Source organism: Crassostrea angulata, chromosome 1, assembly GCF_025612915.1.
Source record: "Crassostrea angulata isolate pt1a10 chromosome 1, ASM2561291v2, whole genome shotgun sequence".
Taxonomy (NCBI): Eukaryota; Metazoa; Mollusca; class Bivalvia; order Ostreida; family Ostreidae; genus Magallana; species Magallana angulata.
In genome coordinates, this window is record NC_069111.1 from 3,453,096 (window position 1) to 3,525,184 (window position 72,089).

The window sequence follows — 72,089 nt, forward strand, 5'->3', positions numbered from 1 at the left end:
AACATGTATACCAACAATAAGTCATACAATCATATATCATAAATATTCAGATAATTATTTAATATTCAAGTATCCCCTGTCTTATATGCACATACATGTTATATCAATAATATTCTGTAAACTTGTAATACTATATTCTTATGACTATAGATAATTTCTTCTTGACTTTGTATGTTTGAAAGGGTTTACATAGGCTAAGACTCTTATCCAATCCATTCAATAATTTGATCATTCCGTTCAATAAAACACGTTTTAATTGATTTAATAATGTTGGTGGCTGTGATAGGAAGGTCAATCATCTACTCCAACGCTGCTGTATGATCTTCTTCTTCATATTTCTATTCAAAAAATGCAATTTACCTATTTATTGACGAAAACAATTACTGTTAGTATTTATGATAATTTTTTGTAATCAAAGCAATTTAGAAACTATTAAAGCAAAATTATTTTATTGTCATCCTGTACAAAAATTAGGTTGCTAACTTGCTACAGATTCCATGAAGGAGAATTGTTTATGCCTAAAAAAAATCAGCGATTTGATGATATTTAGTTACCCTAGTAACCACGTAACAAATAACATTTTAAAAAAAATGGCTTTCAAGATAAAGTTACTACAGCATTGTTCATGAAAGAGAACATGTGAGCATATCATCATTTTGTACACTGTTATTGGCTGGATAGGTGTGAATACAAAATTCAGATAATAACAGTTTTAACAAACTGAGTGGGTGCGAGCACAAAAATCTCAATATGACATACTCTAAATTTTGTATTTGCACACACCCAGAAAATCTACAATGAACAATATCAAAGTTTCAATTTACTGGATGAACGTAAAACCAAAATTAAACAATATGATGTATTGTAATTTTTAAAATATTTACATTTGTACACTTCTCCAGCAAATTTAAATATTGGAGTTTAACTGCATTGAATATTTTAACGTGTAAATATGTATATGTCAAGGGGTAGCTGATATATAATATTCTGGGCTACATTTGGGAACAATTAAGAACTCCAAGACCTTTTGTGGAAATGACGCTAAATATTTATTGTTGTATTTGTATATTGAATAAATGGTTTCCTCAAGTACAGCTAGGTGATCTATAATCATATAAAATTATAACATTACTAAAACACTCACATTCTCTACATTCACTCATTAAATTTATTTTTAGTTAAATAATATTTGAATTACACATATTTGATTAAAATAACCCACCAAGTATAACAGCAATATGAACTGAGATAATAGTCGGGTTGACAAGCTATGAAGCTTAATAATTCAACCGTCTGTCTTGGGTGGCGTCGTGACATTAAATCAAAGTTCGGGCTAAAAATTCGATAATGCAAACGGACATGCGCTCTCACTCACTTAAACCCGTAAAACCAGTCTAACACACCCATTCATTCACTGATCCACCCGCCAAACGTAACCATGTGACCTCTCGTACTATGATTGTATGAATGAATGAAGCGGTGTGAATGTAAACAAATGAACAATGGGAAATGAAAACATGAAATGTTGAAATAAGTGAACACAAATATGAATACTAATTAACTAAAACAATTAATCCTTTGACATATACAAATATTCTTAAAAAAACATATATTTTTTAAAGAAATATGTAGATATCACACAAAACAGCAATTATACGCGAAAACTTATTACATATTTAAAGTGATAATATGTAAATTAAAAAATATTCATTTATAAAGTCTCATTTTTAACCCCCCCCCCCCCCCCCCCGTTGAAACATATAAATATAAAGAATAAATATGTATAAACTGATAATTTTTAATTAAATAAACTCAAGTTATAATGTTGATTCGTTATTTTGTGCTTCTTTGCTGTTGAATTTTGAACCGGTTTCATGATCAAAATTCCACGATGCGGGTCAATTTTCAACGGATTAGGGTCTTTATTCAACACCTTTCGTCTCATTATTCAACATTGAAAAATGACCCCCGGGTCAATTTTCAACCCGGGTCAAAATTCTTCGTTACACCGGCGCGAAGCGAGCTCTACCGGCAAGGCGTGTGTGAATAGAAAATTCGGACTATTTGCACATTCATTCAACGGATTTTTTTGGCGTCAGTAAATCGGACCAGTAATGCCTTGTTTTAAGCGTCCCAGTAGTTCCCTGTAATTATGGTTTCCCATTTCACACTCTCACGAGAACAAGATAAAAGACTACGTACATGCATTGAAACAACGCCAATTTCCGGAGTTATCGTCCTTTCGAGTGACGTCACAATGGATTTCTTACACATTGATCCGACAGAATTTTTCGGAGTCAGTAAATTTCGATCCACAATGCAATTCCTCAATGTCGGCCGATCTCACTAGACTGGATACCATCTCGCGAGAATCAAAGTAAAACTTTTGAGAAACAGATCAATTGTGTAATTTCCAGAACATCATGCTTTTTAAGTAAACCAAACAGTATTTTTCGCGTAGTTTTTTCTAGTGTGTTTTCAAAGAGACAGACTGCACTTGACTGACGTGAACTTTGACGTCACAAAAAGGGGAAACTACTCTAAGTAGTTATTGTAAATCTGCTGAAATATAAATACCAAAATCTTCTCAAAATCTTGCAGAGCTAACGAATCGGGACATTTCTTTAGAGATAGGAAACAGTTGAACTTGCTCTCATTTGGATGAATGCTCACAATTATTTTATTCACTATATTTACGGTAATTTCCAGGAACGTTTTTTTAAAGGGGCGTGGCAACATCATTCAAAAAATCTTCATAAGCAAAAAGAAAAGTAAAATTCTCAAAATCAGGAAAATTCTAATCGGGGTGGGGAATGGGGAGTGCGTGGTCTGCCTTTAGCTCTTTAGCTGCTCAAAAGTGTCTTTATTTATACTACTATTTACGATAATACATGCTCCCGGGGGATCCATTTTCCTTATGTGATCAACAAATTTTTTTTATACGTAAATTTGATATTTTTTTTAAACGGGGGAGGGGGGAATCTGTGATGAGTCAATTTTTATTTGTAAGTTTAATAAAAATGTCTGGTGCAAGAAAAGAGGAAATAAACAGCAATGTACATTATGTTAAAATCTTTATTATTCAACAACATTTTATCTGAGATAAATTCTATATTGGCGTGCGACCAATATATAAACAATCTGATTAAAATCAGATCTTTGATCCGTTCCGACAAATTCTGATGTCGCTACACATTGGTTAGCGACTATCAGAATTTCGGAGCGTTACAAAGATCTGATTTTAATCAGATTGGTATATAAATAAATAAAAAATCTTATGAATTATGAATAATGAAAATGTACTGGAAAAATAGGTATATTTATTTTATTTTGCATTCAAATTCATTTACTTTACGTCACTACTTTTATTTTTATTGATTTATCATAATTCAATTTGATCACCTGCTGCGCTCGCCCCAACGGTCGCACCGTCAAACATATTATTACATGTATATCAAATATATTAATATTGTTGATTTTTTTAAAATCTTTATACACAAATTTTAAACAAGTGTGTCGATCTTGCTGTCTGTGAAAAGGGAGATAACCCCTGGCAATATTTATTTCGTTTTCTTTGCATGCTATAAGAAACAACTACAAATATCAACATAAATGTTTCTGGGCAGCTGGTTTATAATAATTGTCTACTTTATAAAAGAAAAAATGTATGCTGGTTGGTATTTAATTTTTTGTTTCCTTCATTTTGATTGATTTATTGCAAAATATTGCATTTTGAAATACACGAACAGCAAATAAATCAGCTGTTATAAAAACTTGTACTTAAACTTTATTCTTAAATTCGAAAATATATGTTACATGTATGATAATCATATTAGTCTAGACTAGCTATTTCAAATACCAGAGTTAAAGTTCAAATATTACGTTGATAAAATGTGAAAACTATTGTTGAAGCTAAACAGAATACAAATTGGTCAAGGCAGGAGAACACTTTGTGTATTTCTAGCACCATAAAATGTATTATGTTTGCCCAAAGGACGCAACCAAAAACAAATTTTATTTTTAAGAAATATATATGTCTATCAAGATTTCAAACGAATCAATATGACTAAAATAATAGCAATCTCTCCTCTGTAATTCTTGCTGTTTGAAATATACGTTTAGATTTTTTATTCATTTATCAGCTATTTGGTGATAGAAATTAAGAAAATATAAGTAACTATAAGCCTATAAAAAGGAGGCCATTAATGTCATTATTGGCAACCAATGGGTCAAAGATTAGCCTTTATTATCATCAGGTTGTGTTGAACTCTAAGGATACCATCAGATTGTCATTTAGAGTAAGAAAGATAACCCAAGCAGATTGTCATTTAGAGTAAGAAAGATAACCCAAGCAACGTTTGTTTGTGTCCGTTTCTGACACTGGTAAACGTATTTTGATGTTTTCTGCTTTTATTATCAGGGATAAATTTCACTGTCTTGATGTACAGGTTAAATCCTAGTTAACTTTTCATTAAATGTTGGTGTCATTTTTCTAGAAACAACGGTTTTTTGCAACACGAACAATATCAGTTTCGTTCTACAGTGCCCTGGCCCCCCCGGAGATAATGATACTTTTAGGATATACGTATATTTTGTTCTTATTTATCTATTCACCCTGGCACGGAGAGTGTGTACTATGCAAACAATCGTGATGTCCAACTCAAAATGTAATTTTATCATGTTTTGTGATACGCAATATGAACGCAATATGAACATCTGTTAGCATGAATGATACATGATTTATGACCGAGTGTTGTCCATAAATTCTCTAGAAATGACTAAAAACTTACATATTATGTTGGTTTTTGTGTCAGACTTAAAATCGGTGAGACAGAGAGCGCCAAACTGTGTTCTTTGTATGACGCGTTTAGGTATCGTTTCTACATACAAGATTTTCGAAATGTCAAAGTAAATGTAAGGGAACGGTGAACCAGGAACAAAGCATGATTTCTAATTAAATCAAGTTGTTCAAATCGATGCTGGCCTCAAGTCATATATACTCTGGTCATATAGGAACAGTATAGAGACAGACAATGCTGCTGAATTTTATTAATCTTTGTTTGAATGTCCCACATTAAGAGGGTTCGATGGTCGTGAGCATTTTTAGACTAAATGAATCTCCTTATAAAGAAGAATTCTATATAAAGATATAGCAAAACACTCAAATCTTAAAGCTAAAATGTTTTCTTTTCTTTTTTTCTTTTAAACAGTTCATTTTACTAAATTACAGTTGATGATAAAAAAAATATCTCTAAAATTTAAAAAAAGGCCCGAGTTATAATTTGTTGACCATCTGGCCTCCTTAAAATAGACAGGCCTACATCATATTGTTGTATTATGACCTATACCTAATTATAAGTCCGTGCCCATGGCACTAACAGTATTGTTATTAGTATTGTATAAGATTGTGTACATGATATTGGACATACTTTGCATACTTTCCCGTCTTCAAACTATAAATCTGTTATTTTGGTAAACCAGTACAGAATACCAGAGTGATTGGGATCGCGTTTGATGTCATCAGACGGCCTTTCAAGTCGAATCAGTATACTAGTTGAACTTTCAAATCTTCCTTCCTTTTTTCACGAATGCAAGGGTGATGCCATCTGAATCAAATCTACCGTATCGTCAGAGAATCTAAAGCATTTGTAAGATAGATATGTTTTACCCTCCATTTAAACTCGACCTTACATTCTTCTTGCAAGTTAATGCATTTAATCAAATATTCAAGATGAAAGAGCGATAAGGGGTCCAACGGAAAAAAAAGACAATAAAATCTCAACGTTAATTAACATTAGAATTTTTCAGGAACAAGTAGTTTTCAGAATGTCGTTATTTTTTTCAGCAACTGCTGCAGTAACTATCCAGTTTTATGATGTTTTAAATGTGTCAAACTATTAGGAATTAAGCCGCCTTCATTTATCAAGCTCATGTAAGTCTGATAACTGAGCAGAGATTAGCTGGGCACGTTCCTGGCCGTTAACGTAATCTGTGTGAAAGAAAACACAACCGTTCCTCGCCAAAAACAGCTCTGCCTCGGAATCCGAGCCCGATCGATCTTCCTCACTAGCCTGGCATGGCTGCCGAGTCTGAAACACGAGATGATGACTCTTTAATTAACAATACATAAAGTTTCTGGTATACAACGATTTTAGTAATCAAGTTCGACTAGTTCGCAACAGGTGCCCCCGTTTCTCCCTAGGACGTCTTCATCGTATATACTTGTTTGTATAAGATGTATGCGTGTCTGAATTTTTCTGAATTACCGGAAATATACCGTTGTCCAAAGGAAAGGGACAAAAATCAGTAGAATATGAAAGTAGTTCAATTGTGTCTCTACGAGTTATCTTCCATGGCCCATTCGATTACCAATTATATTGCCTTTGTTAATTAATTCAAATGAATATTCAGCACAGTTTTATCTGGTTACTTGTTTACCTGCATATTTCCAATAACATTCGTGGCACGTTCTTGTTTTTCTTCACTCATTTTGCTTGATTTTAAAATCGGAATGCTTAGAGTTATGAATATTCACAGTTAATTTCCCAGCCAATGAAATATTTGTCTGATTATAGGCCCCGCCCACAAGGAAAAGGTTGCATTAAGTGACTCATCCGCGAGAGATGAAAATCGATCAGTGATGACGAAACGCTGAAAAAAATCAACATTTTTATTTATGATTTTGAATGAAAATTTGATTTCACAAAAGCCCATTAATCAATGCGGATCTGTCAGGGAAGATTTATGTACCCCAGGGAGAGGAGAGCGCGACAATGTCGCATTCTACCGTAACACCGGCTCCTTTTAGATCTGACTTTGAAGTGGGACATTTAATTTCTATGTGAAAGAGACCCGCATTTAAAATTTATAACAACGTTTTAAGAAAAAAAAACATTTATATTGCGTTTGTCACAACTTGAAATATGTGTTTCACGCTTAAAAATTCAGAAGCTGACAAAGGAGTTTTCGTTCCAATTTAAATAGGGCTTGTTAAAGATGTGTTTTTTAAAATTTCAGCAAATGTCTGATTCGCGACCTCCTATTGATAAGTCTATGTTACGTGATAGTATTGTAGACTGAAGGACGATTAAAGTTTCCTGTAACATGATGTCAGCACGCACATGCCTTTGAAATAAAATAGAACTTATGTCTATTGTTTGGTATGTAAAAAATAATTTGTCTTTTTTTTTTAAATTAGTATACGAGTATTATGTAAAAGGACATTACGACTAGGCACCTATCTTGAAAGTCCCTATCAATATCCCAGAATTCCATACGCTGTCACCTGGCAGATTTTTTAATTCGACGATATACGCGACTTAACGATCTCCAGTCCATAAATTTCAGGCTACAAAAAATTTAGTATCGGCATTTGAAACATGATAGAGTTTATCAAATTGTACACACCGCATGAGACCAATAACTCAGCGCAACGATATTAAAATCCCTTTCCGTCTTTACATCTATGTAGATAAAAATATGTAACATGGGGAGAATCTTTGAATTATTATAATGGGACTTAATTCTTTTTTTAAGTCATTCGTTTTATTCTTTATTTCTTTATATTTTGGATGTTGTTTTTTGTAAATTTAAATATTGAGCAAATAGGATGAATAGAATATATACATCTAGAATAATAAGTGCATTATTTTAATGCTTGTAAGTATATTACAAAAGAGGAGAAATGTATTTGGATTTGCACTAATATTTATCAGGATATGCATTTAATACACAGATAAACCTATCATATTTAATTTGTTTGCCAATGCAATTTCCTCAGTTTTAATGAACTAATTGTATCCCGTGTTTTTGAAAACACAGCTTATTCTTCTGCGCAATTTATCACATAACTCATCAAGAGTGCTTGATTTGAATGCATTGAACTATTAGTTTTACTGAAGCAAATCGGTATAACAGATGTTTTGTTTATGTACTTTACGCTACAACAGTACAAATAAATATTTTGTCGCTGATGATTGAATTCACTCATTCTTGAGAAACAAAAAATGCTTATCTTTAATTTCTGCGTAATATATTCATGTTCCTTCCTTATTGATGCGCGCAAAATACAAAAAAGTAATTACTAGGCAAAAAGAATTCAAAAAAATGTTGAAGAAATTTTTTTTTGATATTGCGTTGACGATATTAAATTTTTTGTTATTTGCGAGCTATGGGTGTATCTAGATTTAGTACACGCCTTATTTTTGCTGCCTCATTTGGATTTTGTCGTATACAACCTTCTAATTATCAACCAGGGGTTTGTTTACTTGTACTCATTAAATCTACATAACACAAGTGCACTCACTGACTTGTTTAAATGACCTTAAAAAATTCATGCAAGTTTGGATTAAGCAATATCTATGAAGAAGTGTAGAATTTACTTTAGAGGGTGTTATGCGATAGATTAGAACAAAGCTCGAGTTACTACGACTGTTTGAAACAAGGATTATATCTGGCGAGGCATTGTTTTCTTACGAGCGATGACACGAGGAAACTTATTGCCCGTGTGCGTGACCAAGGCCTCGGAACCCTCCTCTACCAGTGCACAGGGAGGAATTAGTCCGCTCCGTGGTCCGTTCCATCTACACCAACAGTTCCTTCCAAAGCCTACTCAGGCGTCCAAAATGGCTTTTTTCTTCAAAATAGTTAAAATAATCGCGAAGCTTGTTACAATTAACTCACTTGTAATTCAAGTATTTCCATAGGGTTTAGGATTTATTAGGTGCAAAATGGTGGCTGAAATTGAAGCCGTACTCAATAATGTGTTTCTGGCTTAAGAACGGATGCGTGCGTGGGGAGATAAACATTAACCACACAATGAATCTAATTAAGCAGGTAAAATTTAAAAACAAATAATTAGTCACCTTATCGGTCATAAATTTGACTTACGAACACATCGTAAACAATATCATTGATTGGACGTCCGATAGAACGCACGGCTCTTTTTGATGTATGCTACCAGATACACTGTACAAACCAATAAAAGAACGCAATCATCTATAGAGAAATCACAGAACATTGATATAGTTTAAGGCTGATTTTTTTTATAATTAATTTTAAATTCCCAATCTCATGATAGCTGTTCAATAAATCTACTATCAATACACTGTCGGTTTAATGGGAAATTAGAACATGACTTCAATGTAAAGAATGGGTACAAACTGTTGACCCTTTTATTAAGTGTCTTTTTTACTAAGCAATAAAAAAATACGATTGAAATATCAAAGTTGCTACACAATTCCCAAATTCTAAAACTATGATTATTTATAAGTATACTGTGTTGTTCATAAAGAGGTAAAAATAACATATTATACGGTAACTTCTTAAAGTAATTTGCAGTCCAATACAAATCAGCTAGGTTCAAATAGATTTAGTGAAAAATGAAATAACAAAGTAAAAAAGTTTCATCTAACCCTATTCGAGAAAAATACATTTATTCTGCTGTCACTGCTTTTTTGATGGTGTAAAATATGTAAAACACTGAAGAAGCACCTGCAGGAGATACAATATCATCTGTTTTCTTGTTCTCTGTGATCAGGTCCTCCATAATCCGGGTATCTGAACTCTCTATAAACTGTTCCTCAGAACTACAGTGTCTCGGTGTACTAGATATGAGGTGACTAAATGAAGCTACACCGCTTTTCTGATTTTTTTCCTCAATATCATTGTCTTGGAGTGAACTTTGACCCTAAGGAATGTCGCATTATCTGAAAAACATCTCTTCTACAACACAAAAAACACAATGGTTTCCTTTGCTTGTATCTGTTAATTTCCATACAAGTAAACCGGGCGCTACTTCAATTACTTCAATCTGATATTTCGATCCGATTTAGTTCTAATTAGAAAAAATCAATTTGGTGTAAATAGGTAAAACTCGCACCTGTTTACTCCGAGTTTACAAGTGTCACGGCATCTTACACGGGGATCTTGAATGTATGTCTTCAGCGAGAGACGAGATGCAAAAACTACATGATTTTTTCTCTGATAAACACGCAATCTGTATAATGTTAAATGAATTGGCTGATAAGAAAAACTCTTTCAATTGTCATATCGTTCTGTCGGCTAACGATAGCTTGTTCAGGGCATGTAAATAAAACCTTTTGATTTGGTTTCATGTTTTGGCAAATATATCTTTCTTTTTTGACAGTAACCAAAAGGTAAGTAATTTTGTGATATAGGATACGATATCAAACGAATCGTGTTCAATTCTCTGTACAGATGCTTGTAGTCTACGTTCTGCAATGAGAGAGAGAGAGAGAGAGAGAGAGAGAGAGAGAGAGAGAGAGAGAGAATCATCAAACGTCATGCACAGTTGTAGCTCGATGTTTGCAAATAAACATTATTAAAGATTTGTTTCGGATTTGTCATGCATTCGTGTAACATGCAATTTGACCCGACTATCTTCTTGCACCAATCAAATCAGCATTTTGTTCTAAACCTCATTTAGTGGGGGTGTTATATAACCATCTATTTCGTCAATACATTTATTCCGTACATGTTCTCTGGCATATTATCCTAATTGTTCGCAATAAAAGATTTCGTGTTTACAGAAAAGCGATTTTAAGCAAAGCCATACAATAATTACCATAAATTCGATGATGTAATTGGACAATTTTTTTGTTGAAACGTTCCTGGGATGATTTTTATAAAAATCGCGGAAATTGACCCAATATTGGAAGCGCAGTTAACCGTGCAGACACGTCTAGTATTGGAAAAAAAAATTTCACAAAAATTTTAGAGCTTCCATTACTACTTTAGAATTCTGTTTGATTCGGTTTGGGTGTTGATCAATAAGAACATTCTAGCCGAAGGAGAGACACCGTACTGAACAATGGTGACCTTCTGTTCAACGGAAGCTTTACTTCCAAACGCATAACTGGTCAAAGCTCTGCTGCTTTGCTGTGGTTGAGAGACCTCGTTTTAGTGTGGTAGGAAACTCGGGCGGATGTTGTAGTAGAACACGATCAAGGTACCCGGATGACCGTATACGAGCAGTGACAGCGCATTTGTATGGAAACCGACAAAAGTAGAATGTGACACGGTTCCGTATTTTATTTCGCTTTATGTATCAGTAGTCATCTCAAATCCAATTGACTAACAACGACAGAATAAATCTAAGAATTTATTTCCCAATATGTTTTACGGTATTTAAATTTAAATTGAAACTTTTGAAAATCAATAAAATTCAATAATGTTTTTATTTACCAACCTTGTTTCTTTTGTTCTGATAAAACTGACCCTAATACGCAATTCAAGTCCATTATACAATATATACCTCTCACTATGTATCAAACATGTACCTTTATGTAAAATTTGAATTTAAAAAAAAAACTAAATAGAATAGAACATATCTTAGTGTGTTATTCCATAATTCTTGCTAATGACACAAAGGTGAGGGGTTATCTGTCCGATGATGTCCCTCCTTCGGAAATGAAGTTAACCATTTCTCTTGTCGACAAATGAACACGCAGTCATTTTACAGGGACTCTCTTATCATATACAGACTTTTGTTTCTTGCACGACATTCTAGGCTTTTGTTTTTCGTCTCGACGACTTGCAGACAACAGGACGATGACAGCAGACGACAACTATCAGACACCGCAACCCGCACGAGCTCTGGTGGACGGGGTCAAGGGGCCAACCTCAATAGATAACCCGTACATTCATTAGTTGATGTGCTCCCAAAAAGGTTATACACGTGACTGTGATGGCTTGTTTTAAAGTATCACAAACAAACACAAAATCTCGAGGAGGAGTTAATAATAATTCATACATAATGAAGAATCATTTTCAGTTTGATTTGGAACAAGGATATTATTTTTTTTTAACTAAAATGCCGTAAGAATCTACGAATGCCTAAAGAGAGCTTATTTGAATTCATACAATAAAAAATCATTTCCCAATTGGTTATTTTGGAAGTATATTGATTTAATTTAATAATAAAATATTTTAACTATAAGGTGGAAGGTGTGTATGTAGAATAATTTTTTTATATTTACGACTAATAATTAAAATATTTTATTTCAATATTCGGCTAGTTTTTGAGCTTATTCTAAAATAACTTGAATTCACAGCTTTACTTTTCGTATCGTTTAACAGTCAGTTGAATGGCAAACGACTAAACTTGAACTCCCAGCTCTACTTTTCCTAATGTCTACTGGATAGTTGTATGTCAAACGACGATAGCTGAGTCCCAGCGGATCTGAACTGAATTGTACCCACACCCCGTGCCCTGTCAAATGAAGCGCATGTCAAGCGCTTTACCCCGACCCATTCGTCATGTCTTCCAATCATCGGCCTCACCGCTCGCCATAACTACATTGTTCGGAGCCAGCCATAGTTTATATTTTCAATTTCTGTTGTTCCATTTCCGTGAGTAATTAATGCCATAGCGTTTTGACATCCATAAGTTGCGTGCACCGGCTACTTTGGCTTGACCACGTGAGCCCTGACATATCCCTGCTTTCTTGGAATGTTTCGTAATGATTTTCTGACATCTTCCGGGGTTCACAAAGTATCATTTCTGGACAGAGACATGTATTCTTGAATTTCGAAACAACTTTTATGTAACCATGCTTTTTCTTGTCATTTTTAAACTAAATCTGAATAAACAAAAGAATCAAGAAAATTTGGTAAAGTTTTGATTTTAATGCATTTTATTCAAATAATATAATAAATCTACTTTGGCAGTCTAAATCTTAAAGGAAGTGACATGTTAGGAAGTCAAAATGAACTATTGATATGTTTGCCTTGAATATTGAGGTATCAGACGTTCACGCCATATTAAGTAGCGAAATGACCAAAATCAAAATGGCCGACACACTAGTTCGTCGTTTGGAATTCTGACGATCCGCCAGGTGTCGACTCCGTACACGCGGACTAACTGAATGACATCTTATAATAGGAAAAGCGTTGTATATTGCCGTTAACATGAGGGAACATTATGTGAACATCTCTTCAGTAAATATTCCAAGTATTCACAAAAATCACAATAAACTACATTCACATACGACAACCATTCTCTCACACAGATTCTCGAACAAATTATGTAAGTAAAAAGAATAAAATACAATATACCATATGTCTAAAAGAAGCACGTGGTTTTGTTTTACCCTGGTTTATAAACCGAGTGTTTGTAGAGTATTCGTGTTCTCGTTATTACGTCACCATAACCAACGCCATCAGGTCAGTGTTGAAGTCACAGCAGAAATGTTTCTTTGGCCGTTTGCTGGTGAAGATGAGTCCAAACAACTAGTCTGGATACAAACCGATTGTCGGGATTGTCAAAAACGTCATTAGGTGTGACGTTTTCACAGCGCCATTTTGTTTTCATGCGCATGTTCAGCGGCGGCTTTCTCTAATGCGTTACAAAAATTCATGTTTTTCGCTATATGTGAGAGCTTATGCTCTTTTTTCCATTTCATGCGTCTGTTTTGAAACCATATTTTAATTTGTCTCTCCGTTAAGTTGAGCGCATGTGCAATCTCGATTCTTCGTCTCCTTGTGAGGTATTTGTTGTAGTGAAATTCCTTTTCGAGTTCCAGGGTTTGATGCCGAGTGTAAGACGTCCTTGATCGCTTTGATTCCCCGTCATTTCCCTCTGAAATTATAAAAATATTTGAAAATTACACACCATGAATTATCACTGAAAAGTGGATGCATCTTTCCTTGAGATTTTAATTCTTGAAAAAAAATTATTGGCAGATGTTCAGCTCAAAACTGTTTTAAAGGTATCAGTTCCGTGTTAGCCATAAAACACACATTAAACTGCATAACATTTTCATAAAATTGTTCATGTCACAAATGCCCCTTGATAAGGAAAATCATAATAGACGAGGGGCAGAAACATAAGGGTGTCAACTTCTAGAGAACAAAATGTGATGCCATAGTAGATATACTTTGCGTTTGTGTGACAATAAGGTGTCAAATAAGTGAGTGATGAGACAACTAATTAAGTTGTTAACGTATGTGGTCTGCAGTTTTACCGTTGAAATAGATGGGCATTTCTTCCTCAGTAGCGGGCACTCGTTCATTATTTACTGTACTGACACTTTGTAGCGATGACGTTATCATAAAGTTTTGACAAAAAACTATTTTAAAATATTATTTTAAATAGTTGTACGATAAGAAGTTTTACTTTAAATTAATTTCTGGTTTACTTGGAGTTCAGAGAGCGGATAACCATATTTTATTACGAACTGGTACAACGGTACCAAGACAAGCGGATATAGTAGTCTGATTTTGGTATTTTGACAACCAGGTATCGTTTTTTTTAAAAACACACCTGGTCCATCACCGCAGACGTGTTAGGCAGACACGATGGACACCGGTCAGTGACGAGGCGACCCCGGACGCCCGGCCCGAGTTGTCCCCGGGGGTCGGACCGCGTGCAGCTCAGTCGTTCCCGGCTCTTATCAGGCAGCAACAGGTCTGACTTGAATAGCCCGAGTTATGGGACCAGAGACATATTTTGACGCCTTCAATGATGGCCCGTCAAAATTAGCATGAATACATAATATGCTTTTATGTTAACACCAACCATAAATACATAAATTGTTAAGCAGTTTAGCATATTCCTACAAAGGCAGATCAGTAGGGACTCTACACAAACGTCAAGCGGAACACAAGTAAAGAGGGAAGCGTCTGGTTTAAGGCGGATGTCATAAGACCAGTAAACCTGCTAGAAACAGTCGTAAACTAACTGTTGTTTTCTTCATGTCTAGTGATCCAGAAGATCACAGTAGACAAGCGAATCGTCCCTTTCTTCCCGACAGAGTTTACTCTGATTCGTCGCACAGACCCATTCTTCCCAAGAAATAAGCCGATTATACAGACAAATGTGCAAGGTTATAAAAATTAAGCGGATAAATTTACAAGTCAATCAAGAAGTACAATAGTCACAACATTTGTGAGTAATCCCAGGAAAGGACCTCGGAAAAAAAGCAGTTGCCTTTTTACCCGTATCGTATATGTACCAGTCTGTTCCAAAATTGAGAAGAAAATTATAATATAAACCAAACTTTAAAGTGCACAAATAGCCCCTTTTTAGCCATTGAATTTCGGCGATTAAAAAGGCTATCGTGTTAGCAAATTTGAATATATTTTTGATAATTGATTGAATAGCGCAAAAACTCGTGTGTCCAAAATCAGATAGCCCGTCGTCATGAAAGTGGCTATGTATTTATTTGGGGCGTTTATAGTAATTTTGAACAAAGGCAAAATGGTACCGACAGTGTCTAGATTTCACTGATATTGAATATAGGCTGCATACAAGGTAAATGATCGGGTACTTAATTGCTCAAACGTTTTTAAAATGATTTAGAAGCTTAGATAAAGGAAAATTTTCAAATAGGAGTTTAAAATTCACACGTTATAAAAAATATCTGGAAGATAGTCCCCCCCCCCCCCATGTAATCGTGCAGTGAACAAACATAACTATTAATGACTATCTTACAACATAGTCTATGTCATTGTTCACATTTACCTTAGAGTGACCTGAGATTACGACAACCGTAATTGGTCTGAAGATGGTCTTGTGTGTGTCAAAACAAGCACTTTATAAATCTTTATCGCACACTTAGATCTACGAGGCCTGTTTAGGGAATATTTATTTTTTATGACCTATTTGGCACCTCATATGGAAGTATCCGAGCAATAATGTCACTATTCTATCTCTCGTCTGATTTATTAGAAACCTCCGCCAATATTGTCGAGCGCCCTCTACTCCTGTCAGCTCGAAAATTGAAACTGCATAAAGAGGATATTGATTCGGGGAATTTTCCGACTTGTTCCTTGTTTTGTTGTAGAGTGCATTTTAATTTATTACTTCCGTTTTTTATCACACTATGTACTTTATTTGATACGACAATTGAAGTTTGAACTGCGATGATATTTTACGACAATGGTTAATCGGTTAATAAAACAAAATAGGGCTGCTGAATTTATGTGGGTCAATATAATTTTAATATATTCTGCCTCCCCACGCCGTCTTAATAAACCACACTTCTAATGATCAGTAAATCATGACAGTCCTGAATATTATTAGACATTCTTAATGAACTTGTAAAATGTCCCAATGATAATTAATACTCTATTATAAATGTTAATTCATTATACAAGTTTTTGATCTACTTTACACTATAAACACGATAACGTGCATAATTTCATTTTTTTTTATTTTTTCTCTTGATTCCCCCCGAAGAATGCAATGAACATGAAATTTGTCTTTTAAGCACTGTCGCATGAACAAATATTTAGTCATTTCGCAAGGATTTTGTTGTATAAAAACCCTCACGAAACACTTGCATGACCAATGCCGTTGCGTGAAGGTTTTCACTTTTAGTGTAATTATTAATAATATCTGCCAGTTCAGCTCCATTGCTTTGACTGCGCGGCCCAAACACCTGTATGCTACCACCAACCGTAAATCTTTGTCAAAACGTCATTTTTTTCTGTTCAAAAACAAGCTATTTCAGTAATTTTGGCAAACTACGTACATGATGCATTCCCTGTTTCAGTTGTGATGCGCTGGACGTTTTATAACATGCATTTCTCAAAACCAGTATAAGGATATATAGAGATTTCATTAAATTTTTGGCATATTATTAATTTATTACAAAAGCAAACAAACGATATCAATAATAAATTATTGAACAATATTCACTAAGGTTTATATTTTCACATGACGGACTTGCTTTCAGTCCCATGTTAGAGGGTAATTTCTTGGGGGCTTGAGTTTTAATTTCGCCATTTTTTGGCCGAATTTCTGGGTAGAAGCGATAAACTCGAGCCAGCTGTAATCTTATAGCGTTGAATGCTGATCCATCTTTTTTCTTTTTTTTTTTTTTTTTTTTTTACAAAACTGTACGGCTGTTCAAAAGATACATTAGATGTACCGATTATACGTCTGTGGCGGCCGGTAAATTCTAGCGTAGACTCAGCAAACCTCGGGATGGTCTCCTACTACACAATTTACTAAGAGATATATGACACGTCTCTTAATCCGGAGACTGATTCTCATTCACTTTTGGCTCTGATTTTTTCTTTCATATGCGAAATTGAGTCACAGCTCCCTTGCTCCTGGAGAGGCGGCGATTGTTTCTGGTCAGGACCGCGGAAGATTTATGTTCATGTTTAATAGGAAAATAATGATAACTGCAATCAAATGTTTTTAATTCAAGAAGAAATTTAAAATATTTTTTTATTCACATATGAATGCTAGTTTCCCGATAAAACGCGCGAGATTTTTTTAAGTAATTGGACCCCGATTTTCTGTCTCTTTTTTTTCTACTCCAGTCCAAAAATACCGGCATTCACCAGGGTTCATAGACTTATGGTTTGGAGCGCTGTCGTACAAAGAGATCGCTTTCTTTTTATGCATGTAGTGTTGTATACGATTAATTGTTTTCCTATGTAATTCTATAGGGGAAATGTGATCCACTCTGATCATCGGGTTTATAATACAACCCTCTAAATCTCACCTTGTCCATACCATTCATCTTAAGGAACCTGGCCAAGATTTATGCACTAATTTGATATAATACGGGGGACTTATTCTTTTTTTATTGTAAATTGCTGTAATCGGCATTTTATGGTCTCCAGTTTAGTTTTTAGTCAAAACAGAGATCACACGAGTTTTATGCTTAGATTTCAAGATATCTGGTCTCCTGATATCAGTTTCAATTGTAGACAGACTTTGTTATCTATTTCGTTTGTGTGGCCTTCTCTTGACTATCCGGTGGCCGGTCTACCCATGCATTATTTTACTACTCCTCAACAGTTTTAGAAAATTAGCGAATATTGCATAATGCATACATAAGAAAGAACAAGCTGAAGCGTAATTAATGTCCTGTGTCGCTAATTAAACCCCTTAAAAGTCTCTTTCAAGACATACAGTAATTCTTTGATTCACGGCGATAGGTTCAGAGAGGATCGTATTCTTTGATCTCTCAGAAGAAATCAGATTGAGTGTTTGCATTATCTGTTCACATACAGCCGCGGGTCTCGCAGATTTTTCATACTTTGGATTACTCCGAGAAGCAGAGAGCAAAAAGCTCCAAAGAAAGACTCTAAGATGTTGATGAAGAAAAGGATTTTATCCTTTAATAAATTCTGAAGGTGCACGTAATATGGAAAACCTTAGATGACAGAATGATGAAATAGCCCGGATTAAGATACTCTATGTATCATTCGGAATGGAATTTGTGTTCCGACAAATGAGCAATAAATGTCCTGGACCATTTCCCGAGGAAATATATTCTTTACGGCATGCTCCACATACATCCCAAGATTAATTCTAAGAATATTAACGCCCAAACATCTGAGGTATTAACATGATAAATTTGACGAATTAATCATGATATAATTTTAATGAACTGTGATGTTCATTGAGTTCAAGAACTTCTAAATTTTATACTGTGATGATTACGAAAATTCACCCGAGGCTCTTCGTTGTTTTGGGAGGCAAGATGCTCAACAAATTACCCCCCAAGATTTAATTTAAAATTAAAATATGATTTTTAGCCGTTAGTGTTAACATTAAGTAATGAAAACGTCCAAATATTTTAGGTTTAAGATATGAATAGTTTTCTATCTCTTAATTCCAAAGAGATTATTATCCATTTAGTCTAAAAATCCAGCTCTATTAATAAATTTTATATCATTGAATTCAAATGCATTTATTTTAGACAACTACTCTTTTTTCTTTAATTATTTTGATATAATAAAGAAATAATAAAAATAAAGAAAAAGAAAATACTATATGAAATACAGAAAATATAAATATGTAATTCATAAATTTTTAAAAATTGGATAATTGCAATATCTAGAACTTTTTTTTCCCGTTCAGTTATCTAATCGATTGAAAATTAAGCATTTCTTTTACATAAAATCGACCGAAGGGTAAAATATAAAACGATTTAATAACATTATTTTTTAGAATTGATATTCTACAAGTTAACGGTTATTGAATTGCATTAAGTATTTTGTTTTATATGCCTTTTCAAACTATATTGACAAAAGAGTGCTCGTTGCAAGGTTTTTTTTTCAAATTCTCAAATTGCCCAACCCCTGAATTAACTGTTCTATATGATTTTTATTATCATTATAGTAAAATTGAATAAATAATGAATGTTTTTGATATTAAAAAAAATAATATTCTCTATAAAATACAAACATCAGGGATAATAAATGGTATTTGAAATAATGTAATAAATTGTACAAAAACAATGTTTTCTACTTCAAATTTTATGAAATCATTATTATTAATTTTTTTGGCATTATTTATCTAATATGTAGACAACGTCATCACTGAGGCGAGAATTTACATGCAATGTGCCGTTAGTTCCCATAATTTGGCCCCAGTTGCTGAATATTTTGTTTCCAAATCTCATAAATATCACTTGCATCAGAATCATATTGCAGGATCTTTTTCCCTTGTAAAATTTATGGGTCGTGAAGATAGCCAAGAGAAACTGCCAGATTTACGGCAAACACAAAATATAAATCACAAAGTGAAACGGAAAATATGGCTGCACATCCAGGCCGATCTGAGCGAGAGATCAGTGTTTTAACTTCAGTCTCATGTTTCAGATGTCAGCCCATAAATAAGAATTAAAACTTTACTTCTTATATCGAAAATTCTTCTGACTTGTCTTCTCACATGGTCATCCTCCAATGTGAAAAGCCTAAGGTCTAAACTACGGCGCCTGCTCCACAATAAATCTTGTTTAACCGACATAGTAATGTTGTACCCCTAGCCCTTATGAAGAAGAGGAATTTTTTTTATCAGTCAAGCCCTGTGTATTTTACGAGAAGAAAACAGAAGCTGTATCTTTTTTACACCATAACAAACAGCGCAGCAATTGTTCAGAATGCGGGATACAATTAGTTTTTTTTGCCTCTCCATCTTTCTTTTAGAGTCCATGGCAATTAATAAATATGGAACTGCTCTCATTTTTGTGTATCTGATTGTTCTAGCCCATCATAACTCGTATAAGATATTGCTCAGCATCACAGCATATCGCAAAATTTATCAGAGAATCGGAAGGAAATGCTAACTATGAACTGCAATAAAACTGAAAATTTAAAATTTAAATGACATAAATTTCTTTTAGAACATTATAAATCCTGATTTATAAACAAAGACCCGATAAAACCAGCGTGTTATTTAACATGAAAGCCTTACAGCGAAAGCTCTTCGGGAGAGAAAAAAAAACCTATTGGAGAATCTATTTTATGCGGTGTTCCTGGGAATAACAGTCATTTGTGCAATTAAAGATACATAAAAATGAAATATGGCGCGTTTTTCTAAGTGATGTAGCGCGCTGTATCTTGTAGTGTACCAGTATGAAATGTACAACCTTATTCACAAGTGTTCGCCGAGAAATGAGTCAAATGACCGATTAATTTCTTCACAAAAATGGTTTTGTATTTTACAGACGGGAGAATAGGTAATCATAAAGTGGAGAGTGAGAACAAAAACAACTTTGTCTTTACAGAATTAAATTTAGATTCGCTCAATTTGCTAGTATGATTGTCTAGAAGGAAGAATGAACAAAAAATCAAGGAAAATATTTTTTTCGTGGTATTTTAGGGGATTTTTATTCAACTTATTCACATGAACAACTAAGCGAATATTGACAATAAATGAAAATAGAGAATGAAATAATTAAAATGCAATATCAACAATAAAAGGATAAAAAAGAAGATGCCAGTAATCAAATTGTCATTTTGTAAAAACTTTACCATTTTATTTGTTTATATAAATCTTGTAAATCTAACATATTTTGAATTTTGTGTGGGAATATTCCATTAACAAAAAATATTTATATTTTTGTAATGTAAATTGATTAATTCGTTTATTAAAAGTAAAAATATATTCATTCAAAATTTAGTATCTTTTAAATATTAGATTTATTTTAATTTATTCAAACAAATAACCTCTTATTTTTTTCTTCCGTATTTCATGTTTTTTGTTGTGGTATTTTTACTTTATTGATATTAGGCTAAACACATAGGTTTACCCAGAAATTGTACATTTTATAAACTATATCTTCAAATGTTTCTTTCAAAAATGCTAGGAAATTAAAATGCACAGTTTTAAGTTTATGTACCTTTGGAAATGGGGTTTGTTTTGATTTTCCGGCTAAGAAAGGTTTAATTTTGCAGTTTTAAAAAGAACAAAAAAAAGTTTTAAAAACAACTGATTAAATAATTACTTTAACCACAACAAACAGAATGTTTACTAACCTTGTGTATATTGCATTCTCCTCATCCAGGGGTAGATTTGTGGGCTGTGATACGTCTGGTCCGCTGACTGAGAACGAGGCGACGTAGGGGAGGTTGGCCCCGAGCCCTGCCCCGGGGGCTGCTGGGAGGAGGGTGAGGTGGAGGGGGCTTGTTGAGTGGGGGATGAACGACTCCGGTCTCCGAGGTGTCCATTGTGAAAGTATGAATTGTTATTGGAACCAGTTCGGACATTGCACGACGGTCTTTCGTGCATGGGGTGCACAGTTTGTAAGTTTGGGGTCCCATTGTTCAGACTGTGGGGAGAGCCACAAGGGCTTGCTGGGGGTAAGTGACTCAGTCGGGGACCCCCGTAGTAATCGGTGTCGTCCAGGCGCTCCTCTTTCGATGGATAGGGGTAGCGAGCACTAGGAAATCCTGGATAAAAAGCACCCGTGTGTTGGTAATTTCCATTTCTATGAAAACTTCCATCCGCACAAGAATCGATTCCCATAGTTTGACCATAACATGCCGATAAAGAATTAACAAAATAAGAACTCATTTGGCCTGGATAATCTAAGGTCGTAAAGCTGTCTATGGCGTCAGTTATAACTGCGCGGATGAATTATGGGGATGCAAGAAAACAGAGGAAACTTGGTACTCGGCAACTGCACTCGCCACTGAAACGAAGCCATGATAGTCACGTGAACAGAGAAATCCAATCGCAAGTGATATACATGTTATGAGAGGTTGAATGCTATTTTCAAACACCTTTAAATGTAAACAAACTTAAGTATTTGCATAAGGCACACAGACTGGAAAAAAAAATAAACTGTACAATGTCTTACTTGTAATAATATCGCCTTTCACACGCAATCATAATCACTCATAAAGGCAATGCATCCGGTAGCTGCTGTATAGCGGATTGAAATGATTTTTTAGCGCTGGGGTTATTAATCACAAACCACGTGGGTATTGTAAAATTAACTTAAATGGCCCAATGAATTGGAAGTTATCGTTCCATCTATTTTCTGTTTGAAGTTGTCATTCCTCGTTTACGACATTAACACATATGATATGTAGGCCTTGTTTTTTAGCTTTTGCATGTGAAAGGCGAAGTAATATTATAAACTCATCAACCTAGCGCCCACACCCCGACAGTCGTGTGCAGTTATTTACATAAAATGAATGAAACAAGATATAAGGGAATTTTTGCAACATAATATGGGAAGAAGCAAAATTTAAAAAAAACCGAGAAAAACGGAAATTTAATAAAATAAATTTTCAATACAATTTCATTAAACAAAAAAAAATTAATCAACAGAATACTACTAGATATATTTGCTTTAGTCCATGAATTTGACAGAGGAAAAAGAAAGCGAGTTTAAAGCATTACACTATCATGGAAAATAAATAAAAGAATAATATATGTTAATACCTACACCACTGTTAAAGGGATTCCAAACTAACGGATAAATGAAGGTTCCTTCCAGTTTATACACATGTCTTGGGACCAGAAAACCCAGTCTGCAGTGGTCACTCAAATACCCTTACACACTGAAGGAAAAAAAAAAGAACGGTAAAAAACGGCACATTATATCCCCATCATATTACCATCACTCATATCGGGCGGAGCAAATCTTTCGTAACACGTGGACGTTGTGTATTTGTTTTGTCCCGCTATTGTTGTTTGAAGTTTGTATCGTTTTGTACAAATGTGCGAAGAAATATTGTAACAAGTTGTAGTAGAAAAATTGTAGACTTAGTTCCTAAATCATCGCTGACGTCTGCGACCGCTTACTTTTTTTTTTACAGTGGAGGCCAGTTATTTATTCAGTGACCCCGAGTCAGGTAGCGAGGCGTAATGAAGCATGGCGCATCCCTCCAGTAACGTATACTGTCAGTATTTGCACGACAACCCAGTTCTTACCTCCCTATGAATTATTTATCAAAAGATGAGGACACCTCTCCAATGTAGTCTTTAAGTATTTTTTATTTTTCCTTCAATCATAACAGGATGATTTATTTACATTTGACTCCCGGGGCTAGTAAGTGTGATTAGTACTTTTTACGTTCTATAAAATCATTGAATTATTTAAACTCGTTAGCTGGAACGAGCGTACGCAGTTTTTCATTGTCTGTCTGGAGTTCTCGGTGTTTGGGTGTTCCTAAAATGATTTACTGTAAGCTATTCAAATAATCGATCGTCGAAATTTTAAACGAGATGCAATAATTTACTCTGTTATTTTAAACGACCTTCGTTATGCCAAAGTAATGAATAATTAAATTAACGATTAGGAAAAAATTAACAAACTCAATTTTTATGGGTCAGCTGTATTAAAACTTCAAATTCTATGAGAAATTTCTACAACATTAAAGTTTATTTTATTCTAAATATTACAATCTCTTATTTAAGGTTATTTTTTAGATTTATTATTTTATTTTGGGTTTATTTTCTTTCAAGTCTAAAGTTATATGAATTATTTTTTTCTTTCACGAAGTGTTGGAATTTGTGTTAAGTTATTGGCTTTAAAAATCCACAAGCAACCCCTAGTAAATAACACAGGTACCCCCACTCACTCCGCGGTTCAGACACATTGGTAATTGTAGCAGCCATAAATTTATTTCTAACAATGCTCCAAATAATAAATACCCTAGTTAATAAATACCCGTGGATTATAAAATATGTGATAGACCAGTGATCTCTGTAACTCTCCTGAATCGTCTTAACGCGTTTGCAAGTGTGTTATAATACGCAAGATGTCTAGAAAGCCATTTCGGATTGTTTACGACGTGCTTAGTTTTCATTCTATACAGGGATAAATGTGCATTACTGTTGAGAATAGGAAATCGTTTTACAAAAGTATAAAATAAAATTCCCATGTTCTCCGACGAATTTTGAAAAAAGTATAGTTTGTATTGGTTAGGAGGCTTTATTAATTATTTGCATTAAACATCGAAATGTTTGTCATTGTGCATTTTTGGGGTTTATTTTCTGCAATCAGTTCACTTTTTCTATGTATGTCTAGTCGGGCCGAAAAGACATTTTTCACCCTTAACACAAATTAGAAACAGTTATTTTCTTCCCAAGAATAGCGATTAAATTATGTTCCAACTCGGCCATTCCGCATCTAGTGATCCGAATTTCCGTGATAAATGTATTTTGCCAGATTAGTCGGGTTTGGTTTGAAGAACTGTCCGCTAGAGTTTGAAAAATGGTTCTTAATAATACCTTCTTCTTTATTATATTCTGGAATGGAACAAATTTATTTTCTCGTGCAGCAACTAAATTGTATTTCTCCCAGGAAAACAGTCCTCCAAGACGAGCTTGTTAGTTTCTTAGACGGACAATGGTTTTCGTTAGTTGCTAGAAATTAACATTTTTGCCACCGAAAAGACATTTGTTTCCCTGGCAGACAAAGTCCATGAAAAAAACATTTCGGCTTAGAGGTCCGGGCTATGGGGGGATTTGTTGTCCGTTAGGACCCATCATTTATCTAATCACATTCTGTCCACCTTTCCCTATCTCAGTCATCTCATTTCCAAAATTTTCTCATTATAGCATGGTGAATCAATAATTCAATTACATATTCAATACCATGTTGTATTATAAAATTACAAAAGATTAAAGTCTTGCTTTTTTAGGAAATAATAATTTTAAAACAGGGGAAAATTTAATGATTCCCTTAGTTGTGTTTAAGAAAATTTTGTTACTCAGATAGTATTAAAAAATATAATTGAATAAAGCCAAAATAAAATTTGAATATAAATCTCCCATGTTTATACCATTTGCATATTTTAAATAATAATGATTATTAACGAAATAAATTTTACTACGCATATAGAACATAAAATTTTCAAGACTATAAATTTTATGAACATAAAATATGGAGGGATTTTATTTTTTAACAATTTCAATAACCTTCTACATGTACATTAATTCGGTGATATCAAAAGATTTTCTTTAATTATATCGTTAAAACTCCCGTGGAAAATAGAAACATTATTTTTAAACTTTTAACATCAAAATCAGAATATAGCTTTTTTATTTCAAATTTATTTCAAGTCTAATTTTTCTGTGACATTCTTTGAAATTCCACAAAACTCGTTGCACACATTTACAAATTTTTCTAGCCTCCAAAACGGTTCAAACTAAACTTTCCGTGTCTAATTCAAATTATCCAGGTACTAAATAAATTATAACCTGAGATCATCTGGTAGGATTTCTCAAACAAAGGAAATGGTCAGTAACTAGTCGTCAACTCTGGAAACAGGAAATTTAAATGACCGCAGTGTACACACGTCCTTTGTGTCTCATTCTCAGAGCCTTGTAACGTTTTGTTTATTAAAACATAAGGATGTAACGTGTTAATATTTAACATTCTAGCCACGAATACCCAGGGAGAAAAAATGCACCAAAAATTCCAAAAACATGTGTCACAAAATCTTAACTCATGAAGCTGTTGTTAAAATAATTACGTAAAAACAAATCATGTAGATGAACTTGAACTAACTTCTAACCTTTTTATTAATAATTAAAAGGGGAACAGGCAAAAACAATGCTTTTTACGCCAAATACTTATCATTATAATATTCAACGACATTCTGTGTTGTTTTAGAATATCGATACTTCCTAGAAAAATGTTACTTGATAAATTACTTTGATATTAGATGAACTCGCATTAAACACTTACTAGGCCGTGCCTGGAGCATAATCCAACATATCCCTTATTCTACACGTAAATAACAGAGGAGCACCAACAAGTTCGTTGCTTACTCCTTATGTCATCTATTAACACAGCTGGCCCTAGATCTGGGTGGGGTCTATACTACGAGCTAGATGCTATGATTTACGGCCATAACAAGAGGTTCTTGTCTGACTTTCACGTTTCACGTTTGGAAGATTTCGTAAATGGACAGTTCTCATTCATCCAGAGAAACAGCGGTAAACCGGCGAGTCCGAAACTCAAAGACTCTGAGAGAACCACAACACAGGGGCCCTTGTCCCTGGAGCCTGCTGACAGTCCTTTGAATTACTGTTAGATTGGCAAAAACAGATTTCTCCTCATTGACATCATTGAAAATGCATACAGCCTAACATTGTTGCGTCCACCTCTATACTGACTAATTTCTGTAAAGCAATGCGACTCCGATGATTTCAAATTTGTCTCACCTCAATGAAATCAAAACTTTAAAAAAAATCATGGAAAAAAAAAAGAAAAAAAAAGAATTTTGTGCCATCCTTCTCATTACTTATACAGTCCGCGATAATTTAAGCGATTTATGTGGTAAAGCAAGTGAGGATATCCAATGCAGACTCGGGAGATTGAAAGTAACATATTTTATGACTGGGTGATCCTAATGCGCCATTATTTTAGTTTATGGCCATTATTTGCCCCTAAAACTCACATTACATTTTATTTGCTCGTCATTATTTATTTATAGCCGACAAACTGTTATCTTAATAAGGGCCACAGCGGTGTGCCCTTCTGTGTTACTCCATTGTTATTTTACTGTCAACTAAACTCTGATTTTCACCCGAAACGAACATAAATCTAGCAAAGAACAACCCTGTATAATTCGGATATTGAGAGACGGACAATGAAGTGATGACAAGATCTCAGTGAACCTCTGCTCAACACAAATAAATAAATAAAATAGATTAACCAAATACTTTCAAAACTAACTTTTAGTATGGGAATTCATGCAGATTAAACTATAATATCTTTTTCTAAAATAAGCTTGTACAGGTATAGTTGTGAATAATTAATATGTAAAATAATATCTCTTAAATTTAATACTATTAAATACGTTTTACCAAAGTTTGTCCTATAATTAGAATAAGCAATCAACTTTAGTATTATAATATGAATACATTCAAAGCAGTATAAGTTGCAATTTTTATGTGGCAAACTGTAATTTTACTTCATAAATGAGAGATGAATAAAGTTTATAAACTTCTGTTACAATTATTTTGTTGGCATAATTATTTAAAGGCTCTGGTAGAATTAATTTTGAAATATAATTAGTATTAAAAATTGATTTCATATTATGCTATTTTGTTAAGTTTTCTTTAGTGTATATCTATTTCTACTGATAAAAAACGACACTCCGCTTTTGTCTTATTGACGGTAAAAATTAAGGTAAGGTACATGTAGTTTCATCATATATTCAGAAAAAGTAGAGCTCATATTACATTAACATTTGATTTACCCTTTGCTATATATATCTAAAAGGAGTAAGAAAATATTTATTTAAAGATAATTAATTATCTTCTTCCAATATTGAGTACTTCCAGTATTTACTCCTTTAACTTCCAGTTTCCGTTACATCGTTTGGACGTATTACGATGCCCGTATTCCATGGGAAAAATCCCAGCGCTGTTACACCACTATGTTTAATAGAAACAACAGTAAACAGGCGGGCTAGTGTATTCTAAGTGTAATGTTAACACTTACTATTCTATCAAAGGGTCGGGTTAGAAATGCAGAAAAACTCATCGACAGGGTGCCCTGTTATTGCAGCCATAACGAAAGCCAGACAACTTGCGGATTCCACCAGTAGCTGAGGGCTTGCTTGTGTGCTAATGCAGCTCTTAAGAAAAGTAATCTATTACTTTATAATTTTTCTCTTGCCTATTCTTATCTTCTTTCCGAGCTGTTGATTGTTCCCAGTTACTCTGGCCGATAATTGGTCTGCAATTGTCGTAAAATACAGAACGAGAGTGTTACAATAAGGAGCCATCAGCCGGAGATAAGTCTAGTCCCCATTGTACACTTGTCACCGTATATAAACTTCGCTCGTGTGTCGGGGACATATCTGAAACAATGTTTTAATTTATGAGCTGGAAATGGAACACCAAGGGTTTAAAATGTTTGAATTTATAGTGCCGAAAGATCGTCAAAGTCTATAAATGTTCACAGTGACAGGGTCAAACCCCACGGTTTTCTGCTTAAGCCGGGCCACAGGAGATAGTCTTTAAAATATGGCCTCAGTTCACAGTTTCACGCTTCTAGAGTACCTCTGATTGCTCTATCGAGACATCTCAGAAAAACGCCAAGCTTCAAAGATCCCAGCACATATTATTCTCCTCAATTCAACCAATCGTGACTATTGTCCGAGACCAGTCAGTTTAGAAAAAAACACTCGCTTGATTGGTAATAGGTAATCAAATATGAATATATCATGTTTAATAACCAGGTACACAGTCGTGTTGTATTTCTTTAAATTGAAGTAATATCACTTGTAGACCTTTTGATAGGTTAATTAAAAGAAAATAAAATGTACAAAGCCATATGAAATCGCTACGTAATTCAAATATATTTGATGGCCAATTTAATCAAAGCTAGCATTTACTTTTTAAGGGAGCTGATTAGCGAGATGACCCTGTAGATTTTGATACTAAATATGTGGTGTCTCAAAAACAATTATGACAAAGACCGTCAAAATTTGAAGACGTACATCTGGACAATTATGACAGGCCTTGAACGGGAATGTTTCCTGTTCACACACATAAACACCAGAAATAGTGGACATAATTTATGGAGAAAATATAGGTTTGGTCCGCAAAACCAATTATTTCATGAATTTCAGTTAAATTTCACTGTAAAGAAGTTTAGGTACATCCTCGATAACTCGTATTTGTCTATCATTTATTTATAATTATGTAAAAAAAATAAATAAATTATGATATCTATCTTAAACTCAGCTGCCTTCACGTTGTACGATGTATTTGGTCAGTTTTGAGACACTATATTTAGCTATACAGTGCAAGGTTATGTCATGTGACTTACTGCAAGTAAATCGTGTTCGATGAAATTGAACCCGTTATTTTGTAGTTTTAATTTCATTATACAATTCAAATAACACCATATGAAATGATAAAATATTTGTGTAAAATATCTATACTCGTCCTTTGTTTCAATTTTATATCAATGTCATTTGATTAAATGAAAATAAGTTAATAAAAACATAAAACCTGACAATCCATTACGTGACATATGTTACAAATTAATTATAACGATATGGTTCTTTGCACCTTAAAAGACAAAAGCGGAAAAATCACCACTTATTAACTTTTAATTGAAATAAAAACACTGTAAAAAGGAAATCGATCAACTTAAATAATCTTAAGTACGAAATCTATCATTCATTTTTGTAAATTGGTTGTATTTTAATATCATACATAATTATTTGAAAAAATAGGAGATCACAAGATTGCATATATTTTTTTATTATCTCCTGCTGTTTAAAAAGGTGCATTTCTATAGCTTCGTATAAAATAAACCAGTAGGTACTACCCATAATTAACAAATTCATAAATCGTTTTTCCTCACGCACTTTCTTTAATAAATCTTATCTTAGTTGCAATTGTTATAAACAAATGCATAGGTTCCGATTATTAAAATAACTGACTTCACATGAATTTCACGTGTAAACTCTTTCAAAAGAAAAAGAACTCACGTGAGAATCACAGAAAGTTATTTTCATGACAGTGCACATGATGTTATTATGTGAAATCTAGTCACTTTTAAAATACAAGGGATTTTTTTAATAAATTTGTTGTTTAATTCAAATTTGGAGGTTATTCAAAGATTTATATATTCTTAAATATCAATCGCTAGCTAAAAGCTTTTATACCAAATTTTCGCATTGTAATTAGATACAAGACAGGCATGTATTCATTTATCAGTAGTATCTTCCTTCCCAGAGACGGTTTTCTTGCACAAAGCTTCCTCTTTCTTTCTTAGACCAGCCTACCTGTTCAAAACTCTGCGAAAACGTGGTTAACCAAACCCGTGAATTTGGAAACTTCAAATAACTGGTCTATACTCTAGCAAACAAAAGGGGTCGATAACGATCGATAGTAGACCAGTTATTTGCAGTGATGAAAGATGAAGCATATAATATTTCCAAAACAGGAAAGTGCTGCTATTTAAATGTTTTTTTCCTAACAAAGATAAGTTTGAATCTTTTATTTGCAATACGGTTGATTATAAGTCACGTGATGATTTCAAATAACAATCTACCTACATATACAATATATAGTCGTTGAATATCAATAATTGTTTATAATTGTAGACACTATAATTTTCAATTCAGAAAAAATAAAAATACGAAAAAGAACACATTGCTGGGAGATTTATATTTCCTTCAACTAAAATTTAAGCGTTCAGATTTTTTCTTCTTTTTCATTTTAAAATACTCTAAACTCCACGTTGATTTAATTTGCTTCACCCTGGATAATAAACTCCTGACAAAACCCACGTTTCTCGTGACGGGGGTAGGACCATGTGACTGTTGGCAGCGTGGTAGCGTTTTTTATAGGAAGGAGGAAATCGTGCAAATATTTGGAGATTCTCAGTATGCTAACGAGTGCACGGACAATTAGTAGTCCGTCAGCTGCGAACAATATTTCAAATTAGAAAAGGAAGTATCGGCAGCGAAAAAAATGAAAAAAATAGTAATATATAGCCTAGCATCTGCGGTCCAATTCCATTTGTAAGTGTCTGTCATTAGTTCTGGCAATCTTTGAGGTGTTTGGAGTTCACTTTTTATACTACTTGCAGGGTTTTATATGTTTCAAAATACTTGCACAGGGCGTTCATAAAAATGATACGCAAACTTTTTTTTCTAAAATTTGAAAACTTCAATAAAAAGCCTTTAAATAAGCTTGAGAGCGACCGCTGATATTCTTACCATTGTCTCTTCAGCGAATGCATTGTCGACCGGTCCTGTTTGATTTGATTTTGATGAATTAGTTTTCCCATAAAATGTAAATACATTTACCATTATATAATTTTTGGAAATTAAAATAATATAATTAATCAAATTTTAGCCATAAATGCCACCTTAAAAGGTTTTATTTGATAACGCCGAGACTGTCTATAGTAAGAATTGACACCATGTACAGAAATATTTAACCGAGTTCATTTTATTTTTATCTTTTTAAAGTATCGACAAATTAAATTACTTGTTTTTGTTATGAAATCGTAATATATTGTATTTAAAATTAGGTAAGTTTGTCCTTATCAGATATTAGAACATTTAACTTGCCCTCCAAATATTTTCTATAAAGTAAGGATAGAAAAAAGTTTAATAATTAGATAAAAAAACACTAATATCTAATTAAAGTGTAGAATAGCAAGCATTTTTAACTATCTTTGAGAGAAAGCATATTCCCAATGTTAAAATACTCGTTTAGGCTCGTATGCTTATGTATTGTGACAACAGAAACCAAGGTTTATTGGTTGTTTTATTAATTTAGTAAAAATGTAACTAAAATTTAAAGCAAAAATGACTATCTGAATAACAGAGTGTGGGGTGGGGCCCGGTTCTACTGCCAGAGTCTGTATTTTGGAGATAGAAGTATCTCCCTTGATCTCAATAGGAGGATAATCTCGACATCGATTTTATCCACGGTTTACATTTTTTTTCTGTCTGCAGTACGTCAGAGGAGGATGACGGAATGCTGAACTCTGGATAGGGCAGACCATGGTAGTAAATCCCGACACAAAGGATGGATCTAGTTTCTACTTCTGTCCCCCTTTTTGTATGTCATGTTTAACTATAAACAGAAATATTAAACTAACGACCAAGCGTTACTCAACATACTATATGTTGCATTAACACACTGATATAAATAGACGGAGTTTTGTCTGGGATGTAGGTACACAATACGCATGTCAAAAGAAGCATTAGGAAAGGCCGATGAAAACAGAGCTGATCGGTCTGAGGAATGCTTAGTTCTGGCTAAGATCAAGTTCGAAAGGACAGGGAAATAAATAGGTCTGTTCTTCTCTTGCATAGGCCTGGGATTAAGTAACGTGAATTATTGGGGATTTTTCCCTTCTATATAGAACATTTTGCAATGAGTAGTGTAGAATTGATAGGATGCTGCACTTAGGTCGGGCTCGTCACGATCTACAGGCCCCGACTCTAGTCGTGCTTCCGTATACCGGGACATTAATATTGATCCAGGTCTGGGCCGCTGCTGAAGGGTGAAACCATCTTTTTTAGAAACAATCACATCAAGTGATCTGTAGATGGTATCAACTATATGCAATTGTGCTCACAGAACTGTTACCAAATGCATCAACGCATTTCTTGTAAAAATAGCAAATAATATAAACGAACTTATCTCCCTTTACCAAACTATATAATATACTCGTACATAGTAAAATGCACGGTATTTTCTGTAAATGTTTGGTTGATGCAGATAATTTATAGTATATTTCCTCATTTTCACTTTGTCTCTAGTTATACATAGTTGTATATTGTATTGAATAACTAAGGACTTAAGAAAACCTTCAAAACCTTATTCAAATTATTTTAAATGAAATTAATATAAACTAATTAAATTTTGCTTATGTTTGACAACTATATAACATGAATATTTATATTTAAAATGCGCAAAATTTAGATTTCAGTGAATTGTATTCAATAGATTTAAACTTGACTATCTAATAATATTTAGTACAGGTTTACATTTCGTGTGATCAAGCAAATTACGGAAGAATGTGGAATTATTGATATTTAATCAACAATAAATTTCCTTAATGCTAAAATATTTCACAGGAAGTAATTTTTGTTTTTGATATCTGGATTAAGAAGGAAATCCTCTTATAAGTTGATGTGTCGGGGATTTGTACATGGTTCCCATCTTTTTTCTAATTTCTATTCGTGTTCAGCAATTCATGCATGTGAAACAATAGTAATTAGTTAAGTGGATTTAGAAATTTACGGAGATTCTTAAGACAAAAAAAAATATATAAAACACTTATTTGGAATAGAATAGCGAGCGTGATTGCAATTAACACGAAACTCATTTTTTAATTGATAACAACGGAAACAACGGAGTCCTCTTTGATGAAGGCCATTTGTCAACAAAATATTTTCTTTTTATGAAGAAAACCGTGTTATCGAGGTTTAAATACTTTCAAAATTGATTCCTTTTTGAATTCTCAAAAACATTGATTCCGAATTTTCTCTTCTTGTAGCGAAATAATTTTTGAATTACTATGATAACTTATAATGTGTTGGATTTGTTTTCTTATTCGGGCTTTCAAGATATTGATATGAAAATACTCAGATAGTTTCTATATCCAAGGTATATGGTTTTGAGATCCCAAAATAGTTACAATCCCAATTCCTTTCAAACTGATGTTCCAATTATTTCCTCTGTGACATGTATGTTTCAGTCTGCCGTGCTTCAGATCATTCGTTCCATTTTTTGCAACAGACCCTATTTACCTCAAAAGAAAAGATTTGTCTTAATTCGAGATAAGGAGGCTGGAACTGATTGATGTGACAAATAAAAAGAGAGTTAAGTTTTAATCAGGTCCCTGTGGAACTCCGTTGGATCCCATCGCTCTTCCAGGACACACGTAGGAATTAGATTTATTTCCATCTAATCCTGCACAAATCCGGGGACTATCCATCCACGAGATGGTGCAACGCACGGCAGAGAGGAAGATGGGAATAAGTGGGAGATAGGTTCCTTATAGCGTATCAATTGGTAGGGAAGTCCTCACAAAAAATCTTATTACGTACTACTGCATTAAAAAAAAACTCGCAGCAAAAAATTACGATTTATGACCCTCCGTTACACCATTACATGTACATTTTATAAGATTTGAAGCTTTCCGTTAATTCTAAATTTGTATGAATCGAATCACAGATTTTAAAAGTTTTAGTACATGTTGTCTCTAAAATTACTATAACAATTCTTAAATTAGTCATTTGATCTAGTTATGATTAAATTAATATTTCATCGTCATATTGATAATAAAACATCATTTTGATTCCACTGTGGGTTTAAGTAGTCGCTAACTTTAATTATTTTTAAAATCAGACACAAAGCAAAATTTTCAGAGGAAGTTGGCAAATAATATTTCAAATACAATAACACTGTTTACATAATGTATATGTACTGTACAATCCAATATTTGGTTTGCTTGCAAACTGTGGAATTTCATTATTGGATTGGATTTTGAATTTGTTTTTAATTTACTTATATACAATTGGGATATGCCAATTATTTATGAGTATAATATGAATAAAAAATCATAAAATTTCCATACTTTGGAAAAAAAAACCCCGGATGTAAACAGAAAAGAAGTGTTATATTCAGAAGATACCAGCTATTATAATTTTGAATTTAGATTTTAAAGAGAAAAAAAATATCTGAAGCGACCATCTTCCTGGGAATCCTGAATTTGGGTGTGCGTACGGACAGAGGGATCTCTGACCCCGGCCTTTAGTAAGGACCCTACAGAAACACTTCTATCACTGTCTGCCCTCGCATATCGCCTTGTCTCTCATCAGCTGCAGAGTCGTTCTTATAAACATTTTTCTTGTGGTCGGTATGCCGAGATAGGACGGGTAAATTTATAGCCCTACCACTCGGCTATCTTGAATAAATAAGTGACACATGGTAACAATACTAAAGATCACGAGATTTATGCGACAGGCTAAAAAAACGTGTTGGTGATAAGGGGGATAAAATGGCTAGCTTTGTTTATTGCGACAAGATATGTTTATTAACCACACATGAAAAAATTGTTATATAAATTAATGATAAATCAGATTGTTTTATTGTCATCTGATCATTGAAATAGGTCTGTAGGAAATTATTTTCCTGGTTTCAAGTGTTAATTAATCATACATCGAGCTGGTAATTATAAACTGGTGTAGGTCTTTAGCCGGGATCTACATCGTTGCCCGATTAGCATTTTATTGTTTACGATTCAGTGAGTAACTTTAGTGATATTTGACTGAAGAGCTCACTTCATTGTCTGTCTGGAGTAACATTATCTACTTTGTTTATTGCCCAAGTATTAAATCGCCGATTGTCTTAAAAAGATCAAACAACATTTCTAGGTATCTTATATGAGAATCTTTAAGATTTTTGTTTTCAAACTAGAACTTCTTTCATGCGTTGCTTTGTTTGTGTAACATATACACTAGCCCGGTGCCTCAGAACTTTACTGAGTACACTGGCAATGTTTACAATTCGTTGGACATCAATGTTACAGGATTCTGTTCAGATATGCTCCATTTTCTTAACGTCCCACACCGATAGAAAAATGCTACATCCGGACTAAATTTGTTTCGCTAATTACAAAAAATTAACATGAATCGGTAATGGGTTTAACACTTATGCGTGTTTTAGTTGCATGCAGGAAACAGCGCGCTATCGATTGGTCTGGCAGTGTGGATTTTAAGTGTCTTTACTTGCATTAAGTACAATTTGCGCAATTGCAAAACATTGGTTTTCACTCGAAGAGTCTTGCAAGTTCGCTCACGATTCCGTTGCAATAATTGAAATTTGAATAATTAATTCGTTTTTCTGTTTGAACAGGTTTCCATAAATCACCGAAGACAGAAATTGTTTTTGGTCATAAATTGTTTTCGTCAATGAGCGGGGCTTCAGCCCAGTTTGATCACGCCTGTGTCTTCATATCAGAAACTCATCATTTCAATTACTGCATTGAAGGAAACTTTGGAGAAATAAAATATGACTTACCTCAGGACTGTAAATCTTCCTTTGATGAAGGTATTGTTTTCTGCGGCGGTTTGGAAAAATAATTTGATCTCGCACAATCTCCGGCTGAGATCTCGTAATGTATAAGGAACCGACCAATAGAAACGCTTAAAAATGTCTGGCCGCATAAGTATATTTTTTTTCCATGGGCCTCTTTATAACTCATTCAAGAACAGTCACACACCCAATACAGTGAACCTAATGTGGCGTGGTCTTATGCTACAGTTAATCAGTTATAAACGTCAAGAATCACACGTGTTCCGTTTGTGTAATCCAGTAAGAAGATATGTAAAATTTTGCATGACTTTTATTGTTATTATTTCGGGTAGCTTATCTTGGATGTTATAAATGTAGCTGTCATGAACCGAATAATTGTAAAATAATAGATCGGAATTCAGCTATTTTTATGAGGCCACAAAAAACGATAAGTGATGAGAATGTAGCCTAAATTTCGAGTGAGTGAATAGAATTATAATTCATTATCGCGTCAGAAATCGTTTAAAGTACATTAAAGTCGAGTCATCTAAAATTGATTTTTTTATAATATTGAATAAATGATTACAGAAATCTTTTACTAAAAAAACGTGTTCTGAAGGGAAGAAAAACTACAAAACAAAATCCTTTTTCCTTATTGATACAAACAATAATTAACATTCGCATGTAGTCTGCATGAAAAATTATCTTTTCATTCTTTTTTAAAAACTTGTTATCGACTAACATTTTCTTGTTTAAGAATTTATACGAATTTCACACTTTACATATGACGCAAACAATACGTATAATAAGAACTGAAGTTTATATTTATCGTCTTTTTTGATTAAGTTGGGTTTCCTTATATTTATTTATTTTTAAAGGAAAATAAATGCTGGAAAACGGAATGTTTCCAAGTTAAAATCATCGAAATACATTTTGCTGATCTATCGTTATATTACATAACACTTCTATCCAATTTTGTTGAATACACAAAGCGTTTTCCGTCAAGACCTCTAAAATATCACAAAAAATAATTGCAACTTTTTGGACCGAGTATTAAAATTCTTAAGAACTGTGTTATCACGAAAAATAAAAATATCGGGATTCTTTTCACAAGCGATTTAGAATAAATGCTAACCTTTAACTCTAAAATAAAAAAATTATTAGATTTAGTAAATAAAAATAAGCATATAATTTCCATGCAGCATGTTAGAGGGAACAATTTTACAATGTGCAGTGTATCTCGAAAGATGAATTGCTTTATATAAATAGAGAATACAATTTCTGCAAGTTTTATTTTCTTTTTATTATTATTTTTTGTTAATTTTGTTGTCTATAATTTTTCAACTGATGATAATGATAAAAATTCCCTATTATCATCCATATTTTCGTTCACAAAGATTGAGTTAAAACAGCTTTATTTATTTATTATGAACCTGTGAATAGACTACGAGAAATGAAATAAGTGAAAACCAAAACTATTTACTTATTATGAAAATTAAATTTAAACCTGATATTTGAAAATTTATGTGTAAAGATTGAAAGAAATATTGGAAATTAAAAAAGAAATATCAAATTACTACTAACATCTAATATTATTGCGCGTTGTAACAAGTTCTTTAAAAAATATAAATATGATATTAAAAGAAAAAAATCTTTAAGTTTATTTCAAGTGCACAACGTTGAAGATTTATTAAAGGATAAAATGAAAGATATAAATCTTACCAATTATTAGAAGAAATTGTTATCTTAAAACGATTTTATAATTATACATGATAACAATAAATTTGCTTTTTGGTTTAATATCTTTTAATTTCTCTGGAATAAATGAGATTTAATTCCTAGCGGACGGTAGGATGGTGTATTAATTTGTCAGCGGGTCTGATTTGGATGCTGGAAGTTCTCCGTGACAATGCAGCCCCGCGTGATTGATGTACAGTCAGTCAGAGAATTTTATTCAATTTATTTATCGTTTCTCACTAAAGCTTACATGTGAACGCTGTAGTTTGATCTGCGGTTTATCGCTAGTGGTATTGAGTGGTCCTTCTTTAAAATCGCCGATCCTCCGTGTGATTAGGACCAGGGTCTTGATTTATGGACAAGCGGGTGTCTCATTTCAATATTTTACATATAAATCAAAATCTGGGTCCAAATATTTATTTGAAATGTGCAAATTATCATTTTGCATCTTGTCATGGCAAAGGTTGTCGGACTGAGCGGTTTATTTACACATGAAATGTAGAGATCCCTGATTCTCCAAGGAACAAAAGCAAGAGAGTGGACATAGCCAAATGAAGTCGGAACACCGAGCCCGAGCCGCTGTCACGTCATTAATCTCTTAAACACCGAATTTCTAATTAAACTGGGTGTGATTTTTATTTTCCTCGAACGCCGTTTTTTAATCACGTTTTTTAAAGCTTTATCTTTTAAATTGTGAAAGTAATTTCGCATATTTTTTCACAATTCGTTGAAGATACATATGCTCCACGTAGATAAAGGAACACACGTGCAACGCACGTTGGTCAGTGATTGTCACTGACCAACAAATGTATAACTAATCACCGTTACAGGAACTTTATATGTCTTGATGGGATATCTTTGGTGTTTTTTTTATCCTGCAGATGGCAAACTTCCAGTGATGATATTTGTTATGAGAGTGTTCCTGTCCAAAAACCGGAGTTCTTAGATGGCGACGATAATGTACAATCAATAGACCTTAGTATATTATTATTAAAACTCATATCACATCCTGATTACCTAATGGAGAAGTAACTTATTAGAAAAATTAATACCATTGTTACCAAATATAAACTTGGTTTGAACAGTTTTAGCTGTATAAACCACAAAGCGGTTTATAAAAAATAAGCGGTAACTGTTCGAACCCATTATTAATTTGAATAAATTTAGTAACCAATATATATCTGTTTTTCTAATCATTTATTGATCTATCAGTACTACAAAAATGACCAAAGATTTACTAAAGCATCAAGCTAACATTGATTCCGCAAGTCTTGTGACGTATAATCAATCATAAATTTATGCATGAAGAAATAATACTCTCCCAGCCAATCAAATAATGCGTTTCGACTTGGAATTGAGTTATCAGTTTATTTATTCATTTGTTTCCTTATGGCATATATTTGAATTTAAGACTTTTAAAATCAATAAAAAAAAATGGTACTACCAAGCTATCATAATTTCTTGGAATGTTAATTTTTAGGCTGTGTTACAATTGAACATAATCATTACATTAAATTAAATACGTAAAAGTTGGACTTGTTTGTTTTCATTTGATTACGGTATAGCGATATTTCAATGCATAATACAGTAATGTGGGTTTTGTTTAAAGCAATAACACTTTATTCAAACTGATAAATAACGCTTTTTAATGATTGGAAAGTTTGATAAACAAGATAATTGTCCGCGACGGCAAAGCTTTGTAAAAGCCAAAAAACATTTCCATTTGCAGTTTATGAAAAATAACTTTTAATGGCTTATCATTAATACTTTTGCCGATACTAAAGATTCATTAAAAAGTAAAGGATTTCATTAAAAAGTAAAGGATTTTCATAAAATTTAAAAAAAAACAATTATAGAATTATGTACTGTTATACCGAGGAAACTAACCTGTTTGTTTGATTGTATCCTGTAGTCTCTAACAGAAAGGAATATGAACGTAATATTATTTATGAGTTGGATCTTTAAATACCAAATAATACGGAGTGAATTTAAAACATATTCAAAAGTTAAACCTCCACCATATTTATACTTCCAAACTTGGAATATTTAACTGACAAGTCAAATTTTGTAAAATGTTCAATTATTTTTCATTTCCAGTATTGTACGTATTTTGCTCATGCTCAACATTATTCTAACATATAAATTTAAAAAATATTCGTTTTGAAATTATGCTTTACAAACATCATTACATTTTGTAATTAGTGTGGATTTTATTTGTTACATCTAACAAATATATAATTAATATAATAATTACTTACTTACTATTATTACAATGTTAAGTTTGTGAAAGTTTTTGTGTTGATCTTAGATACATGTTACTTGTTAAAAAACATGGCTGTTTTTTTTATAATTAAATGCATGGTCACGATTTTGGTTAAATTAAATTTTACTATTTTTATTATTTACTGGTGCTTTATAAATGTATTTCTAATGATAAAGTGAAGTTTGAGAGTCAGTTGTAGAGTTATGACCAAGATACAAAGCTCATAACTGTTTGTCACGTAAACAAGGCTCGTGCCCTATTTTTGTTTACAAAGGTTCAATATACCAGTAAAAAATCTTTTCAAGCAGATTTGTCTATATTTTTATTGATTTTTAGCATAAATAAACAGTTTCTAAGGTTTAACACATTCAATTTAGGTCTAAAATTGGAATGTTCACCCTAACATTCAAAATGTAAACAAAAGCTTTGTTTACATACCAAAGAATTTTAAGCTCTGTAACTCGCTTAAAACTCAACAAATGATACTCAAATTTTGGTTGCTTTACTGAAACATTGTACATGTAAACATTAAAATCGGAAAAATAATTTTTGACTAAAGTTGTGACCATGCCCTTTTAAAACATCCTCTACAAATTATCAATGGTATCTTTTTTTTTATTAAAGATAATTTTTAATATCAAATTGTTATTTTGCATTAATTTCTAAAATCATATTAGGCAAAGTTATGAGAAAATATTATTCAACATTGATTTCAGAATAAAATGTTATTTTACAAATATTCTATTGCATTGATATTTAACATAGATGAAAAAAAAATAGTTTTATATTTTTCTGTGCATTTACTTCATATTGTTAACATTAAGTACTATTTTGATTCCGAAAGCTAGGTCAATTGACCTCTGAATATAAACTATTCAAAACAGACTCAGAAAAAAATTAAAGATTAAAACTTTTAATAAAATAATGATAAAAAACACAAGCTTAAGCAAAAAAAAATAAAATAAAATTGAACAACAAACTGTTTGAATGAATAATGCTTCAGATCAAATTTCATTCGTCAGATTTCTGAATTCTACTCGTTTTTAATTACAGAACTCTTCACTACATAATGCCTTCAATAACTTATATTGTCTTTATCCTAATTATGCTAAAAATTTCGTTTAATATCATTGATCACAAATTTGAGATATGATATGTATTTGAAATAGCTGAAGGTACATGTAAACACCCAGATATTTTAAGCGTTAGATGAAACGAAAATACCAAAGACAATGCCTGCTTTTGATAAATGATATATATCATTTATGTCCTTTATGATCATATTGACTAAATCTATATATTTTTGTGGAAAAATAAGTTTGAATTTCCTTTGTTTTATAATTGTTTCATATTTATCATCTAATAGATATAATTAAGTAAATGTTAATATTTCTTTGTTCATTTGTGTGTTATGAACCATTCTTATTTTACACGGATATATATTATAACAATGTCAATAGGTCCCAGAGTCAATTTCAGAATTAAAGACGTGAAGACAGTATCAGCTAGTTAAGATTTTTTCTGATGTTTTGCCAGGGCCGCATTTTACAAAAGAACTTACGACAAAGTCGTAAATATTTACATTCTCATAAAATGATCTTTAGCGAACAAAATTGACATAAAACCATTTATTTAAAAATATTTAAATTCCCATAATTATACATTCCAGCCATAAGAATAAATCATTGATTAGTTGAGTCGTAAGTTCATTTGTAAAATGCAGCGTCTTAAGTACATCTTAAGATACGTCTTAGTCTTAAGTCTCTCCTAAATTTAGGAAACGCCATAACTTTGTCCTAATTTTAGGGCATCACTTACCTTGTCCTAAATAAGAATATCGTTTTGGGAGATATAGGTGCTGTTGTGAAGCTTTTCCCTAAGACCGATAGAATAAAGCAATATTTTCTGCAGTTCCAGCATTTTCAACAAAAATCTAATTCCTTATCCTGGAGGGGGGAAGGGGGGGCATAGTCATTTATTCTATCATGTACGTTCATTTTATCAATATAAGTTGGAGAGGGGGGGCCCTGACACCCCCCCCCCCCAAATATCCCCGTTGCTACATGCTTGCATTGGAGCTGGCAAATTAAGCAATTTTTTTGCCGCAAATTCTGTCTCTGTTTGACAAATGAAAATTATTCACTTATTTTTAATTTATACAATGTACACTAAGTAAGTTACATTCATTGTTTTGATTACTTTGGGATAAGATTATTCAAATTTCCTTGGCTAAAAAGAAAACATCGGTTAATATAAGCCATGCGTGATCATTCGAATTTTTCTCACTTCATTCTGAAAAAATAATCTTTAAAAAAAACCGTAATGTTGAATAAACTGTATTTATGAATTTTCTAGATATATTACAACCTATTTCTTATTTACCATGGTGTATTCTATTTATAACAGATTAAAGGGGGATTGGTTGTGTTTCTACATGTGACGTTAAATTCTATGAAAAGCGCATGTTTATGTATAACATATACTTGAATGACAAGATTATCAGCTGTTGATTTACACTCAAAGAATGGACACGTGTTATTTAAATAATTATTTACGTGTTAGTCAATTTTGTCTTGAGAGATATTTTCATCGAAAAAAGCAGTAATTTGGATTTCTGGTGGTGCTGTTTAATTTATATTTTTGTTTTGTTTTATTTTCTTTTTGTTTGTTTGTTTTGTTTTGTTTTTTGTTTTGGTATTTTGAACTAATTATCAGTTTTTAGTGTTAACTGATATATATTTAAGTAAATGTAAATTTTTTAAACTGTATACTTTAAAATTACTAGTTTTAGGCCTATTGTGTTACCTGTAACTACCGCCACGTACAATTTTCTCTGGCAACCTGTTTGATGATTTATCCCTGCACAAGTCTCTCAAATTCGAATTTATGAATAAACGTGAAAAATAAGAATGGTTGTAGAAGGTTAGGATATCCTAACTTAAGATGTTCCAAAGTTACCGTCGAGCTACATCTTAAGTCGTGTCCTAAGTTGATCTTAGGGTGTTCCTAAGTCATATCTTAGGAACACATTTAGGTCATATCTTAGGAAACTTTCGTATAAATGCCTGCTGTGTTTCTATTAGCTCCATAATGTAGCCCTCTCCGATTTTTATATCTGATGTTTACTGGAGAGGGCTACAATTCCACAGGATCTCCGTAATGGTGCAAAACTAATTTTTTAATGCGGCTGACTTCGGTCTGAAAAGATCGATTTTATATTTGACTTTCTTTGGATAAAAAATGATTTTTTAATTCAGGTTGAACAAATTAACCGTATATAAATCAAAACCAGATAAAACACATCAGCATGTTTACCAGTCGTCTTTTTCAGCAGCCATGACAGTTCTCGCGTGATTTTATGGGATGTACGCTTGGAGTTTTGATGGGCTTGATAACGTGAATGTCAGTTTATATAATCGATCTTACCTCGTTATATCACTAAAACATCATTTAAGGAAATAGTTTATAATGGAAAATTCATATTTACCGCGTTAATTATGTTTAAAATAGGGGGATTCCTATATTCAGTTCAAATCCGCTCCTGAATTCTCATTGGCTGTCCCAAAATAAAACCGGTCAAGGTCAGTAAACATGGCGGACAAATTCAACTTGCGTTGTTGACATACACGAAAAATAACCGATATATGGACTATACTTGATATTTTTGGATTAATCTATGCCATAGACATCTACAATGTTTGAGTTAAGGTAAGAAATGCAAATGTTATTGTCATTTATATACGATTTGAGACGAAATCGTTGCGGGAGTGAATCACTCCCGCACTTGCACCATTACGGATATCCTATGGAGTTGTAGCCCTCTCCCCAAAAAATCAAGAAAAAAAATCGGGAGAGGGCTACATTATTGCAGCTATGTTTCTATGTACACTCAAACTGTCGACGTTTGTTGTGTACTGTCGACCTCAATAGCTAGGTACACCAAAACTGTCGACCTTTGTTGCCTAGTAATCTCAAACTGTCGACCGGTTGCTAGTTTTGGTGTACTGCCAACCTGTGTTGCTAGGTACACCAAAATCGTCGTCGACCTTTGTTGCTAGGTACATTGTATATCCAAACTGATTAAAAAATCATGGTTTACATTTTGAAATATATCATATCAGTCTTTGTTAAAGGGTATTTTGTGTTTTTGTAGAAGATGTCGAGTGTTCTCTGTCAACAGTTAGTTAAAGTCATATATATTGATGAATCTCGATAAATAAAACTTCCAGCGATTAAAAATTTGATGAAATACGGAGATTTTTGTTCCGATCATTTTGGTTGTAAAAGTACAATAATTGAAGTAGTCTGAAACAGTTAATTCACATCTAACATCAAAGGGTGATGTGAAATACGGCCCCCCTGTATGATGCCAAAAAATCTAAATCTCAGAATTTTTGTTTCATTTAGCATGAACTCAATCTTTGATATATGTTCCTTTATATACCAACTACATGGAAGTAAAAAAATTATTATTTATGTAAGGGGTACACTGTCTACATTCAATTCCTGTAGACTTTTCGATCTGTTTCACATTTAAAAGCCTTTAAAATACACGAGCGTAATTTGGTACATTTCCCCCCTTCAGCTGCTCAATGTATTTTGTCAAAATCTCTCTCTCTCTCTCTCTCTCTCTCTCTCTCTCTCTCTCTCTCTCTCTCTCGTCTAGGTTGCATTCTCTATCATTTGTCTACCTTGTGTTAACTCGATTGACCTTACATAATGTTACATGTCTTTACTACTCGTGTCACGTGACATCATATCGGTAAGCGTGTTCGATGTGATTCTATATGCTATTTATCTTCATTTACGCTAATGCAATATTTGTAAGTTGTATTTTAAACGGATGTCATTTCTTATCGCTAAATTGGTGAGAATTTGACAATAAACAATTATATGTAAACTGTTTTGTTTACTTTCTATATAATTATACATATCATCTGCCATAGGGTCCTACAACCGTATTAATTTTTATTCATTTCAAGAACGGGGTTACAAACTTTCTATGATATAACGTATAAAAAGAGGCCGATGAAATATTTTAGGGAGTTCATCTTTTAACATGCAGACCTTGGTTTTGAAGATAAATGCAATCTTTCTTTTTTATGAAAGTGTTAATGTTATTAACGCCGACTAACTTACAAAGTACAAACATAGCAAGTAGATAAAGTCTCAGTTTCACATTTACTTTACACGTTCTTGAAATGGATCATTTACAGACCTTGTACACATAACAAGAACATTAAAGCCCTATTTACACGATATGATTTTACAGATCTGACTTCATATTTGATTTCACATCTTATTGCAGTGTTGCATTTACACAGTATGATTTGTCAGACATGTAGTTCATTAATATTTCCCTCCAAATTTTTTGTTGTTTATAATATAACATCAGAAGATGGCTATAACCTACTATCTATTAATATTTCACCAATATAAAAATTTAGTACAATGGCATTATCCATAGATATTTTTCTGTTGCAAATTTTACATAATTATTTTTCTTCTTTATGTGAGTTTGAACTCGGTTATGTAGGATGTATCAGTCTTTATGTATGTTTAACACTTCCAACTCAAAAATACACCAAATAAATCCTGAAATTAATCTAAATTAAATAGTTGCAAAAGTTCGGGAAAAGTCCACGTTTTAATTGTTCTGTATTTAGATCAACCTTTCTGACCTTGTTAATGATTGGTCAAAACCATCTGACTTGCCAGACAGAATAGAGCATGTTTCTGTTCAATCTGACTCCATTTGACTTCATATAGAGAGAAGACCTGTCTTTATGATTTTCCTATTTACACGGTCTGATTTGTAAGATGTGGCAAGTCAGATCTGAAAAATCACATCGTGTAAATAGGGCTTAAGGGGTATCAAGAGTATGAAAAAATTATAACCGGACCCGAATTTTACTTTGAGAACAAAAGTTTGAGAGACGGGTTAATGAGCAAGTTGTTTGTTATCGAGAATAAAAATTTTACCCGTAATTTTACTTTGATAGATCAAGAACTTCAAGAGAACGAAGTCGAGGCCACCGAGTGTCACGTGGATGTAGAGTTGGGATGTCGCAGCATTTAGTTCAATACAAAAACAGTTCCCAGTCCCATATATTTACATGTATTAACATAGATTAAACCTGTATGGTCAGTCTTCTCACATGGAATTGTCTGTAACATTATCGACAGATTAATGACAGTTGAAATACCGAAAGTCCAACATGTACATGTGCGGCACTACAAAAAGTGCTGCACTACAATAAAAAGGGCAAAACTTATCTTAGACACTCTCAGACACTCCAAGAAACCCAGTTTTCCCCACAGAAAAACAAGGATTATCTATCATTGCAATGCACAACATTTTGTTCGTCGACTTCCTAATGTACATGTATTTGGATAATGAAAGTCATTTTTACGATGCATATTGCAAGTCTATAAAGAAAATGAATAACTGAAAGATATTCTGATACTGCATTTCTAAAAATTGTAAAATGCAACTAGAAGCAAATATTTTTTCCCATTTCAAAAAATTATCCAATCAATATTGATATCATAATTTTTCATAAAGTAGTTTTTATCAAAGATTTTTTATAAATCTTTTTTTACTCAAACTTATCAATAAATTTAAAATCCTTCTTTTTTATATTGAAGTTTTGACATTTATGAGATTTCTCTCGCCAAATCGTATTTTATTCCTGTAATCCACCAATACATCCAAGGCAATAAAGCCCGTGTCATATCATTCAGGTTACAGAACGAAAATACACTTTAATACAAAAGCATAACAAGGTTATGACCTAACGTTCATTTAGCCAACCTTTTGTAATATTCTGCATTGCACGACCTTCACTTTTGAAGCGGGCATATCAAAAGCTGTGTTCATTGCTGATGTGAATGAGTCTGTGAATTTCAATGACCCATGCCGGTGGTTGGGCCGTCTGCCTCTACTGCTTCTACCAACTCGTGGCAGGCACTGCTTCTTTTTCCCAGGAGAAGACGTTGATTTATATGTGTTATGTTGGCGAAAATTAGCAAATGACTTTCCTAATTATCTCTAATAAATACATAGACATCTCACGATAATGATTAATGGCCTACAAAAAGATGATGGATCATAAAATGGTAAATATTTCATGTCCCATCTTTGTTCTGACTTTTTTCCTTTCTATTTTGCATCTGTGAAACAGAAAGGAATGTGATTATTAATTGCCAAACTTGCTAAACGGTGTAACTGAAATGGTCCAATACATATGTCATAGAATTAGAATCATACCTTAGTGTACCATTGATTTTTTTTTTGCCAAAATAGGCTTTAAAAAGTTTTAATAATCTTTTATTTTAAACAAAATACACAACACACACTAAGTCTTATTTAAAAACAAATTTTGTTTACTGTATTTACCGGAACATTCATATGCTATTAGATCATAATGACTGCATTGCACTGAACTTAACAAAAAACTATCCATGCACAACATTAGTATAAAAAGGACTGCGCAGTAAGTATTATGGAAAACCACGAGATTGCCATTTTGAAAGTAATTTGAGACATAAATGAATTTGGTTGCTGTAAAATGTATGATGCTAATTTCTAAAAAAATATTGTTTAAACTAAGTGAATTTTAATTGTTCGCAAAAGAAATGCCCAGAAATATAAGTTAAATTTAATTGTTCGCAAAAGAAATGTCCTATGTAGTGTCCCTTCATCTTGCCCTTGAACTTTTTTCTAGCATTACACAGCTCCTGACTCTACATTTCACAAAACGTATTAGAAATCAAGAAAATGGTTTAACATTGGACTAACAAATGGATGGAGTCAGTTTAAAAATGCCGTACTCGTCCATAGTTATGTAACTATAAAACAATTTTTAAAAACACACACTGCTATTATTTAGAAGTCGCTTTTACGTAAATATTTTTACCTGATCAATAGTTTGGCGGAAAGAATGTACTTGTAAAATTCGGTCTTGCACAAGAATCACTTTCTTCCGCCCACGCTAAATGTGAGTTCATATTTTTTGTGTATGCAAAATATGTGTCAAGATCAAAGTACTAATTAACCTATCATTCTAATTAACCTGTATACGACAGTAATCATTTGCATTAATCTGTAGAGTGTTTGTCCTTCGATTATGTGACAGGAATACCTGTTTCGTAACATTGAAAAAAGCATAACAATTTTATCCAACTGGAAAACATAAGTGAACAACATGATTATGGAACCAGATGGTTCCGAGTTCATGTACACTTTTCCTACAAACTTGATCGATAATTGTTACTTTCGCTACAAATGATTGGTTAGGCTCTTAACACTTTAACGAGAAATTGGTTTTTTTTAAATTATCATGAAAGAAGCACTAAGTCGATCGGATGGTTAATTAAAAGCTTTTTAACCCTTTAGTGACTCTGCTGGACCTTAAACACGCCAAAATATGAATGGTCTTCGTGCTAGCCCCAATTCGTTGACAAACACACAGGGATTAAAAAAAACACCCCCATCCCCAAAAATGAAATAGTAAAATTTCTTATTAAATAGGCCTATTGAATTATGGTTGTACCGCACTTTTTGTTTGACTGAAAAAGTGTATTGTTTTGTATATACCCCAAGTTTATACTCATTTAAACCGAGTTGGAACAGATTATACCTCGTACATATAGGCAATTAATATATTGTTTAGCGTAAACTACCCCTATTGTGTTACTACTCATATATATTTGATAGCTTTTAAATTTATTTATTGTACATGTATGAGTTATCGTTTGGTTGGTTTTTTTTTGTTAACGCACCCAAACTCAGAATTTTGGTTCTGAATTAATACTAAAAATTGAATTAAAATCGCATAGATAAATTTAGAATTACTGCATACACTCTATAATACTTTTGTTGTAAACAATGACGGCGGGATTCGACTAGTAGATCAAAGTCTGAAAGGAATGGATTTATTTTTTTTTTACCTATAAAGAAGCCTAAACTATCCTAAGTTGTGTTAGTTATTTAAAATTATCTTACAGATATAACAGTGGTAGAAATTAAATTCATAACTTATACTTTAACTTTATTTGTATGATATTTAAATGTAATGCCAGGCGCATTTGTTAAACCAATCAAACGAGGCAGAAAAACCAGAGATAAATTATATTCCAAAACAATTACCCGTCTTCCTATGAATAAGCATTGATTGATCACAAATAATTGTGTGCACTTTATACTGGGGTAAAATATCTTGATTTTTCCACTTTCCTATTCCTTCTTATAACTTCTAGTTTGTGTGTCTTTTAAGCAAAATCCAAAAACTAGAAACTGAATTTTGAATGATTGGAAATTCGAAAAATAGAAAATAGAAATTTGTCGGGAACTCCAGTGATTGTGGACGATATGGTTCAAGAGAATAAACAGATTTGTATTCCTTCTTCGAACTTGAAGTTCAAACTATAGAAGGCAGAGTCTAGCAAAATAATTGAATTGTACTTTAATAACTGTGTGTTTAAGAAGAATCCATGAAGCTAGAATAATTAATTAATCACTATTTAATGTCCACAATAAGACAATTATATGACATTTAGAGGATAATCCGTACCATTGTTTCAGCTTTTCTATTATATATCCGAGACGGTAAGTTATAAAGAAATTACCAATTAATTAACAACATTCTCATTAACTAATGTCTGCTCTGGTAGCAGTGCTATAGTACTGCATATTGTACCAAAGCATTGGATAATGAATTAATCCGCTTAAAATCGTTTCGTTAAGCCGCTTGGTCGGCCATTGGAACATATTTTATGGTCGGTGTTAAATGGCGATATTTCGTATATTGATTAATAATGCAGCAGTGTTTTCAATTTTCAATGGATAAAACTTTAACTTTTTGAAACAAAAAATTAACCACTAACAGTAAACAGAAAAATCGGGTGATTTAACTTTTGAAAGAAATCTACCTCTTATTGAGACGAATCGACAGAATTTACAATTATTTAGAGAGCTATCATAATGTTGATCCGTTCTCGGTGTCGCAGAAACAGTCTAGACGGCGAAAGTCAAAGACCCACTTCTGTAGATCTCCATAAATTCACAGAATGAAGTTTCATTTGATTTATTACATGTTTTTGTTCACGAACTCGTTCAATTAGATGTTAATTAAAATATGAGGTCGGATAGGTCCTCATTTTCTCTGTCCTACACAGTCTCATCCACAAGCAGTTTGTCCTTGATCTGAAAATGCAAATTCTAATCCATCACATTACAGATCCAGGAAAAGCTCTTCAGAGAGGGCGAACTTATTTCTACATTCAATGACACCTTTGACAAAGCATGATAGGCATTTCTGCATTGAATTTCTGCGAACCTTTATGAGCCATTATACTTACATTGTATGTCATCGGTGTGGAGGAGCTGACATTGACTTGACAATGATAGACTGAAATAGATCAAGTTGAAGGCTAAGATTATTGATATCAAGACTTATAAAATAAAGTTACTAAAAAACTAGGATTACATTATGTTAAACATCAGAATTTGTCATGAACATGCCAAAACATTAAATAACCGGAATAAAATGACGAGATACTTTTTTCCCATTTCATTGTCAATCAGCCTTTAAGGGCAAATTTTTTTCCAATATTGAATATTCCGACCAAAAACTGACTAGTTTAAATTGTGTTTTCACAAATTCTATCTGCTTTTTTAGTTGCTATTTCAAGAGTAACGGGTATAAAATCTGCAATATGGAACCTTACAAAGTGCTAGAATTTACAATTTGGTTATTCTTTACTCCCCTGGACATTGAGCGTTATACTGTTGTAAATCAATTTTGTAATCAGCGTATTTTCAATGCAGCAAATTGCTTTCATATAACAGATATGCATAAATTATGCCAATTTTGTATCTTATTTTTTACTCTATATATTTACTTTAACTTTCGTAACATTTTTATTTTCATGTATTTTAACAAAATACCAAACATTTTAAAACGTTTTTATCGAGTGAAATTATATATATAACCGATTTCAAAAATAAAGATTCAAAAAGATATGCCGCTGTGATTTTGGGGAGCTAAAGGAACTGGGTGTGTTCGCGCGCAGGCCCGGTGTCTGGGAGGGTGGGTACGATTGACTTGGAATCTGATAGCCCACAAAGAACCTCATCTCCCTTTACAGATTTATTTCGCTTCCTCTGTGGGCGCTTTCATCTTAGGAAATGATTTGAATAAGAACTGGGAACGGAATCGGAATTAGACAGACCAAAGAAAGCCATTTATCACCCTGACTTTTGCATCGGGTAACCTAGAATGGGTTTATCCTGAAGAACCATCCGTACTATGAATCATACTTAACTATGTCAGTTGTTGCAGATTAGGAAGAAAAAGTTTTGCACCATCTTAGAAGGATCATACATTAAGCATGCGATTTTTACAATTCATCACATGTTGTACTGTACAAACAATATCAGTAATAACTATGGTGTATACGCATTTCTTCTTTACAATTACCGATGATCAAATACTAGTAGACACTATAAACACTAACGGACCCTGTTAATTCCGTCTTAGATGCATTTTTAGATAAAGACGCACAGATGGAAAACAAATTGTTTTGTTAATCAATTCCTTGATCTTAAATATTTTTATCGTCATCAAAACCCTTACATACAAACAATAGATCACATCCCGTATTTTACAATATTGTGCTAAGTGTGGAAATGGTATGGATTTTTCATTAATATTAACAACACGCTGTATTCCTTTATGAATCCAATGGTGAGATATCGTAAAAAAGATGTATGAATGATATTCAAATCAGAAATATGACATCTTTTTTATTACCTACATGTTTTTTTTTTGTCAAATATGAAATGTATATTGCTATTATTTAAAGAAAAGTCAATAATTATTTCGTGAACAAATGTTTTCGCCATATGATGATCATTTTAAAAGATATTTATATACGGGATAAATTATTAATGTACTTTATGATATATTATCAATGACTTCAAACTCATTGTAAATATTAGCATCCTAATAATCGTTACTTACTGCGTTATAAATAATAAAAAAAAACATTGTGTTGAAAGTGTTCGGTGTGAACGTGTACAAAGGTTGACACGTGTCTGTCAGACGTTGAACGAAGAAGAGTTAAACACCACCCCTGGGCATACAAAGGGATGCACCCCCTCACCTGTCCTTGGGGGTCAGCGCGGGGTGCGGAGATGACATTTAACACGCAATTTCCTCGAGCACCTGTTGAGTCGCTTTTTCAGCCCCCACTTGACAGAAGATATTAGCCAACAAATTGAATGTCGCTGCATTTCGCTCGACATTCAATCCTCTGCGAAATCGTTTTAAAGTATTTCAACCATAGATTAACACTTCATTTTTGCCAAGTTTGGTAAAAAGATCTTAGAAGGTTTCGAGTGCTCACAAATCCGTCGATTGTACGGACCGGTGTTCTTATTACAGCGGGGAAACCTGAAACTGTGACTTATTCTGATTTGACATGGTAGATCGTGGGTTATTTAACTGATGATCAAATGCCATGTTTCTTTTATATTTCATGAAGTAACAACTTAAAGATATTATAGTCAACAGGAAAACGTTTATAATCACCCTTCTTGACAAATATTAGAAATGCATGTCAGAATATTTTAAACATCCCAACATAAATATCTCTTTGTTAACATAATACACCCCAGGGAAAGAGTTACAAAATTAGCTATTTCAGATATGGCACCGATGAAAACAAGACTCCAGAATCATAAAAAAACACTTGTTTTAATTTGGAAACCGTGTAACACCTCTCTTGATAATATCGAAAAGAGGAAAAGTGAGAACTTAGTCTAAATTCCATTAAATCTGCTGATGAGTTTTTAAACGAGACAGTATTTCCACTTTTAATCTCATCTCCAAAAATCGATGTCTATTTCTTTAGCTAGGGACGTGAATTCGTCTTCATTTTCTGTCATTGGTTGGCACTGACCAGCTCCCAGAAATCTAATTAGTGGCTCCGGTTCACAGCGAGGCCAGGATCTGACTCCTGTAATTTGGATGGCGTGAGTTACTGAGGTTGAACTTGGCCTCATTAACATTTTTTTTTTGCTTTTAGGTACTTGTAGATACATGTGCCATGAAGACTTTTTGCTTCTGGTATAGCTTTGCAATACCTTACAATATAGCAAAGCTAGGAAATATTTTTTCCATCATTAAAATACGATCGTAATTTCTTTTAGCAAATATTACTAGTAATTATTTTTCCTCGGGGAATAATTCAGTTTGTTTCGTATTTGTAATAAAGAGAACTAAACGTATACGTTGGCTTTTAATTCATCAACTGGCTAAATGTTATTATCGATATTTTTTATCATACAGTAAAATCATTTGATACCCCTCTTAAATTTCGAGATTCTTTTTCTTAAATGATTACCTACAACTGAGACCACTAACTATGAACCCCCCCCCCCCTAGTTTCTTAAACTGATTTATCAAAATTTATCCAAAAACCCATTAGTATGAAGTCATATAACAACTATTAAACATTTCTTACTGATATAGATTTCAACAAACCTGAAATAAAAAATATATTCACCATCATTTCAAAAATCTATTATTATCTGTAAAGAAATATTTGTCATATTGTGAAAAGCATTTAAAGAATTAACTATTTGATGATATCCAATTTGAAATATCTTACATTTAATGTAGTTTAATGTGTGATTCTTTTATAGTACGTAGAAACATAGAATTTAAGAAATTTCTTCTTTATTTTCAATTTCCATAAGTACAAAAAATTAAAAATTTTATATTTATTTTCGTGTAACTGTTCGTTACACTGTAGAAGCAATCTTGATTTTTCATGAAGGTGATTTACACACTGGAATTCTTATTCTTCAATTGAGTAGTCTATGTTTTCAATCACGATGCGGAAGTATGCAAATGCATCGGTTAAATCCCCTTATAGCACGCACTAGTAAGTTAATTTCATAGGATAGTAACATTTTATTTACTTAAAACAATCGATATTTCAATGACAAACGTGTAATTTCAAAATATTGTCAATTTAAAAAACAATATCGGCCAAAAAATAAGTTGGAGAAAATTTTTTATATCGTCAACCTCAACCAAATCAAATATATGTAGGCTAAAAAAGATGGACGTTTTCTTTTTTATGTTACATACAGCTATATTAGTACGCAAAGAAGATACTTCGGGTATAGTATATAAAATCATTAATGGTTTAAAATGTACGAAATCAGACTAAGGCTGCACTCGTATCATAGGTATTAGACTTTCCATCCGCCGCACCCTTCCTCCAATGTTTGCTATAGCGCTTGTTCAACCATTTCGATTTTAAGAGGGCGGAACGGTTGTTGTCATTTTAAAAGTGTAGTTTATACATATATTATATAGGGATTTTGTTGACTGAATAATACTTTATTTTGCTTAACAAATCACATCTAAAAATCTAAGGTTTTTTAGTTAATTTGTTGAACATCAAGCCTCCTCTAGAGACCTGTTTTACGATGCTTTGAGTCGTCAGGACTTTTTTAGATTTAAAAACAGCGGATATTATAGGTTTTAGCTAACTGAACACATTTCATAGCTATATATAGGTTGTTTAATTAGACTGAATCCCAAAACAGTCGGATTTAATCCTGGTAAAATAGATGTACCTATATGTTAACAAACTTCTTCATTATTGTTGTATGAAGCCCAAACGTTTTCCTAAATACTAGTATTCGGAGACAAATGGATTTATAATAACTTTTGATTATTTTAAGAAATGAAAAAATATGTACATGGCTTACCTATAAATATGACGTATCAAAACACCATGGATATAATATATCCACATAAAAATGATATGAAACGACTAAGATGGACTTTGCTACATTTATATCATACTTTTATGATGGTACTCTCCTCTCTCCCTCCCAAATCAACACTAAATTAGGTATATTTTAAGTTTAATAAGTAATAAAAAATATTAAATGTCAGTAGGATGTTGGAATCAATTTGCGAATGAATTTGCTTTTTCATGAATTTAATTATATAATGTATATATAACATATCTGATCGTATTGGTCAGAAAAAATGTACATATGAAATGAAATGTTCAGATAGCAAAAAACATACCAAAAGTTAATTCACAATACGGCAAAAAAAAAATATAATAAATACTGTGACATTTTTCATTTTCATTTAAACACCCCCAAGAGAAATTTCCCTTATTTTCCAACTTCAGATTAAATGACGACGTTACACAAAGTCAGCTTCTAGGACCTTAACATAGGGTCAGTGCGAGTGGGACCCATCTCAAGTTTCGCCCAAGCGTAAAACCCACAGTGACAGCAATAAGCGTACATGTAGTAATTATTAATGTCCACCACTAATTTTTGTCACAAATAAAATGACCGGAATGAACAAATTGTGACCATACAATTAATTGGACGACAAGTATTAATTGTCCGCCGCATCTGACACTTGCTGAACAGCAAGGCAGAGCGGTTTCTTTTCATTTGCTTTCATTACATCATTTGGGTAAAATTCTCATTTGTAAAAACCTGCAGTGTGACGGGGAAAAAGAACAACTCTTTTGGGACCGCCTCACATTTCACGCTGAATTTCAAGAGAAATGTGTTTTATGACCTGGCGTAATATATAACTTGTGTCAAATTTCTTATTAAAAACTGAAGCCACGAATGTCACCAATACATTACTGCACTGGTGAAGACTCGTGGCACTTGGATATAAATAATCCCAAACAAGGAGACGTTTTTACCTAGATTTAAGTAAAAAAAAATAAAGGAAATGACACATTTTTTTTCCCGATTTTCATATGTGTATATATATATATATATATATATATATATATATATATATATATATATATATATATATATATATAATGTTTAAATCTACATGTAAACAATGTGTTTAATGTTGATCTTCCAGCAGAAATATTTCTCATTCAAAACAAATTAAGCACATATTTGTATTTATGAATACTTCAGGCTTAAAGTAAAAACTATGAACCAAATATTTTGATCAAGAAGATATCCTTATAACCTGAAAAGAAAAACCTGTCAAACATACATATGTTTTTAAATTTAAAATTTATTATTGTTCCAATATAAATTACTTGCTTTAGGATAGCCTTTAGATATGGAGAAAATTTATTTTTAAAAGTATGGAAATAAATAACAATTTCTTTTCAATTTTGTTTATGTCTTTTTACTTTGTCAACTGCTCTATCATTTTAGCTGAAAACTACGTCTCTCTTTTTTGACGATTATTTGTTTTTCAGAAACAATAACGGGAAACAGAAAATTCTAGAATTTATAAATTGCGTAGGTAATGTTGCAAAATAACCAAAGATATTGCATTCGTATTGATTAATAGGGTGGGAATTCAGTTCTGTGTCAAATCCTACTGAGGCACATGATTAACGTTAAAGGTGGTAGGCGTTCAAAGGTTTCCTAAAATTGAATTGTAGTTTCATAGAATGATGGTTTTTTGTCTTGATGATGGTAAGGTTGTATATTAAGTGTTTGCAATAAGAACTAAGGAAGTATCTAAAATGTTCCAAATAAAAAAAAATTCGCATCCAATTACAATCATTTGATTAATTTAGATGTAGCGTGGAAGGTTTGTTAATAATGTGATTCGAAAATCCAATGACAAAGTTTTAATTAGTATTGCATGGAACTTATAACCCAAAGTTTAAAAAAATGAAAGAAGGTTTCAAATTTGTCTTCCAAGAAAAAGGAAAATCGGCAAAACAATGTACTATGTTGTATTCTTGGGATGGTGGTGTTCTCTTCCAATGGACTTCCGATAACTGGCCGCTACCAGATCGTCATGAATTACATTATAAGTAAAAAAAACATAGCTGTCCATCAGAAGACACACTAGCTCGTAGATCAAAATGTCATCTTGAGTTCATGTCACCGTCCACAGACATCAATGTCAGGCCTGTGACATTTGTGCGCTAACCGATCATTGTAGGTGAATTAATATGGAATAAAGAAAGCATACACATCTGCCGACCACTTACCAATTGGCATGATTTATGGCTCAGCCACGTTTTCAGGAAATAGAAGAACAGAATCTATCAGTGGGAGGTGAATTTTTTTTTACCTTGTATTACCTGATTGTCAGCTCATGTATCACAGAAGAAAAGTAAAAACTCTTCAATTAAGATTTATCCATTTATAATGATTATAAACAATTCTTCAGAACCGTCTCTGACTTTTTAAGTATGTTTTTACAAGGTTTGATGTGCTTTTTATTTCTTTGATTTGTTATCATTTTTAGTTGTGTTTTCCCCCTTAGAATGCATGCATACAGGAGTACGTGCATGTTGGGTCAAATTGCTGAAGTAAGGGTCACGTTAACGACAAATCGAAGACAACTGAACTTGATTATACTCTGTAGTTTTTCCCTATTGTACTTGGATTGGCATGTAAAATGAACACACACAGAGTCAAATCAGTCCGCATTGATTGATCTCTGAAAATATAATTCAACATTAACAAATTCAATGGTACTTTTTTATTTTCTTGTTCATGAAGTTCCGAATGGGACATACAACAAAATTTGACCAATAGGAATTGAAATGTTAATTGCTTTAGTCAAACACGATTTAGAGTAAAACATGAGGATCCTCTTTACAATTACATGTACAACATTTCAATCATATATGTCTTTCAATTAATTGTTTAATTATCGAAAAATATGATAGTAAACAAGTACTCACAAAAATATTTATCAATTGATAATAAATATAAAACATATCTAGTAAACGTACATGTAAGTAAATATAAAAGAATCCAACAAGGTCACTTATCAAAACTATCTTGCATACAGGTTAACAATTACCAATATTTATTTCTTATAATGGGGTTCAACTAAACATGTTTGATTTATTTATCACCTCTCCCTCGAATTAAATAACGTGTATTTCAAATCATTTAAAATTTATTCGTTTGATGAGATATCGTCGCTTCTGATTGGTCGAAGAATTTCTTTGATTCCTGCATCAATAAAATTTTGACCGGGTCTACATTTCTCATCTGTTCTGATTTAACACTATTTATAGAGCGGGAATTTCCAAAATAAACACTAGCAACAAAATGTAAAGTTGTGTTTGTTTTATTGTTAGCAAACAAAATACAACTTTATGAATATTAAAAATTGAAAGATTAACCTTCAAAAATAAACAATACACATTATTTAATTCATTAAATAGAAAATTAAGCATCTTCTCACTACTTCGTCTGCTTGAGATCAACGATCAACATTTACGGAGAGGCTGGCTGTTTCTTTTCCAGGAAAAATTATAACGAACATATAGGCCTATACACTTTCACGGTAATACTACTGTTCAAATTTGGTAACGATGAGTTTTAAATTTACACACGTAGATGACAGGTCGGCATCGTAAAGCAAAACTATGAGTAGTGCATCAACTCCTACGGCGCATTCCAAGCGGCTGATATACCATTTAAGTACATTACTGGCTATCTACATGTAGTTACCACAACGTTTACAAAAGTCGCTTTTACATACTATTCTTTGTCGACATATCAACTAATTTCGTTCACGATCGTCTCTCTTTGCATGGTTATGCCCAGTTGCATATTCCAGTGATCTCACATGAAAACCAGTTTTACCGAATCTTTCTGCAAATTGAATAACATCACAAGCTATCGCATGTACTTTCTACTCGCATTGATGAAGTTTTCCGGTCAAATTTTTCTTTAGTAAAGGTTATATAGTGTAACACCCAACTCTCATTTAAATCCTAATCATATGCCATTGGTTTGAACAACATTGTACGCTCGTTATCCAAGTTTACTTGGTGAAAGATGAAGATTGGTTTCAATTTTCTCAGTGGTCCAGGTGAAGTCAAAAACTGTAAGAGCGGACAGATTATCATACGGACGCCACACCAAGGGTGCCTAAAAACCCATTTTGACCTTTCAGTTCAGGTGAACTTAAAACCAAGATATACAAAGCATTCAATTGATAAATAGTGAGGACATTCTGACTTTTACATCATTAGATAATCATAATAATATGACCGGCAATTCTTATTCAAGAGCACAAAATAACAGTTTACAACTAAAGACAAAACAATATATTTAATCGAATTAGACCAAATATAACAATAAATTTATTATGTAGTTTTTCTCCTTTGAATATTAAAACAAAGTTAATTTAACCATCAAACAAAAAACAGGCAATTATAAAACTATGGGAACATAAAGAACTGTACGAAGGAGGACTGTGTGTATCTTTAAGCAATATAAGCTGCAATTTCCATGCTCAATTTATTTTTACGAAAATGTTATTTTCTTCTAAAATGACAAAAAATATCAATCTGATTTAATTTGTTATTGTTATTGTCGTCCTGTACTTAAATTGAACTGCTATACATTCATTAGGGGAGAAATATTTTTCTGACAAAAATGAATAATTTTTCAATCATATTTATCACAAAAGTTTGAGTTATATGTACAGTGAAATTCTAAGACATATATCTCATATTGCTTTAATTATTATAAAAGATTTTGATTCACTGAAGAGAAAAGTAACAATTTTCTACGTGTGTTTGTATAAATTGCTTTTTATGTGAATTTTATGATGTATTTAAAATGAAAAATGCGTTTTAAAGAACATTCTTATTATGAAAAACAATAAAGAAATAAGATAAAATTTTTATTCTGTATGTACACGTTGTTCTATTTTTCTGGCATCTACTATCTGTCAAATAATGGTGTTAAAATTTCACACTTTTTGAGAACCATCAAACAAATTAACAACTTGCAACAGAGGTCTTACTATGTTAATTACATTAAATATGGCAAATAAAATCTTTAAATTACACTCTTCTTGAAAGATTCCATCAAGTCAAACAACTTATTATAACATTTACAAAGTACCAAAATGTTACCAATAAATCAAAAACCAAAACCTGTCATAACGTTCATGCTGACATTTTCTATTATCGAGGAGTACTTTCGCACCATAAATTTAACCAAATAAAAGTTAAAACAGTTTTTTATAGAACCATATGAAAAATTCTCAATTCTGATTTCATCAAAACTTCAAACAAGAGGCCAAAAGGCCTAAACGGTCACGTGAGTACCATAGCCAATACACAAAATTGTCGGAAGTCTGATCATAATTGCATTAAATTGAGTTTACGTATGGAGTAGCAGAGTGTATTAATGTAATGACATCCACCTCCCTGCCTGAAATCGTTCGAAAAGGACTCTTACCCCTAGAGTTGAACATAAGACTTAGAGCTCTTAACAGTGTATGACATACTATAGAGAAGGTGCATAGTTTTAATCAAATTGTTTATCTCAAGCATGTTAATTTACAAAATAGGTTTCATGTTTATCTATATGTTTTCGTAGATAAACTAAAACAAGGTGGCTAGTATACAGCTAATTACTTTTCTATTAATAAGTCTACTTGTTTATTAAAAAAAAAAATAAAAACTGATTTTGTTTCAAATGATAAAAATACTTACATAAATTTTTTGATCATACAACTTCTTAATTACATTATATTTAATGTTAATGATTAATTACTAAATATGAACAAGCCAAGGAAGATAACACTATTACGAAGAGGCAAGGGACGATAACTCCATTAACTGTTATCATCCTCTTCCCTGAACTCTTTTCAAATGCTTTCACAATATTTTATCAATAACTTTGATAGACAGCTTCATTATTTTTCTTTTCTAAACATATGAATTAACTCATTTCTGAATTGAAAATTTTGAGCAAAATAAAATAATAAGACAAATACATACCTCCACTTGCAAGCTATAACCCTTGCCTTACATGCAGGTGACATGAAATATTATTAAAGATGACGGCCGGGATATTTTTTTTTTCAAAATATGCAGTGAGTTTTTATTCTGTGTTCCGTGTCTGTAGACAAGGACATTTTTTAAACATCATATGCATCAACACTATATGGTCATATTGCCCCCCATGACCTGAGCCCTTGACCCAGGGGGCTGAGGGGCCATGAATTTCACAATTTAGGTAGAGGAGTGTGTTGACAACATCACCATGCATTCAGTTTTCCCCCACATGTGTGGGAGTAAAAACGATTTTCTAAGATTTAATACATTTTCACTGTATGACTAAAATGGCCCCGCCCTAGGGCCTAAAGCTCTGTCCCAGGGTCATGAATTTCACAGTTTAAGTAGAGGAGTCCATGGACATCATAACCAAGCAGTTTTATTCAAATATATATGGGAGAAGAGAAATTTGGCTTTTTTGCATATTTGGCCCCACCCCTGGCACCCCAGGGGTGGTAGAGCCATAAATTTCACAATTTAAAATCTTCCTACCATAGAGATGCTTCATACCAAAACTGGTAGCAATTGGCCCTGTAGTTTTTAAGAAGAAGTTAAAAATGAAAAATTGTTAACGCACAACGCACGACGACGGACGGAGACCAATTGCATTAGGTCAACTGAGTGACTCAAATGACTTAAAAATCATTAGCGAATATAGTATAATACTGTATATTATTTATGATATGATAAAATGTATATTCCGAATCTCAGAATCGCATGTTTAGTCTAATGTGCTAATATGCGTTCGATAATTATATTTATGTAATGTGCATTGTTTACTAAAATCTAAATCTAAACGTTGTTTGCTACTTTTTGTACCAGTAGTTTTGGCATTTCTTTGTAAACGTAGAAGCGAACTGTTTTAAGTTAAAATTACGCACAAAAGTGTGCTGGATCTTAGAAAATGATTTGTTTCGTGTACTACTGGGACGCCATACCATTCACGAATCGGGCAATAAAGCATATCGCGTTTGCCCGAAACATACTTATGATTTTTATCTCAATTAAACAATATGCCTTACAATCTGACAAATTTCAATACTTATTACTTTTAAAATGTACTGTAAGTAAGTTTGCCTTTCCCCTCCATTTTACCCCATTTTCTAGTTGGGTACATGTATATTAATGTAATATATTTCCCTTCTTATATTTACAAGTACATGTAAGTTGCATGCTATATCTTTTTTATGGAAAAATAAATGTGATACGTTTCTATGTAGCAAAAATAAAAATTTAAAATTCAAGTACCATGCCAGGTTTGTTAATTTATGATACTTTCATTTGAAGTTGTGTTGCCGGCTCAAATCCCTATCATTGCAAGAATTCAATACATAAACGGCTAACGTTATTTACATATGTTACATAAGACATGCATACATGTTTCCAAAGGAACACTTGCAATATATGTCATTTAAAAACATAACATTAACCTTTATAAAAAGTAGTAATTGTATACAGTACGATGTAATGTGTCAAAGTACTCTTACTTCGCTAAAGGTCATTTTAAAAAAAACGTACTTTCTATGGGGTACGGGAGATTACTCTAAAATTGTCTTGAAGCACGAATACATAAACTGCTAATCCAATTATTCAGGACTTTTATGAAATAGACAAAGCTAATGATAAAAAAACATAGTAATAGTCAACAATATACATGTTTCTTCTTCGGGTAATTAATTTCATGGAATTAATTACTTGTCAAACCATTCTGTGTTTACATATAAAGATACAAAATAAAACAAAAAAACATTTCCCAAGTATTATAATGGTCCTATTAGTTAAAATATCAAATAAAAAAAAATTAAGCCACTTTTTCAAAAAATAATAAACGCCCCTCATGATGTGCCATTACAATACTATGGGATCGGTATGCTACATAAAACACAGGTTAAAGTAAAGGGAACTTTAAACTGTGATATAAATACAACTACATGTATATGCAAAGACCAAATCACACAAGTTACTTTTTTATTGCATATGTTACATCACTCTCGCAATTTAAATAAACCAAAAAGGGTCATATTTGAAAAAAAGGCTTCTTTAAACACCCTCCCCCCAAAAATATTTTAATGAAGCATTTCACCTTATATATTAAGTGTTTGCGAATAAATTCAGTGGAAATAAAAAAATGGATAGGAAAAGAATCTACAGAAATATATATATATATATATATATATATATATATATATATATATATATATATATATATATATATATATGTTGTTGTTTTATTACAAATATGTATGGTGCACTAATAATACAGTTTTGCCTGCAATACAGCGCGTTTGCAAACATCTTGAAGATAAATATAAAGAAAAAAATATAAACCAAAAGAAAAAAATAAAACAATACAAATCACACGGATACTTGTTTAAGGAGTCCAAATTATCTTTAACAACATCAATCATGACTTAATCTAAATTCCATATGCATGGGTCTGAACATCGCTCCCACTGGATATGGGAAGCTACTGATATTCGAAATTCTTCCCTTTGTAGACTTTTCATTTTACGATCGACATTGATATCACCATTGAATGTCATCATAGAGCAAGGAATTGCAAAAAATTGGCGCCAATTTGATTAGAGCATCAGAACTCGCTGTTAAGGATGAGAGTAAAGACTTGAGTTCAATATTGTACATTGTTGGTCACCCAGAAGACATTACACAACCATGATGGCATCTATCTTAAAATAAGTTTCTCAATTAACAGACGAAGACGAGGCTTACTTGGTGCCTCTGTTGGGTAATTCAGACCCATGTTTAAAAACATTTGCAATTTGAAGTTTATAATATTAAAACACATCTTACATCTATCTTAGCTCTTACTGCTTCTGTCAATGTTGATAAAAGCTATAGCTTCACATCTCGCTATAAAGAAGCCCGTGTTTCTGTGATCATTACCTGTTCTTAACAGAAACCATAAGATAATTTACAAAAAAGTCTTCCTTCAATTGGTGGTCGAGTACATTTTTGAACCTGTAATTATTAATCTTATGAATATGAATTCTTTCCCATTAAAACCTTAAATAGTGTTCTAATGGGTATGCTCTAACAAAATGCGTACAAAGAGGAGATGTATTTTAGTGCTCCTTGTCCCGAAAACAAGCATGTCGTACAGTATCACTTAACACAACCTGATCGTAAGCTTTTAAGCATACTTTTCCTCTTTTTGACCATGCGCTCCATATGCAGATCTGCAGGGTTGTTTGCGTCTTTAGTCTCTCTCCTCCTGTGTATTCACAAACAGACAGTGATGCACTTGTATGAAGTCTGCAGGCTAAATGATGCAGGCTATATGATGCCAACGTAAGCGTATACGTGCCACATATGCACTTCACATTTTTTTATTTTCCACAATTTAATCTGCAAATTTTACACTTATTAACACTTTAATCTGTGAATTTTATACTTTAAAGTGTAAAATTTACACTCAAATACAGTGTAAAATTCACACTTTATTATGTAAAATGCACACTTAAACCTTTAAGATTTAGACTTTAATCTGTGAATTATTAGAGTTTAATCTTATAAATTTACACATTAACCTGTAAAATTCACACTTTAAAGTGTATAATTCACACCTTTTTTGTAAATTTTACACTTTAATCTGTGAAATTCCCACTTTTATCTGTACTGTGTAAACACCGCATGGTTGTTTTAAGGACGTTTGATCCTGCGATCAAAAGTCTTAAAGTTTTTTTCTAAAGTATTTTTAACAAGGGCACAGCTAAGCGGCACATCCCCTCACGAAATGAGTTATTGTGTGTAGAGATGTATTATTTAGGAATATATAGTTATGTTAATGATAAGACCACATTCTACTATCCGTACATTACTTGGGCACGGTAAACGATTATTTTAAAATAAAAAAAATCAGATTTTTTGTTACAAATAGTGTTAATATCATCTTTCTCAAACTATATGTAACTTATTTGAGCTTCATATCTCGTTCAGTAAAAAAGTTACAGCGTATGGTAAAACCAACCCCTGCCAATTGACACTGTTGGATAAGTAGAAAAATGTCCATGGGGTATTGGATTATAAAAACCTCAGACTTGAGAAATATGCATTAAATATCATGTGCCCTTAATTAAATGTAGATGTTCAGTGTTCATCTGATAAATCTGAGCTATAATTAAAATGGTAATACAACTTACTTAACTTGTTATTACCAAGTCAACTGAAAAATGGGAAACTTCAAGACAATTAATACAATTTTTAATTAAGGAATGTTATATAATACATTTTTTGGTACACGTATTTTCAACTTCATGTCTTCTGCGTCTGATCCAATTCTGCTGAAATCTGAAATGAAAAAAAGTTTAATAATATTACCAAGTGCATATCATTTTATCAAAATGCTAGAATTAATAAGCTAAATATGAACTGTTGAGAATCTAAAGATATTTTTCTATAAAATTCATAAGAAGTGAACATATAAATTCAAAAGCATGTAATATTGTGCATATACAATATAAATTTCAGCAATATAAAATTAAACAAGAATAGAATTCTTGATAAAGATAAAAGATTTTGTTTAAAGAGCCTAAATTATGTGTTATTCAAAATGGTATTTTTTCTGATTTTTTTCATATGGGACGAGGTTGTAGACAAGGGGACCCAATTTCTCCATACTTGTTCTTACTTTGCGCAGAAATAATGGGTATAATGATTAGAAATAATAATTTAATTAAGGGAATTGTTATTGAAGATAAGGAATACAAATTATTACAATATGCTGATGATAAAGTCTTATTCATGGATGGGTCAGAGGACTCCATCAGGTCAACTTTATCTTTAGTCAACCAGTATTCCAAATTTACTGGATTGAAACCAAACTATGATAAAACACAATGTATAAAGATTGGATCTACTGCTTATACTGGCAATAATTATTATGAAAAATACAAAAACCTAATGTGGTCACAGGAACCATTTACAGTCTTAGGTGTTACATATTGCATAGACTTAGATACAAATACTATGTTTGATTTAAATTTTTTGCCAAAAATTGAATCAGTTAAGAAATTAATATCTTCATGATCAAAAAGGATTTTATCTACTGCAGACAGCATAACAGTAGTAAAGACTTTGCTTATACCCAAATTCAGTCATTTATTGATGACGCTACCAAGCCCATCTAGAAAAAAACTCAAAAAAATTGAGAACTTATTGTTAAATTATATATGGAATAACAAAACAGCAAGGGTAGCTAAAAACATTATATGCCAAAGTTATGAATACAGCGGCATGAGAATGACACGTCTTGACTCGTTTTGTAAAAGTTTAAAAATCACATGGATTCGCAGATATTTTGATAATTCCTGTAGTTCAGCATGGAAGCATTTAATAAAGGATTTAATTCCAAATATAAGTTATCTAGCTATATATGGTGTAGATTTTTATAGAAATATTAAGAAAGATGTCAAGAATGCTTTTTGGATCGATGTTTTTTCAGCTTTATCAGACTTGAGGCTATACATTGATAATCTGACATCTGTTTTGAGTCCAGTATGGTATAATCAAGATATATGTATAAACAATAAAAGTGTTTGTTATAGATCATGGTTAAAAAAGGGTATTCAGTTTGTTTTTGATTTTTACAATACGGACGGAACCTTGCTAGGATATTATGAATTTTGTACAAAATTTGATTTAAAAACACCATTTACAGTATTTTTTTGAGTAATTGAATGTATTAGAAAATGACATTTGAATTACATGTATGACTATGATAATATTCAAAGAAGTCAACTTTTTTTCCGAAAATTCTTACAATTGATTACAAAAAGCAAACAAGGTGGTAGAGATTTCTATGATGTTTTTATTAATCAGAAGTACAGAAAGCCAAAAAGTGAAATCAAATGGGAAAATATTTTAAACTTAAATGTTGACAACTCTTGGTGGAAAAAACAAAATATTTTGTTTTTTAAAATAACCAATGATATACAATTAAGGTGGTTCAATTATAGAATTATACATAGAATCTTAGCACGAATACATTCTTATGTAAAATTGGCATTACCAATACAAATTTATGTATTTTTTGTAAGATTTATCCAGAAACACTGTGTCATCTTTTCTGGGAATGTGAATTTGTTGAAAATATTTGGGAAAATGCATTGATTTGGTTCAAAGAACAGTTTTGAATAGATATATCTCTAAACAAAGTTGATGTTTAGTTTGGAAAATACTACAAGTATTACAATATATTTAATTTAATAATATGCATAATTAAAAAACATATTTATAGGAGTAGGAGCAAGAATTGTAAACCCTCATTTGAAAGGGTCAAAGAGGAAATTGTTTATTACTTTCACTGTGAGAAACATATTTATAAAAAAAAATGGTGACATGGAAAGTTTTAAAAAGCGATGGAACCTGATAATGTTTTAAGAAAAAAGGATAATTATTTTTTATGCAGTTACAGATGATGTAATACAATTATCTATTACAAAAGCAAGATTAACGTAAAATTATAGTTGTCTACATATTTTCATATGCATGTGTTTGGATGAATGACGTATAAATGTTAAAGAGAAAAACCTCTCACGAAAGTGCACAAGTTTATATATTTATATATAACTGTATGTAACTTAGTACTTGGTGATCCCAGGGCCCCAACCCTGGCACCAAATATATTGCTTTATATTAAGTGATGGGACAATAAAAAGTTTAAAAAAGAAAAGAAAAGAAAAGAAAAAATAGAATTCCTGGGTCCCCCGCCGGTCAAGCAGTATATAAGTATCGACCAAGGCTGATTTAGGAACTTGACCAAGGTATTAGTGGTATAAACATTTGGTATAAATTTAATGAAAATCCGTCAAAATTTTTAGGCATGAGAGCGCTTACAAGGTCAATTTTTGGATAAAACGGAGTCATTATTGTGGTCAAAGTCCCATAACTCCAACAAAAAGTATCGAGCAAAGCTGATTTTCGAACCTAACCAAATTATTAGTGGTATAAACATTTGGTATAAATTTAATGAAAATCCGTCAAAATTTGTAGGCATGAGAGCGCTTACAAGGTCAATTTTGGATAAAACGGAGTCATTATTGTGGTCAAAGTCCCATAACTCCAACAAAAAGTATCGACCAATGCTGATTTTCAAACTTGACCAAGGTAATAGTAGTATAAACATTTGGTAAAACTTTAATGAAAATCCGTCAAAATTTGTAGGCATGAGAGCGCTTACAAAAAAGTGTGACGGACGGAAACACGGACCAACGGCGTTGCGGCGGGGGACAATTATGATTAATCTTAAATTGATGTAGACCAATCAATCTGAGGGCAAGCAGTCAATGTTACCGGTAAAAATGGATACAAAATTGACAGTTTTACTCCAATTATATCTTTTTCAGGGCATTAGAATGTTAAATATGATAATCTAATAAAAACTAGGCATAAGTGTTAAAATAAATGCAAAATTAGAGTAATTGTGAAGTTAATATTTTGGTGCGATGTTCAAGACAAATTCAATCTGTGTACGTGTAATTGGTGCACCTCTGAAACAAATTGTCTGTGCTTAAATTGTGCATTTCCCAGAGTGTTTCAACTTGTGTATTAGCTCCAGCAATTAAATTTTTTTCTTCCTCACCTCCGGAACAATTCTCAAATTCCCTTCTTTATAATCATCTTTTAACTTGTATGTGTAAATAGCACTGGGTTAGACTGATCATTTAAGTCACAATCATATACATTATAAAAGTTAGGAAAACCTTTTACAACACTAATAACCCTTCCAGGCCATTCTCCTTCATTGAACTTCTGAATTATTTTTTTTCCAACAAATTGAGGATTCTTATGATCTGTCCTTTCCTCCAATGGTCCTTCTGCAGCATCCTGAATAAACTTTTTTAGGCTTCTGTAAGTTTTCCCAATGAATAGGCTTTATTTTTTTCACTCATTTGAAATACTTTTTGTCATAGACACTTTGTTTCAAAACTTTTTTCTGAACCTTAATTGTGCTAATATTGCTTTCTTTTTTTCAGTCAGATCTTTTAAATCATCCAAGATTTTGTCAACATCTTCTGTATTTTGCCATAAGCCATAGTAAAGGACATCATTGGTGTACTTTGACTTTTTTTTCAATAAATTCCTCTGTTTATTCTCCAGTGCTACTTGTTTTTCTCTCAACTTAACTTTTCTGTTGTTCTCTATTTCTCGCAGTCTTTCAATGTACTTTTCCCTTATTTTTCTACCATCCTTTATACTATCCTTTATTACTGATTCTCTTTCATTATCTAGAAGGGACTCTAACCACTGCAACGTCTTATTGAATACAAACATAAGGAAAACCTCATTTGTTATTGTGGTCGATAGTGTAGAAAGAGATCAAGAATACCAAAAACTCTCCCTGGAATTTTATTGTGGGGGATGACCGACTGAGTTTGTTGCTGAAGGTTTGCAGATGCATCATAGAATCTACCACCAGGAAGTTGTTCTTTCATGGCCTTTTGCAGCAATTTGTGCAGTCCTTGAAATATTAATTGAGCACATGCACAGGCTATGCCATCAATGTTTTCATCTGGTTGAATGAGCATATTATAAACCTTATCTCTTTCCAAAACTTCAGCACAAAATGGATGGTTTTCCCCAGAAATGAAAGCTGTTGCATCTTTGCTCATTTTGTCAAAATACAATAATAAAGTATGGTAACCATGATTTAAATCTAGGACATGCTTGTTACTCTGTATGAGTCCCCACAATGGAACTGTAACAATTTTTGCCAAAATACTAAGAACTTTGCAACAGGCAATCACATACGGCTTTTTAACAAGGGACAAAGTTAAATTTTATAGCCTATTGGATGCTTCATGAACTTTTTCGAAAAAAAATGCCTGATATTTTTGCGATGAAAAAATGCAATTTGACTCATGAGGAATATTATATTAAACCTATTCCCTCTAAAATCAACAAAGTGTAAACTCTCATCTTTAGATTTGCCTAATTTTTACCTGAGAGTTTTCTTATGTTGATCCGGCCATATTAAAAAAGCATGTGGTGGAATTCGAAAGCGAGGCTTTGTGGGCTCCGTTTGAAATCAAGGACAGGCAATCCATTCTATTCCGATATAGAGGTGGTCTATAAATGATTATTTTTCTGTGCACGAAGGTAAATCGGTATTTACTTTTTAAAAAGGGCACTATTTATATTTTATTCAAAAGATAGTGTCTGCTTGAATAGCGTATACAGAATAAACAAGTTTCTGACACAAATTGTTGCTTTTGGTTACACGACAATCTTAAGTTACAAAGTTTAAAAATGTTTTAATTAAAAATACGCAAGCTGTAATGCTTTTTCTTAATTTACCGCTTTATTAAAAAGCAGTCCGTCCAGTATTGGCTGCGAAATTCGCCGTTGTACATGACCTTCTTTCACTTTGTCCGCCATAGAAAAATACGAAAATATTGAGACACTTTCATCATAACAAAACAAAGTTATTCGCCCTTTGCTTTACCGTGCCTACATTACTGCAAAAACTATATACCTGTAAACGATCAAATCCAAAAAATATCAAGTTGTTGAATTGAACTGCTTTCACTTTTGTTTCAAAGAAGTGAAGCGGAAGATTGATAACTCCTATTCAGAAAGTTCGATTGATAACTCGTATACAAAGTTGGTTATGACATTGATTTAAATAAAATAATAATTTGTAATAGTATTAATGGTTTTGAAAGGCACATGAATTTTTTATTTGTTATTTTACAGAAGTGTGCAATCTATGAAAAATATTTTTAGTTTTGAACGAATTTTGTCATAATGTATGTAATGTAAACATATTCAAAATATAACTTATATAAGAACTCTATTAAAGTAGTATTGTGTTGTGATTTATTGAGAATTGAACACAATGATACTGGGAGAGGTGTTAGTTCTTCTGATGAAGGTTTTTTTTCTTTCCCAAAATCGAATATTTTTTAAAATAACATACGAAATGAAATCCTATTATTTTACATTCTACAAATAAAATGGCACATATTCTGATCTGCGTTTCAAACATTTTGATTTCTACCAGTGAAACAAGTTTGTTCATTATAAATAAAGATACCTATAAATACAAATATAAATATGTGTCCTCGTAGATGCAAAGCTGCAATATTTACAACATCATCAAAAGATAACACACTCACTGTATCTGTTTACAATATTTTAAATGTTCTATGCATAGTTCATTTAACTATGTCTCATATTACAGTTTATGTTTATATGTTGGCAGATTGTATACATCCAAGAGGGCTACTTCGTTGTTGTTGATACACTTAAAGCTTTTGGGAAGGAGGTAGCCACAATCGTTAGGTAAAAGTATCCCTACTCTATTACATAGGATGAAAAGATACATATAATACCTGTGTGTGTTTGGATAAAACGGCAAATCTGTGGCACAATGAGATTTGCATACAGACGATGACGACTGTAGTATTAGAAAGCTCAAATACGATTAAATACATGGTATTCACTTTAAAATTGATCAGAACATTACAGTTTCCTTTCTTTCATCATTTTTCATGTTGAAAATTCTTAGGTACACTTATTTTTAAATGTTTTTTATCAAAACTTTCAGACGCTTCCTGCTTCGACATAAAATTGTGGTATCGAGGAACAAAGCATTAGAGCAGGTTTGAGTCTGTCATGTTACTTTTTTCTGTTGTAAATTGTTTCCTTTGAAAGTTTGTCATAAGAATTTGAAATAAATCTAATTTGCTTAAAATTTTCTTGAAGAAATTCAAACCTCCAGTTGGTCACATGGACCATTGTGGCCCGTATATTCTCCAAGTTGCGAAGAATGAAGCTTTACAACTCCCGCAGATAAAGAAATGGGTATGTCACACGCCACACACACACAAACACACATATATATGAATTTTCATTAACTTATTTTATCCTTTTCAATAATTCATACAGAAATGTTACTGTCATTGCACGTATCAAAATCAACATGAAAATAAATTATAGATATTATTAATTGATTCATGATTATTAATTGATTCATGTCCCGTATTTTTTACAGAAGGAAATGAGTCGCCAGGAGATAAAAGGAGAGATATTCCGCGGAAACATCTGTGTGAAATAAACATGGAGCACTTTTCCTGCTTTTGATTTCTTTGTTTTTTTTCTTCATTAAAAAATACTAATCTTCCATCTACATGTATTCTATACATCTTCAAACACCACTTTCGGGGAAAATGCATTACATTTGCATGGGAGCCCAAACCTCAAAAAGTAGTGAAGACCACCTCACCAAATTTTCACAGTGGTAGTGAAATACCACTAGTACATTGTAGATGCCCCTGAAAATTTCGGGCCCCAAATATGAATTCTAAATTTTGAATTGCGTTCTAGATAGAACGCAGTTCACTATTCAATTGCATATAAGCCCGATTCTTAAAAACGAGAGATAGCTGCATCACCATATGTTCACAGTGGTAGTGAAATACCACTAGTAGATGCCCCTGAAAATTTCGGGCC

General features: G+C 32.5%; 1 protein-coding gene across 5 annotated transcripts; it reads right to left on the reverse strand.

Annotated features, from left to right (window-relative positions):
• Nucleotides 1-12,605: 12,605 nt before the first annotated feature.
• Nucleotides 12,606-35,906, reverse strand: LOC128161728 (homeobox protein Hox-C5a-like). 5 transcript variants are annotated; one of them, XM_052825107.1, is made up of 4 exons: nucleotides 35,753-35,906; nucleotides 22,668-22,782; nucleotides 21,250-21,905; nucleotides 12,606-13,600 (listed from the first exon to the last, which is right to left on the reverse strand). In XM_052825107.1, exons 3-4 carry the CDS (start codon nucleotides 21,785-21,787, stop codon nucleotides 13,311-13,313), a joined length of 828 nt encoding a protein of 275 aa, XP_052681067.1. In that variant the 5' UTR covers nucleotides 21,788-21,905; nucleotides 22,668-22,782; nucleotides 35,753-35,906; the 3' UTR covers nucleotides 12,606-13,310. The 5 variants fall into 5 exon arrangements, with proteins under 5 accessions (XP_052681067.1, XP_052681073.1, XP_052681080.1 ...); XM_052825113.1 differs by having other exon boundaries at nucleotides 22,664-22,782; XM_052825120.1 differs by lacking the exon at nucleotides 35,753-35,906 and adding an exon at nucleotides 25,920-26,345.
• Nucleotides 35,907-72,089: the final 36,183 nt, after the last annotated feature.

Excerpts from the sequence above, each read along its gene's own strand:
- LOC128161728 (XM_052825107.1), bottom strand. The coding sequence starts at position 21,787 with ATGAGTTCTTATTTTGTTAATTCTTTATCGGCATGTTATGGTCAAACT. Across the intron at positions 13,601-21,249 it reads GAGAATGCAATATACACAAG|AGGGAAATGACGGGGAATCA; the intron begins GTTAGTAAACAT and ends TTATAATTTCAG.